General features: G+C 36.9%; 3 protein-coding genes and 1 long non-coding RNA gene across 12 annotated transcripts; 2 read left to right on the forward strand and 2 right to left on the reverse strand.

Annotated features, from left to right (window-relative positions):
* Positions 1-1,263: 1,263 nt before the first annotated feature.
* On the reverse strand, positions 1,264-9,570 carry LOC105048068 (carbonic anhydrase, chloroplastic). 3 transcript variants are annotated; one of them, XM_073252627.1, is made up of 8 exons: positions 9,347-9,570; positions 5,425-5,486; positions 5,115-5,163; positions 4,370-4,486; positions 4,223-4,276; positions 4,021-4,106; positions 3,469-3,574; positions 1,264-1,523 (listed from the first exon to the last, which is right to left on the reverse strand). In XM_073252627.1, the coding sequence occupies exons 2-8, from the start codon at positions 5,481-5,483 to the stop codon at positions 1,389-1,391; spliced, it is 606 nt and encodes a 201-aa protein (XP_073108728.1). In that variant the 5' UTR covers positions 5,484-5,486; positions 9,347-9,570; the 3' UTR covers positions 1,264-1,388. The 3 variants fall into 3 exon arrangements, with proteins under 3 accessions (XP_073108728.1, XP_010925558.1, XP_029121409.1); XM_010927256.3 differs by lacking the exon at positions 9,347-9,570 and adding an exon at positions 8,508-8,735; XM_029265576.2 differs by lacking the exon at positions 9,347-9,570 and adding an exon at positions 5,738-6,144.
* Positions 9,571-13,039: 3,469 nt separating this feature from the next.
* LOC140855790 (uncharacterized) lies at positions 13,040-16,972 on the forward strand. Of its 3 annotated transcripts, none has more exons than XR_012139065.1 (8): positions 13,040-13,133; positions 13,496-13,617; positions 13,712-13,789; positions 15,000-15,075; positions 16,235-16,279; positions 16,359-16,429; positions 16,557-16,655; positions 16,805-16,972. It is a non-coding gene; the product is annotated as an uncharacterized lncRNA (long non-coding RNA). The 3 variants fall into 3 exon arrangements; XR_012139063.1 differs by having other exon boundaries at positions 13,496-13,613; positions 16,805-16,969; XR_012139064.1 differs by lacking the exon at positions 15,000-15,075 and having other exon boundaries at positions 13,496-13,613; positions 16,805-16,969.
* Positions 16,973-20,553: 3,581 nt separating this feature from the next.
* Positions 20,554-38,343, forward strand: LOC105048083 (AMSH-like ubiquitin thioesterase 2). Of its 3 annotated transcripts, XM_073252637.1 has the most exons (13): positions 20,555-21,483; positions 21,576-21,966; positions 22,060-22,122; positions 22,569-22,644; positions 22,791-22,946; positions 31,623-31,657; positions 31,769-32,069; positions 32,425-32,514; positions 32,658-32,720; positions 32,843-32,917; positions 36,228-36,290; positions 37,155-37,207; positions 37,864-38,343. In XM_073252637.1, the coding sequence occupies exons 4-13, from the start codon at positions 22,573-22,575 to the stop codon at positions 38,048-38,050; spliced, it is 1,095 nt and encodes a 364-aa protein (XP_073108738.1). In that variant the 5' UTR covers positions 20,555-21,483; positions 21,576-21,966; positions 22,060-22,122; positions 22,569-22,572; the 3' UTR covers positions 38,051-38,343. The 3 variants fall into 3 exon arrangements, with proteins under 3 accessions (XP_073108739.1, XP_073108738.1, XP_010925586.1); XM_073252638.1 differs by lacking the exon at positions 22,060-22,122 and having other exon boundaries at positions 20,554-21,483; positions 37,155-37,232; XM_010927284.4 differs by lacking the exon at positions 22,060-22,122 and having other exon boundaries at positions 20,557-21,483.
* A 1,102-nt stretch (positions 38,344-39,445) lies between these two features.
* Positions 39,446-58,679, reverse strand: LOC105048130 (phosphoglucan phosphatase LSF1, chloroplastic). 3 transcript variants are annotated; one of them, XM_010927339.4, is made up of 10 exons: positions 58,163-58,676; positions 57,496-57,602; positions 55,416-55,884; positions 52,612-52,683; positions 49,731-49,852; positions 46,941-47,156; positions 46,078-46,189; positions 45,712-45,824; positions 42,918-43,065; positions 39,446-39,849 (listed from the first exon to the last, which is right to left on the reverse strand). In XM_010927339.4, the coding sequence occupies exons 1-10, from the start codon at positions 58,469-58,471 to the stop codon at positions 39,730-39,732; spliced, it is 1,788 nt and encodes a 595-aa protein (XP_010925641.1). In that variant the 5' UTR covers positions 58,472-58,676; the 3' UTR covers positions 39,446-39,729. The 3 variants fall into 3 exon arrangements, 2 of the variants coding, with proteins under 2 accessions (XP_010925641.1, XP_073108737.1); XM_073252636.1 differs by having other exon boundaries at positions 58,107-58,348; XR_002165530.3 differs by lacking the exon at positions 39,446-39,849 and having other exon boundaries at positions 42,989-43,065; positions 45,593-45,824; positions 58,163-58,679.
* Between the last annotated feature and the right edge of the window lie 4,570 nt (positions 58,680-63,249).

Consider the following 63,249-nt stretch of genomic DNA (forward strand, 5'->3'; position numbering starts at 1 on the left):
AACTTTTGAGTCATTGGTAAATGATGGTTTGCATCTGGTGCTTTTAACCTTGCCCAACTAATAGATTACGCTGGGCAACTACAGCTAGTTCACCTTGTTTTAGCACAGTCCAGCAATGTATGCAGCCTCGGGAAATTTAACCTATATATTTCCAATTATTTTGCTAAAAATAAAAATTAATAAAATAAGGACCTGCATGTTCCTTCAGGATCCTCGGCTTCCGATTTTTGTTGGTTTATTGTTGGGTAAAACATAATTCCCCTAAATGAAGAGAAACTTCAAGGTTTAGGTTGTATTTAATAATGTTGTACTAGTAAAATGGCTTAATAGCCCCGGTCCCTGATATCTCCTTGGCGATCTGTCAAGTGTCAAATTACAAGAGGATGTCGGTTCTCCGACACATTTTTCAAATTCAACTAAAGCCCAAAGAGCTCCTTCATATCCCATCCTCTTCCATCCGGCCTCTTTCTTCTTCCATACCCCGTTTCTAGTAAGCTTTCTGTACTTATTATGCTTATATGTGAATAAAGGTGGTTATTTCTTCTACCAAAAAAAAAAGGTAAGCTCCTATTAAATTCTCTCTTCCACAAACAACCATTTAAATAGAACGAATTTTAGATTTATAGCACCAACCATCTTCACTTCTCCAATTTCAAATTTATAATATACGTACCTACGTACATGTACATATATATGTGTATATATATATATACATATATATGTGTATACATATATATGTGTATATATATATATATATATATATATATATATATATACACACACACATATATATATACATACATACATATATATACATATATATATATATACATACATACGTACGTACATATATATATACATACATACATACGTACGTACATATATATATACATACATACATACGTACATATATATATACATACATACGTACACACACACACACATACATACATGCATACATATATATATATATAGAGAGAGAGAGAGAGAGACTCAATGTCATCCTGTATTACTGCTAATGTTAAAGCTTAATTATCCTCATTAGATAATTTATAATCAGTTGAAAGTTTTAGACATGTATAATTAATATCTGGAAACAAAATCACATAGTTTAATACTAGGTTAATCATACTAGTATGCAAAATGGAATACAAACACCATAAACTTAAAATCTCGTATTAACATTGTGCGACCATAAATTGTTACCCAATCTATGAATGCTTCTGCACTTTGATACGTAGTTCTTAAGCGATTTACAAAAGGTTGTCCTCATAACAGTGTAGTCATCTTATTATATAATGATCAAAGCATACATCATGGAACAAAAGACCGAGTTATATTTTACTAATAAAACTCAAAGCATTTAAAGGGGCCTGCAAAATGCAAGCTTAAGGCTCCCATGTCTCAAAGCTACCTTTAACAAAGTCATAGTGCCCTCCGATCAACTTCAGGGTCTTCTTCGCTAGCCCTTCTTTGACAAAGGGATACGTCAGCAGATTTTGAAGGGAGACATTCACAGCCTCCTGCAAGAATTTTAAAGACATTCATCGTAAGTGTAATGGACGTCAATAAGCTTGAGTACTACAAACAAAGAGTATAAAGAATAACAAGTTTTAAGACATGTTAATACAATAGGGTTTAGGGATGTTAAACCAAAATGGTTGCTACTGAAATCCAAATATTCAGTCAAAACTTGGATTTGATTGCAAAATATATGTAAGTTCTCTCTCACACACATACAGAGTATAAGTTTGCAGACAGAAACAAAGGTATCTCTGACAATATGCGGTAGACTAAGATATTGATTATTTGGAAAGAAGGGTACGAATAACTCGAGGCCTACGGTAGTAAATTGATTAACAGCTACCTTCCCAATTGATGTGATATGATTGGTAGCAAAATCTTTCAAACTAGAGTTAAAATTGGATTTGATACGGATCGGATACTAGCATATTCATATCTATATTTATTTTGTCTGACGAATATCAATACGAATATTGATATTATTTGAATGTAAAAATTTATATTCATATTATTTTAAACAGATATGGATACAATTTGAATATTAAAAATATGGATATAATTATGAATATAAGTTGGATAACTAACTTTATGACTATAAAATTAAAGATATTACTAAATAGTTGATAAATCAAGTTAATAGTATATTTATATGATTATATATTTTTTTAAAAATTAATAAATATTATATAAAATTATATAAGATTATAAATAAATTTGGATATTTAGATACGGATTTGATAATTGTCTGTTCATATTCATATCTATTTTTTTTACGGATATGGATATAGATACTGATATTAGTTAGATCTTCAAATTTCTGTTCATATTCGAATTGATTCGGATACAAAAATAGATCCGAATGAATATTATTTATATCACTTTCATCCCTACTTCAAGCAAGATAATTGATAGCGGTCTATGTTGGATAAATTTAATAGTTCTTGATAATTTTGATAAAGTTATGTAACTAATTGTATCCCCATGTTAGCATCAAATGTACCACTTTTCTTGCCATGTGATGTCTCTGTGACCATAGAAAAAAAAAATCATATCTTTTCCTAGAAAATGAAAGCTTTTTGCTCTTTTATCTTTACAAACTAAAATAGAAACGCCAACAAACCAAAGGAAACAAAGAAAAAAATTCTGATGCCAAGTGAAAACTAAAGGCCAAAGACATAAAAATGCAATCCCATGTCCTAAATCTTTTTAAAAAGCCGAATCAAATTCCTAACATATAACATGGACTAATATCTAAGAGGTTAGCAACGAGAGACGCATTAAGTGCACATCTTGTTTGTGCATCTCCCTATCTTTTATATGTTAAGGTTCAAAACTTGACCCACTTTTAGATAATGTCTCTTTTAAGGACAAGGTACATTTTCTTCAATTTCATTTGAGAGTTGGAAAACAATCAGACGTGGTGGGATGCAGGTCATACATCTTCTCTTCTATAACCGCATGGCCAATATGAGCATTAACCGGCGCACCAGGGTGAGATTCTAATTGGCATAGCGGTTGAGGTCCTCGGGCTATGTCAACATGTTACATCAATAAAATAGTATAGAAATGTATATCATACAGAGCATCTCATAACTTAAATGAGCCAGATAAATGTCACCTAGCGAGTGCGACATGAAGGGCTCACCAATGCCTGAGAAATGTGCCTCGACATTGGTTGCCAAGAAGGCAGCACATAGCACGATCGGAAAAAAAAAGGAAAAAAAAGAAAAATACCAACTATTGCGGGCCGAGTCATTTGAACACTCAAAAGAAAAGTCCTTACCCAAAAAAAAAAAACACTCAAAAGAAAAGGCATCTATATTGAAAGGTCAAACGGGAATGCTTTCCAATGCTCGCTCTAGACCAGCAAAAGATGAGGTAAAGAGCTTGGCAACCATCGGTGGGGAGAGTTTTCTTTTTCTTTTTTTTTTTAAAAAAAAATACCTTTTCGCATAGGGTGCACTGGTCCTCAAAAGGCAGACCCGCGTGCTGGGCCTTCACCTTGTCTCTCGCTGGAAGTCCGATCTTCACCCAAGCCTCAATGAAGTCGCTGCACAAATTTTTACAAAGATATTGTTATATTATAGTGCGAGAGAAAAAGGAACTAAAAATTGAAAGAAAGACCTATCTAAAATAAAATAGAATATTTTACTCAAAAAAATAAAATAGAATATTCTAAAAGGAGAAGATTCGATCAGGGGATTTGCACTGCAGCTAGCGGGAAATGTTGCTATTTATGCGGATCTTCCCAGCCGTACAATGTTTATCTGACGTTCGTGATCGAACAATCCCATGGACGCATCTTCGGCCATAAAGTACGTCATTTACCGAATCCCCAGGCTTTTGGGAGGGGAAGATTCGAGAACATGGGAATATTCTCAACGGCTCTAAATTATTGAAAAAAAAGAAAAAAAAAAGGGGGTGTCTGCACCATATTTTTTTATTAAAAAAATTTAAAACGATTGATTTATTTCCGAGAAGAAAGGTGGTCCTTACGTGCTGGTGGTCCCATCGTCCTTGAGGGACATAAGCCCCTTGATTCCACCGCAACGGCTGTGACCGATCACAACGATGTTCTCCACCTGTCCAAATGCCGTCCAATTAGTACACTTCATGATGATTGTTTTTATTTTTTTTGGTAAAATGCTCTGCAAAGGAAAATTTTCAAGAAAAATAATGTAGGAAGATTGCTGCTGACCTTCAGATGGATGACCGCATACTCGATGGCCGATCCAACGCCCGCATACTTTGTCTGTGCGGACAGGACCATAACAACGTAGGGCCATCAGTCGGGGGAATCAGCGAATGGACGGGCAGTGATGGAGGAAAGGGGAAGAAGGTATACCTGGTCGTAGGGTGGGACCATGTTCGCGATGTTACGGATGGTGAAGGCCTCGCCAGGCTGGAAGTTGAGCACCACGGAGGGGCACACGCGGGAGTCCGCACAAGCGAAAACCATGAACTGCGTTGCACCACGCGTCGCTCAGTGAGCGGAAGCTTCCGTTCATGGTGGTGGTTCGTGGGTCGTAGAATTCAAAAACCAAAAAAAATTGAAAACACGCTGCTCTCTCCTAGTTTCCACAACGCTTCCATTTCCACAAAGAAAGTCAAGATGGCCATGGAATATGGGAATATGAACTCCTATCTTGCGACCATGTCAAAGCTCTTTTCTATTGTACTATAACTAGATTAGATAGAATCCAATAAGAACTTTTGCAACAAAGACATTTTGTTTTAACCTTCAACTGTAATGGCTATTTCATATTTAATCTCTCTATACGGAACATAGTTATGTTGAAATTCTCTCTATTTGAGATGAAACTGGAGTAGTCTGGTTCCAAAGCACAGACCATTCATGTGGTGTTAAACAGCCAGTGATTAAGTGGAGCTTGCAAGTCATGTATTACAAAATATGTGGGGATACCCCTAAATTACATTTACAGCACAAGATGGCCAATGATTTCAAGCAAAGTCTTTTGTTTCAACATCAGTTTAGAGGGAATCCCAATTCAAAACTTTTTTTTTTTGATGGTAGTCGAGGTAAAGACTAAGAGTTGATTTTTTTCAAACCTTCAACTAGAGAAGCTCACCTTTGGGCTTTGACCTTCTGCAAGGGGACCGAACAAATCTGGTTTCTTACTGCGAAAGAGATGGAGGAACGAAATGTTCAGACTTGAATATCATCGCATAGAAGGATAAATCCGTTACATAATTAGATTCTGAAATAGCATTATATGCTTGACCTATACAACAACGGCTACGTAATGTTTTCCTATACGTTTCATTTCTTCCATCTATTAACTACATAAATTGGTAAATCTATACCTAGCTAAAAATGTTATTGTGTCGACCTTTCAGTAAAAACATTGAAGGACAATTTGGTCACTCGGTGCTACTTACTCGTAGAACTCCTTCTTGAACAACTCAAACCCGGTCTTTATCCTCTCCACTGGCTCCATTTCCTGTAAATTTTCAGAAGATAAAAATATCACAAAATTGAAGAATTGGAGCTTTATTCAAATGATAGATGTGATCTTTTTTTCTCCTCATGATCCTTAATTTAAGATAAGATACTTTCCTATATTGATCAACAAAGAAATAGGCCTTGGAGATTAAAATAGTCACACAAAAAAAAAAAATCTGATCCAATTATAGTGGGAGGAAAAATTTTAATTCTCGAATAAACAAAATAAAAAATCAGAAGAGATCTTACCGCTCTTCCGATCACAGACCAGAATTCAGGTCAAACTTCTGAATCAAATGATCCAAATCCCAAGGAATAGATAGATACTGATTCACAAAGAGAGAGCGATGGCGATTCGGGGGACCTCGTTTTTTCTGGATGGGTTCTGCACTGAAGTCTCGAAAAGGAGACGGAGATGCTCTCTCACGCCTTCTCTGCCTTTTTTTTTTTTATAGGCGTTTTCTTTTCCGGCTCCTTTACTTCCAGATGGTTCGCAAACGCAAAGATTAGTTAAAAAAAATATCTTCGCAGTTTTCCATCGTGAGGCAATAATTTTCTCTCAAAACCGAATAGCCCAGGCGACTCAGTTCCCAGCAGATCAGCGGTTGGACTCCATCACCGTTTAGCTCAAATGCAAACATCAAACTTGTACTCGCTAATGGTCGTTGGCTCCAGTAAAATTTACTTTGCTATTCTTATCATCGTCATCGATCGAGTTAGGAGTCTCAAAATGATCACAAACCAAACTCACTTTGTTAACGACCGAATGTCTTCTCTCTGTCTCTAATCAAAGTATGGTAAGTGGTGGGACCTACGAGTCATGTGCAAGGGGTTGAAGGATCGGGGGTTGTGTTGGTGTGTTTCTACATTCATCCCGCGTTCTGGGAGAAAAAGAGGGGTCTTGACGTCCGTCACCGGCCTAGCGGTGAGGTCCTCTAAATGGTTCATAGCTGTCGTCCTCTAATGATTTAAAAAGTCTTCTACTTCTGCAGTCCAACTTCGAATTTGTCAGTTTATTATTATTTAACGGGTCTACTGGCCCGAGCACTCTGTGAAAGGTCGCGAAGGAGTGGGCTGGCCTGGAGAGGAGAAAGACTGAAAGAGGCATTTGTGGTTGGCTCCATCCTGCAGGCTAAATTGACAGGCTTGAAGCACGTCGAGTCGCCATGTGTGGAGTCTGCAATTCTCCAGCTTTTAATTACGTCAAACTTTTCCCATTTTGTCGTTCATGTTCTCCAAGTGACCAGCTCAACAACCTTATACGTGGTACCCCGATTTGCTTTCTTAGAATATTCTGAATCAGTGGATGAAGACATGCATGATCGACATTATTATTATTTTGTTTTCAAATTAAGTACCGCTAAAATATCCATATCATTGTATTGAGATTTTTGTATCCTGATGATAAATAAGTTATATTCAACAAAGCATTAAAATATTAGTAATGTCTACGTGAGATATTACTATAATAAGCAACATAATAATATTATTAGATAGGAGTGAAAGTGATATGAATATTATTTATCCAGATTTATTTTTATTTTTGAATCAATCCGAATGTGAACAAAAATTTGAGGATCCGTAATATTCATATATATATATATCCATATCCATAAAAAAAAAATGGATATACATACGAGTAAATAGCTATCCAATTCATATCTGAATATTCAAATTTATATATAATTTTATATAATATTTATTAATTTTTTTAAAAAATATACAATCATATAAATATATTATTTATTTGATTTATCATCTATTTAATAATATCTTTAATTCAGTCATCATAAAATTTAATTATCAAAATAATATCCATAATTATATCTATATATCCGATATCCGAATTATATCTGTATTCGTTTAAAATAAATATATATATAAATTTTTGTATCCGAATAATATCTTTATCTGTATTTGTATTCATCAGATAAAATAAATATTGATATAAATATATTATACTTTGTTACTGGATAATGTTTCAATCAAATATAATTTTTTTTAAATAATTTTATTTACACATTACAGCAGAATCTTGCAACGACAGTACTGTATTGCATAACTACTTTACATATTAGGTAGCTCCATTGACTCGATGGGTGATGGTAATATATCGCAATTATATATCACACCCAATAATTATGACACCTTAGAAGTCATCTATGTGATGAATTTGGCACATGATACATGTTATATTTTGTAACTTTTCTTAGAAATGGTTTCGAACTTGCCTCCCTTGAAAAATCTCTGGGTTCGAAAATTGATCATCAGTGTACATACCAACCAAAAAGGAATACCATGCGGTCTCCATTTTGCCCGTTGTATTGTCCTGTGAAACCATCTTGCCTGCTCATTCTTGGCATCAGGCCAAAGAAAAGATGACACCTTGCAATAGTGCTATGGTGGGTGGATGAGATATACATGCATCAGAAGCAAAAACAAAAAAAAAAGCTACGAAATTTAGCACAAAACAGAATTATTATGGTCAGAAGATAGCACAATCATAATCATCCAGGTAACCTTGACCTTACGTGCTACGTATACTTCTATTTTGTATTTGATGATGGCGTCACTCTATGTTTCCTTCTATCATAATACACACTACCGTCAAATGATTTTTTTCATTCCAATCTCATAAAATAAAGGCAAAATTATATGAAAACCAGGAACATGTTTTAGGTGCTTGAGCCACGCTATGCACTTTCTGTCACTACTACTTTAGGTGCTTGGACCTCTAACGGCGCGCACTATAACCCAGCTAAGAGAAATTCGACCCACAAGAGTCCCAAGTCACAAACACTAGCGAGCCAACTTAAGGAGCGACAGCCATATTAGTTGGGACTTGGGAGACATGATTGGCTCCAAATAGCTCCACAATGGTCCATGCTAGATTGATATTTGTGGTCCTCAATTTTTTTAGTTAATTTAATTATAGAAATCAAGAAACCTTTAAGCCTGGAGGTCCATGCTACTAACATGGAATGCTCATGTTTAGGCGGATAGAGAGAGGAAATATTACCACGGCAGTGGCGATTGTGGACGGAGCAGCAAAGACAGGAGAGTTCCTGATGAGGCGCGGAGTCGAAGGTGAAGGAGATGAAGAGGAGGGGGTGAGGCTGGAGACGGCGGTGGGTCGGAGGGTGGTCGGTCTCGGAGAGTTGGCGCGGGCGAGAGAGGTGAGGCACCAACCTTGAGCTGCGGCGGTCGACATTGTGCCGGGGGGGGGCCAAGGGCTGTATTGGGTTCTTATAATTTGAAGGCCCAGGATGAAGAGGTTAGAGAGAGTGATCGGCCTCCTCTGGCTTTGGTTTATTATCTTTCAGCCTCCACTCGATTGAGATGAGGATTGAAGATAAAGTGGTCGAGCAAGGGCCAACGGTTCTAACGAAGCCACAACCACAAATGCGGGTGAAAGGAACGGGCACGCAAGTGTGTGTGATGGGGAGGGTGGCTTGGGCATGCATGGTGTCTGATGTATGAAGTTGGAACAAGCAAAAGGGCCCATGATCTTGATGATCCGCCAAATTCTTTTTTCAAAAAAAGAAATCGAGGCCTGGCCTCCATCAAATATCAAATCAACTATCAGCGGGAACCAGAAGAACATATCCGATTGCTCTGATCGAGCTAAACCAAAATTTAACTTAAAAAAAAAAAATGTAAACCAAAATTATGATATAAGGGCACTGTTTTTTTTCCTTCTCTCTCTCACAAGCACTAATATCATGAAATGATCCTGATGACTCGATTGATCTCGCCTATAACATACTGCTCATTGTTGCTATTAAAATTCTTGCCTTCTTATTCTATCAACACAAAATTCTTTTAAATGATAAAGAATATTAGGATCTGATGATATACCCGTTGTATTTGTAGATGAGCCACTAGCGCACAAGATTCATACGCGCCACCATGCAATTAATGTACATATTTCCGGCCAGCCATCCCTTGCCACATGCCTTTAGACACATATGCACGAACATTTCTCCCATGTATCCTAAAGAAGAATGCCCACTGCCATCTGAACGTTTGATCGACCATGTTCGCCCAGGGTTGTTTGTATAGGAGTTGCATGGTTGAAGTAGAAAGATGTGAGAGCGTTGGCTAATGGAGCAAGAGATTGGAGAGAAAAGGGAGACCAGATCGTGGGTTTAAATAACGATGCTTCGTGTAAGAGGTTGGAGTCATGATGTGCTCATTGTAACGACACCAATTGGATTTATGTCGGCTATAGAGGTCCAAAATGGGTGGTCCATCCGCCTAATTCATTATAGAGTCGGCGTCTTAGGGCGGCCCTTTCAGCCTCGCTGCTCAAGTTCCCTAATATAGCAGGCCGCGGGTCATTTTTGTATTAAACACGGGGGCTTTCGGAACCCTCAAGTTTACAGCATAAGAGAAATTCTTCGTACACTGCCCGCGGCTAAGAAAATTTGACGTGGAGCACATAATTTTATTCGATTGGATCATATAGCGATTATTTTTTATTTTTTTATGATAAAAATATTTTAATCAAAATTATGATATCATATATAAAAAATCATAATTTCAATACAGGATATCATAATATCGACACAAGATGTCATATTTTTTTCAAAAGAGAAAGAATATTTTTGTCATTCAAAATTTCAAAAAAAAAATTATGAATATTAAATATGTATTAAAAAATGATTGCTATATGATCTAATCAAACGAGACGATGCATTTCATGTCGGATTTTCTATACAGGGGTGTTCTAAGAATTTTGCTATAGCATAATATAACTATACAAGTTATGACTAGTATGGTACTACTTGTATGGGATTTATAGAGGAAGGCATTTATGGCTCGATTGATATGCATGTTTACGCTCATGACTTCTGTTGTAGTCAAAAATTCATGGCTCGACATATGAAGTATGGTCCATTTTGACCTACAATCCATAGTCCGAGAGTTGTATGGGATATTTTTGGACCTCACGATTTTGCCCCTTAAAAGATATCTCACGTGAGAAGGATAATCCCTTCTTATATAAGCTAGATTCAACCTTGACTCCTACCAATATGAGACTAATAATGCTCTTTCTTCTACACCACAATATAGCCTTTCCAGTCAAGAAAAATCTGTGTACTCCATAGATCATGTTTGTTTACTCTCACAGAGTGGTGTTTAGACGAAAAAAACTCCACGGTCCATTGAGGATGATACCCTCCTTCTAGTACCAATATTGCAGTCAAAGGCTCATGCTTTGGTACGTGAGGTATTGTTCATTTTGACCTACGATCCATAGCTCGATGACTATATAGGTTATTTTTGGGCCTTACAATTTTACCTCCTAAAAGATGCCTCATGTATTCTTCGACACCACAGCAACTCCAATCATCTCAAACTTTGAAAGGGTGATGGCACGAGCTTGGTTTTAACTTGAGCCAATCTCAAGAAATCCTGCTTAAGCGTGGCCTGGCTATGCTCCTGAGATATACTTTTCGATACTCGATGAGAAACTGAACCTATTTGCACGGATCCAAACTCAATGTGCAATAGATATATAGGGCATGGGTCTTAACGTATTTACGGGCCTCAACTCAAATGGAAGACTCGATAGGTTTTCATACCCAAAACCCACCTGGACCTGATCTTTTAATAAGCCGAATATGGATGAAAATTTTGACCCAAAGCTTAAATGGGTCTGGGCACGAGTTCATTAAATCTCGGACCCGATCCACCCTAATAGCACTCCTAAATACCATCAACACCCAACCAAAAAAAAAAAAAGCCATATATATATATGGCTTTTTTTTCCTCCTACAACTAAGATACTAAAAGGAAAAGAAAAAGAATTATAATTAAGGAAAATCATGGGGTATGAAATAATGAGCCAGCCCAAGCCTACCAATTGGTTCTTTGGTTAAATGGACATAGATGGAAGAAAACAGAGACTGTGCAACTAAAAAAGAAGGATGAGGACTTGCCCCCATGCAAGAAGCCGAGGATCTTAATGTGGAGACCAAGAGAAACATCCTCCAAATCTGGCTTGATTCTTCGTGAATGAGCTAAGCAAAAGACCAGAAACATAAAGAATGGTTAGCACATAACCATTCGCCATCAAAAATTCAAGTCATCTCGTAGTTTCTACCATTTGGTATTCGAGGAATTCTTTGTGTACCCGAGGTGGTATAGAACTGCACGAATCACCTGCGGTGATTGGTTTACGATCACCATAGGTGGTGTGCGCATTTTGCACCGCTTGTATGGTGCACAAAAAATTTCACTTTGGTATTCTCGTTCTGAAGTGGGCCTAGCTTTCTACTCGGGCCTTTGTGCGTTGGCCTTACCACGCAATGGAGGAGAGCTTGGCCGTGTAACTGCCACCTAATAACCTTTCTTTGAGATTGCTCGACTCTACTGACGAAGGCCACCTTGCCCCTAGGATCTAAGTAGGACGAAGAGGTGCAGGAATCCACTTGATTGAACTCCATTCCATCTGTTGGATATGATAAACATCTTAACTTATTTGCAGGAGTACAACAATTCAAAAAAATGTGTTATAGAAAGATGAAGATGCAGAGAAAGGAGGATGAATTGGGCCCTTCATAGTTTCAACACCAAACCTTTGGCATCTAGGATATAGAAATTGCCATATAGGAAAATTGCTTCCACGATTACCTAAAGATTCTATACTTGTAGCATAAATAGAATAAGATCTCAAATAGCAAGTAAATATTACTTATATTTACCTCTAGGATACTAAGCCAGTTCCTCTAAGACAAGATATGGATGATCTCTCACATCAGATATACCCCTTGGACTATGAAACCACAATACCATGAAATTCACCTCATAGTTGGATTTCCCTAAAAATAATGAAGAACGCGGATGAATAAATTCCAGTATACTTAAACAGAAGGAGAATGTACAGAAGATTGGTGGGGATTGAGAAAAAGGGTGTTGGTAGGATGAGTTATATAGAGAAGAGGAAGCATTAGAAAGAGGGAAAGCATTAACTCTGAAACTGAAACAAAACTATAGTCCACGTGTGGCTTGGAAGAATGCTCTTCCTCGCGAGGTTTGTGCGAGAAATTACTATTCTTATAGTATCAAAAAGTTTCCTCTTCTATCTGCCATCATAGTCATATTATATATATTGTGGAAATGAAATAAACGTTACCAAATGGCTAGATTTTACACACAAAAGAGATTACTGGTGTAAAAGAATGTGAATGAGAGCTAAAATTTCAAAAATCGAAGATTCATGAGATATTTATATGCATTGAAGTGCTATTTATGTGGTATCAAAAAGTTTCCTTGTTTATCTAGCATGGTAGTAGATCTGGTCATGGGCTGGGCTTGGGCCAGAGAATGTCAAATTGTACATAGATCTGGTTCGAAGCTCGATTCAAAATAAATAAAATATAGACCCAATATCCGGCCCGTGATCAACTCTACATGGTAGTCACATGAGGACACATCTTATCGTCCAAGAAACTAATCACCAGAAAGAAGTAAAAGAGTGTTATAGAACGGTTCGATTTTATAGAGAAAAGAGGTTATCGGCGTAAAAGAATGCGAATGAGGACTCAAATTTCAAAAAATTGAAGAGTGATCTCTTCGACGTCTTCGTGTGCTCCTCCCGCTCTGCCGCTCGGGACCGCCCTTCGCCCATTTTCCTCGGGTCTCGAATTTCTTCTCCTCTCCTCTTACCTTCTTCTTCATTTTAGATCGAAAGTTTAACTCGTAGAACCATGGAGCCACGGACCCACACTGCTCCGTTAGCCTTTTTCCCATCATCATCTCCGTCCCTGGCCGCTTTCCGGCGGTTGGCGCAGCCGCTATATAAAGACCCAGGAATCAGTTTTTCTCGTCGCTAAAGAAGCCACGGCCTTCAATCTCGCTTCGTCTTCTCGCTTTCTCTTCGCGGGATTTCTATTCTACTCGCTCTTTCTTTTCTTGTTATTCTTCTTTTTCTCCTTCTCTTCTTCGTCTCATCGTCTTATCCTCTTCATTGCCGTGTATGTATTTTTTTTCTGGCAATAGGCGAGGCATCTGCTGCCTAGCTGCGCGGGACATCCGAGAAAGAGAAGAAAAAGAGAAGGAATGATCTCCGCGTGATCTTCAAACCCTAGGTTTTCGGTTGGTGGTATTCTTCTTCTTGGTGGGTAATGGCCTTGAAGTTGTCCTTCTTTCTCTCACTCTTCTTTTCTTTCTTCGCACTGGATTTATTCTTTTTCTTGGTATCTGGTCTTATATTAGGAGTCTGTGGTGATTCTTGGACGAGGATTTTACTGCATTATCAAGTGGGAACATGGCTTTTCTAAACAGTGAGGCAAGGTAACATTTTGCAGCCGTTTAAATCTGAGCCTCCTTTGCCTTTTCTCTGCTTTTCTAGTTTCTGGGTTTTTCACAAGTTCTTTAAAATCCTGTCATACATTCTCTTTTTCTCCTTGTAGCACGGTAAACACAGCCAGCAAATGGAAAAGTAATTCAAATAACTCACCAGATGTTTTCCTTTCTGGTTTGGATAAGAATTGATGGTTTGGAAGTATGGTGTTGCTTTTGTGGATTAGAAATGTGCTACTGGTGTTTTTTCTTGTGCCTTTAATCTCTTGGGTCGGACCTGGACAGGTTTTGTTCTATACACGGCAGCACTGTGTCTTTGAGCCAAGATCTTGTGAAAAATAGTTGGCTGTGCTTGGCAAGTGCTGAAATTTTACCGTCTTGAGAACCTGTTCATGGAAGTTTCTGACCTTCCTATAAATCATATTTGGTTTTAGATATTATAGAAACAACTTAAATTATGCAGGCTAGATAACTTGATAGAAACCCATTTAGCCTAGTCTGTTTGATAGAAGCCCATTTAGCCCAGTCCTGTCAACCCAATAACCTGAACTCAACTGAACCGGATTTCTCAGATTAGTTTGAACCGGATTTTGTAGATGGTTGGTTTCATTTCGGTTTCAGTTTTAGAAAACTGATTTGAATTGATTCGGTTTCGAGAATGACTCTAACACACACACGTCAGTCCATGCTTGGATCTTAGTCCTGTACATTTGTCCAAAACCAACAGATGTTGATAAGAAATCTGAATCTTGAAGCTTGCTTGAAATAGATTTTTTTTTTTTTTTTGATGAGAAAATGGATATTATTATTATGGAAAGCTTATGCTTGATGAATAACCCACCGCTTCAAGAGTGCAATAACAGAACTCATGGAAGGAACTATAGTTCTATAGATGTAAAGCTAAAAGTGTGTCTGTGTGTATGCTCAATTGTACAATGCACATTAAAATCAATTGCACACAACATTTTTTGAGTTTGTTTGTAATGTTTGTAAATCTAGCATTTGTCATTTTCTTTTATAGTAGGGTGTATTTGTTAGACAAAGAATGTTATGGGAAAAAAAAAACATTTCATATTATCTTCTGCTTTTCTATGTAACAGTGTTGTCATATCATTATGCTCGTTAGAGGACATTCAATAGCATATGTTGCCATGGTTGGATATATAAAGCTTATCAAAGTTACCAAATTTGTTGCATTCAGGTGGAACGGAGCCTGACAATCTCCAATATCAGTAATTATTGAACCATCCATCGACTGCATGGGCTTACAATCTATGGTACAGAAGCCTTTCCATTTAAGACAGAAATAGCCTTAACTGCATGATACCTAACCAAATCTTTCTACTTCTCATCCAATCCCATCTGAAAGCAGCTAGAAGTACAAGCAATATGGTCTTTAGTGAAGGCCCTCATAGTCAGAGCACATATTTTACTCATGAAACTGGTCCATTTGTCTTCATGCTTTAGTCAATAAGCCTGAGGTTCAGTTTTCAGTTAGTGCCATAGAAGCCCATGAAGAATGCATAACAGGCTAGCTCAGCCTTGGCGACAAACCTAGTTCTTCGCCATCACAATGGTGTCATCATTTATCTGCTAAGAGATATCTTCATATGATTCTTAGAGGACAAGATTGAAGGCCATTAGTGGATTTTAACAATAAGTTCTAAGAAAAACATGTTCTTTTAGTCACAAAGGTTCTTTCAAGGGATTCTGGTGGCTAAATATGATTTCTGTCGTGATGATCTGTGGAATAAGACAGAAGATCTGATTTAAATAGCCATGCTTGCTACACTTCAATACCGTTGTGCCCTGGGTCTTGGAATTGTTGTGTCCATGAGTAATTTGCTTTTGTTCCAGTTACAAAGTTTGAGCAGCATAGTTTGTGATCCATTTGAATTAGCATGAACACATGATTACGAGTGTTTCGCTTCTTTAGGTTTATTTTTGTCTTATTGTATTGCTAGCCGTCAATGTGCAATACAAAAAGCTTGGGTAGGTTGAGTAATTGTATGTGCTTGTTTGATTATATTTTGTAGATTAGCTACTTAGGATGATTGCAGTAGCAGATTGATAGGAACTTCAGCTATCTTTCATTTCATTTCTTCACTCTGAAACAGTTTCCTGGAATTGCTGTAACATTTCCGTCAATCATATATGTTTTGTCTGCATTATGGACTATTTTTCTTGAGCTTGATGGCTTTAGCCTCCAGTTATTAATATTCTTCATGGACAAATTGATTTTTTCACCAAAAACTATTAAATGCTGATAAAATATTGGCAGTTTTCCTTGGTGCACAAAAATAAAGACAAATGATAGGATGATCGGGCTTATATTATTTACTTAAGGATCAAAAATACCATATTGAGCAGCAATAGGGCTTACCATTCACTTAAGAATTAAAAATACAATGCCAAGTGTCAAATTCTAATTTGTAGATCATCGAAATGGTACAAAGAGGGGAAAAACCTCCCAGCATCATGGTAGACTATTCCTTGGGTTTTCTACTTTAGTTTTTTTTTTTTTTTGAAATAATAATTTCCTCTTTTATTTGATCCGTAGGGGATTTATGACATGCCTTTGAAGTTCTAACGCTAGTCAGCCTATAGCAAGACCTCTTTATGGGACTCAAGGTTTGGACTTTAAATGCTATATAAGTTTTTATTTCGATTATCTGATTTTTTTTTTTTGTTTTTTGGGGGTGAGTGGGGGTGGGGGGTTGGTCTGTGCGAATTAATTGGCTCATCTGGAACTTTGCAGTGGATGAACATTATGTAACTTGCTCAGCCAATTGTGATCACTACTGTCAGGCAGACAAACTCTAGCTTCATGCTTCAAATTTGGTGCTTCATCTTTATGGTTACTTGACACACATCCTCTCTCTCTCTCTCTCTCTCTCTCTCTCTCACACACACACACACACACAGATTACTCATATGGACTGGCTTTCGATATAATTCCTATCAAGCATGTCATGTAGGTAACAAAAATTTCTATCTTCCTTATAGGGCAAACCTTTGTTGTCATTCTCTCCTAGAGGAGCCACCCCTCAGTTCTGTGTACCTCCAATTACTGTTAGTACTTTGAATCTTGCTTTTTCTTAACAGGGGAGGAGCATAATATGTAGAGAGAGCTGCGCCTCTATCTGATTATCTGATATTTTTTTTTCTTTTCAGGGTGGGAGGGGGGAGGGGGGGGTGGGTGACGAAGGGGGCTTGGTCTGCACTAATTAATGGGCTCATCTGGAACTTTGCAATGGATGAACACCATGTAACTGGCTCAGCCAACTGTGATCACTACTGTCAGGCAGACAAACTCTAGCTTCATGCTTCAAATTTGGTGCTTCATCTTTATGGTTACTTGACACACATCCTCTCTCTCTCTCTCTCTCTCTCTCTCTCACACACACACACACACACAGATTACTCATATGGACTGGCTTTCGATATAATTCCTATCAAGCATGTCATGTAGGTAACAAAAATTTCTATCTTCCTTATAGGGCAAACCTTTGTTGTCATTCTCTCCTAGAGGAGCCACCCCTCAGTTCTGTGTACCTCCAATTACTGTTAGTACTTTGAATCTTGCTTTTTCTTAACAGGGGAGGAGCATAACATGTAGAGAGAGCTGCGCCTCTATCTGATTATCTGATATTTTTTTTTCTTTTCAGGGTGGGAGGGGGGGGGGGGGGTGGGTGACGAAGGGGGCTTGGTCTGCACTAATTAATGGGCTCATCTGGAACTTTGCAATGGATGAACACCATGTAACTGGCTCAGCCAACTGTGATCACTACTGTCAGGCAGACAAACTCCAGCTTCATGCTTCAGATTTGGTGCTCTGAAACAATATGAAATGATAATCTTTATGGTTACTTGACACACACACACTCTCTCTTTCTCTCGCACGCACGCATGCACACAGAAATTACTCATATGGACTGGATTTCAGTATAATTCCTATCAAGCATGCCCTTTCGGTTACAAAAATTTCTATCTTCCTTATAGGGCAAATCTTTGTTGTCGTTCTCTCCTAGACCAGCCACCCCTCAGTTCTGTATACCTCCAATTACTGTTAATACTTTGAATCCTTGCTTTTTCTCAACAGGGGAGGTGCAGCGTAGTATGTAGAGAGAACCGCACATGCACTCCCCCCCCCAACAGACAGACAGACAGAGAAAGAGACTTGTGATGGGGGGGGGGCGGTGGGTTGGTTGTGTTAAATTGTTTTGGTGGTCGTAGTGGCTGGAGTTTATTGGACAAGTGCACAGGTGAGGGAAAAATCATGGTGGATCGTTTCTGCTGAAATTGGTGGATTAAACTTGGTTGGTGAGTTGGGGTGGATTAATGTGGTTGGCTAGTGTGCTCAACAGAGATTTGGAGACTGGAGGAAGCAAGTTTTTTTGATTAATCGGAAAAGTGATATGACATGGGGTTTGTGGTGGTAGATTCAAATATGCAGGCAGTGGTTGTTGTGATCGGTAGGGTGAATAGATAAGCAGACAAGGGGCAGGTATGGGAGGAAATTTGTCGTAGGATGAGGACATATCTTGCAAAAAAAATGAGCGGCAACTAAGATTAACTTTGAAAAGCAGAGTGCGCTTTGAATCTACTGAAAGTGAAAAATTAGCATATATTAATTCTATTTTTTTAATAAAAAAATAGCAAACACCATTCTGAAATCATTTTTACTGGGTGATCTAATACCATGATGCATGAAAAAACAATACAACTGGTTTTCTGAAATCAAATTTGCTGTGATATCAAGATAGCTGAGTGAAATATATGCTAAGTAAAGCAAATTTTTTATGGTTCTTTTCCAACTTGTCAGTTGTCTATCAACATTTGCAGGTATTTTTTGGGGATCTTGTTGATCTACAAACCATTTTTTCCATTCTACTCTGTTCTTCTAAGTCTTTGATATTATCTCTTCAAAAAAAAAAAAAAAGCTTTTCGATATTATGTGATCAGATTTGCACCAATTGAATACTTCAACTTCCATATATTTCATCCCTAGATTAGTTGCTTTAGTGATAATATTTATGATATGACAAGGCGTAATGAATTGGAAAAGTGGAATGCTTGGGAGGATGTTATGAATAGGGCACAAGTTTGATAGTGGTTTGTGGTCAGAAAAGAACATATCGTGCCAAAAGTACTGCAGTGCGTCACTTATATTTGAAACCACTTGCATAAGACCAATTCCATTCTCATTAGTAATTAACGATGCTGATTTTTAAAAAATAAAGGGAGCAATTAATCCATTGCTAGGTTATCTATTACCTTCTTGCATGTAAAATGCGTATTTGTTATTTTGTGGTCTGATACCTTTTGCAAGCCTAGAGCAGATCATATCAGCGTTCATGCGTATGTGGAGGGAATCTTGAAATTTTCTTTGCCATCATCACTTTTCTACCGTTTTGAGTCATTGATCTAGGATCATTTTCCTTTCTGACTCTTCTGCATATAACTTCTGCCTAACAAATGGATTCAATATTTGAATTCTCAGGCATAACCTTGTAAGCGCTTTTTTTGGAGTCATTTAGAAACTAAGGGGAAAGGAATGCTTCACAATTTCATTACTGTAAGATGCATAATTAATATGATTGCTCTGCTCATCTGCCAACCAGCCTTTTAGGTTTCATTGCAAGCTTCTCATGGATGCAAGGTGTTACCCAGGACTTTAGCCAAAGTAATTGATGACTAAAGTGTACCAGACTTTTGTGGATCATACCTTGACTCCTTAAGTCGACCGCATAGATTAGATTAAGGTTGAGCATCAGACAAGCTACGTTACCGATCATCTCTTGAAAGGTGTGTTACAGTATCTTTGGCTTCCATTTGGTTGACCATGAGGTTTTGTTCAGGAGTTTTACAGCTGGATAATCTGTATTATCCTTGTCAGTGGTAGACTTCTTCTGAATAATCTTAAGAGCAAATGAAACAGAAATTTTATGACTATCATAAGACTGCAATCACTTTGGTGTATGATCGTATGATAGGTTGTGAGCATCTGCACTGCACCAAATGAAGCCATTTCAACAATTTCTAGTGCGCCCTCACAGTAGCATCTGCCTAAACCATATTTACAAATTAACTTATGCAGTAATGGTTCTAGTAACATTTGGATTTTGAAGCACCAAGAAAGTAAAACTTTACAATATAGTCTGAGATGGATTTCATGTTTTTTCCCTTCATTGCAGGAACTAAAAACATGGCAGATTAATATTCTTTTTGTGGTCAAACAACCATGGGAACACACTCAGGAGGCTCGGCAAAAGCCTATTGATGCCCTTCAATCCCAGACAAACAGCTAAGGCATTGAGTTCCAAAGTAGGAGAGATCTCTCAGCTGAATGGGAGATCTTTTGATGTTTTAGGTGGAGAAAGAAGTCATGAAGAATACAGAAGTAAAATTTGAAGCAGAAAAATCAAGGTAGTTCCCTTACCAAGTGAGAGCCAATGAACATCCAAACCATCGGGTTTGGGTCCCACCGCAGCTGCCAGCAGCTGTGATGCCGGAAGCTGCAGCCACTATCTGACAGCCAAAATCATCCATTCAGGAGCATAAGTCTGAGGATGAGAGGTCGATAACTCCCGCCGAGGATGGAGAATATAGAAAGTATCATCTGATCTTGCTGCTGAGTCAAAAGGACTACAGTAATCGGGTGGCAAACATGAATCAAGCTAGAACACAAGAACGGGAGTTGGCATTGAAGATAACTAATGGGGCCAAATACATTTGACCAGTATTTAGTGAATTTCAATAGAGGATCATGGTCGTATATGGGAATCAACGAGGCAGCTGGTTTCTTAACATTTGTGAGCTTTAGTGTTACAATTCATGTGAATTTTGATCATCAAACAAAAGTACACTGGAAAATAGCCTGAGAGAGTGAATGGGGGGAAACTTCTCTTTATCTCTCCTCTAACATATGACCATGCGAACATCTTCAATTCCATGTGGAGAATCCAAGTACTTTGCGTTTCATGTTTGGTCATTTTGCATCAAACTTGGTCTGTAGTCGATGTCAAAAGTATTTTCTTTTGTTGCAACGCTTGGAGAGGTGCTGCCTGCAGGTCGTACACTAGTTTATTAATATAATATATAGCTTTATAAATTGAACCCATGAAGTCTGCAGCCTCGATGTTACCTTCCTAAGCCTTGAAATGGGGGCAGACTCTAGTTGCAGGAACCTGTGTTAGACGCGATGCAGAGCTCTGTCTTGCTTTGGGACATGGGAGTTTGGGTCTTGACGATTCCAATTTGTTGGCTGCTCTTCTGGAAGCTACTTGAAGGTAATTTTATACAAGTCATATGAGAGGCGTGCATGGAGTTTGGCGTATTTTATGCTTTAGGTAATGTAAGTTATTTGAATATGAGGCAAGATATGAATGTTTTTATTTGCTAAAATTCTTTATTTCTTAAGTTCAAAATTGTTTAATTTAAGTACAAAAAAAAATTATTTTGAGTCTATATTTTTTAAAAAATTGTTTGTTCCATATGAACCTGCAGCAAATTTCGATCATTTGATAATAGTACATTCATAATATAATTTCGATAAACTTTGGTAAATAAATGCTGACTTGCCTCTCTCACGTGATTTTCACGTGTCCAACACCGGCCAAGCATCTGTTGTAGTGTAGTGCGGCCTCCTAGTTCCCACGCGCACCTCCAGCATGGTCGCCCAGGTGCTCCTCCCACCTACATTTTTTTATACGGCCTTTATTTAAGTTACTGTGTTTGGTGCTCATCCGGTCCCTGTTTGTCGCGGAATCTCTAGGGGCGGACTTTGGGATGGATAGGTAGCATTGTATCCGTGGGGACCGCATCCTCACCACCTAAACGCACGGTCGTTTTCATCCGCCTCGTCTGCCCACCTTCGGAGATGGTGACGTCCCCTCGCGTTATCCAAAGCCGCCTCTGACTCGCGATCTTTCTCTCTTTCACTCCTCCTCTGCTCTTTTCTCCTCTTCTTTTCCTCTTTCCCACAAAAAAAAGCTTCCATTCGTCGAACACATGCTCTGCCTCAGAGAAGAGAGAGATGCTGTGTGGGGAAACCAAGAATATAGATGGAAAATTGATTAAGGTTCTGGAATAAGATGGTATCATCGGTAGATGATCGGTTCCCGCTGTCGCTGTACTTCAGAATTGCCGGCCAGATCGTAAAACAGGTGAGGGTTTCTTTCTATCTCTAGATTTTTCTTGTAACTACCTATTTGTTTACTTATATCTGTTTTTTTTTTTTTTTTTAATTTCAAAATCAGCCAAAGTTTATAGGGACGAAGGGAATCTGCATGATCTTTACCTGACCCTTATCGATACTTAAGGTCTCTTTCGAGCTCTTGAGTGGTTTTCCCAGTTAGATCGGATAGGGCTCGGTAGCTTTAGTTGTTTCGTTTGTGCGGTTGGCTCTTTGGATGATTCTTGGTGCCCATCAAAATATTTAAGTGATAGAAATTTAAATTGATGGTGCCTATATGACTTTTTCTTTATAAACGAATCATTTGATTGGCCGGGACACCCATTATGTTTTGTTGATATGGTAACCATTAATTGAACAAGACATATTTCCGAGATGCTTGCTATTAGCTAATCTACTTGAATTGTTTGTCAAGGCCCTAAACCATAAGAAGTGGCTTCAATCATTGTGTGGTGAATTTTATAATCCGACCTTCTGATTTCTAGTCTTCTTGTTCATGCAGTTACAATATAAAAGAATGTTTACAGTATCACAAATGGGTTTTTTGTGACAAACATGTGTTTGAATTTGCAGATTGATGTCTGAGATTATTCCTCAGCACCAGAGTTACTCAAAGTACACCAAAAAGGAGAAGCTTCACCACAAGAAGGTATTACTTTCTACTTTGGCTTCTTCCATTATTTTAAAACAATGCTAAAGTATGTTTGCTGATATATGTTCCTTATACTCAGCTGTATGTTATTTTTGAATTCTCCTTTCTCTTTTATGTTAATCTTTTCTACAACACTAAATCAGATTCTGCAAGAATTTTCCAAAGAACTCGAAAAATTGAAGACACTCTTTGGTAGAAATAATAATCTGACTGGCAATCAGCTTGCAAGGAGGTCTAAGAATCATAAAGATGATTCCAATTTGACATCTCAAAGACGGATCGAGAACAATGAGGAGAAGGTATGCCATTCTGACAATATTCTGCAGATTTTTGTCCAATATAATGTATATGTGTGTGTTTTTTTATTGCTTTAAAATTAAGATTTTTGACATGCTTAATAAGATTTTACTATAATAATAGCACAAACAAAGAGAGGGCTATTGTTAAGGCATTTCTTAGATCATGCGATGGAACTATTCTCCAGGTATAAATTCTAAACTCTTATATATCGGAATTAATGAGACAAATATACAATAGATCCAAGTTATATGCCAGGTTGAATCTGTTTCATGGTTTGAACCACACTTTGCAACTGCTGTCAACCTAATGTCATCCTCCTCCTTTCTATAATAAATAAAAATTGTTTAGTTTTTATAAGTTTCAACTGATTTTGACTGAAATCTATCAGTTTCACTTCAGTTTTTCCATTTTTTGGTAATTTTGGTTAAAACTAATAAGTATTAAATGCTATTTGGCATTGCTTTTTTTTTCTACTTTAATTAATTGAAAACTAAAAATTATCTCTTATTTTTCTAAGTTTTAAAATATAAACATGTTTGGTATAGTTAATTATTTTTAAAAATAAACATATTGATGGTAATGGACATGGTGGTAGTTGTAGCTATGGGAGAGATGGTGATGGTGTTGGTGGTTGATTTGATGGTGGTAAAGTGGAGGTGGTGATGATGGAAGTGGTGGTGTGGTAGAGACAAGGTAGTGGTGGTGAGGGCTCTAACAATGTGGCTATAGTGGTGATGGTGGACATGTTAGTAATATGGTTGAGGTGGTGATAATGGCAGCTATATTGCGGTAGTAGCAGTGGTAGCGATAGTGGTGGTGGTGATGGAAGGTATTGTTCGTAGCAAGATTTTTCGTACTGTCCGAACCGATCAGTACAGGGTGTACCAAACCGAATTGGGGGAAATCGGTGCGGTTCGCCCTCCATTTTCGGTAAATTGCCCAAACTGCATCGAACCGAGCTGGTTTGGTGTGGTTCACCGACGAACCGTGAAAAATCGACTGGTTTCTCTCGATTTGGGTCGGTACGACTCGAAATCGAGTCGTACCGATGGTGGCCATGTGGGGGGGTGGGGGGAAGTGGGCCCGGGGGTGCGGGTTGCCTTTGTCTCCCTTAAGTCTAAGAGTCTAAGACTCAAAAATTCGAGAGGCTCTTTTGAGAGCAAACGACGGAGCAACAACCTTCCAATAAAAAAAAAATTCAAAAAAAAATTTACAACTCCTTCGACGGGGCGACAAATTTCGATCAAAAGTAAGGTAATCCTTCGTTCTGTCACTAAATATTTTAGTTTTCATATTTTTTTAGCCAATAACCACTAAAAAATAAAAAAAAAAATGCCAAAATTTGTGATTTTGGTATGATTTCATTATATGTTGTAAATCGTTAGACGATTTACATGATGACACTAAAATTATTAATTTTTGTTAATTATTTTTTAAATATATATTTATATATTTAAAAAAAATAAATTTTAAAAAATATAATATCAAAAAATTATTAAACTGTCATATTTTGTTAAACTTGCAGAAATGAGTAAGCAGAAGGATGCAAAGCGTGACATTAGTTGGGAGCATGGTGAGATGCTCTCAGCTCGGCATCATTGGAGATGCAAATGATACGGCATAGAATTCAAGGGATGAGAGGTGACTAGATTGAAGCAGTATTTGGCTGGTAGTTATCGGGATGTGGTCATGTGTCGGAAATGCCTACAGGAGGTCCGACAGCTTATGAAGAAACACTTCGCTGATCAGAAAGCAGCGAAGGAGAGGACAAAGGAGAAGAGAGCAGAAGTGGACCGTCGAGCTAAAGAGCCACCTTCCTATTATTCTAGAGAGTCAGAGGTCACTTTTGTTTCATATGATGAAGAGGCAAAGATTGAGGCTGTCATTCAGGCAAGTCTGGATAAGTAGTACAAGTTAGAAGAGATGGCCAAATATAGAGAGTGATTTGGATCGTCATTCTATGAGTTAGGATCTAGCTCTACGACTGCTAGAGAAGAGTCTGAGTTTAAAAGGATCATCTCTGTCAGGGAGCTAGTCAGTAGAGCAAGGAGGGGTATTTCATCGATGTTAAGGGCTTTTGACAGTAGAAGATCTGATAGAGATATTCCAGCAGGAGTTACTATTCATGATTTGGATCCATATGCTTTTTCTAGTAATGATTCAAAATAGGAGATGATTGACACTATACTAAAGAATGATAAGAAAAAGGATATGTGGTGAGCTATTGGATTATGGTTTCATTTTAGCTACATTCCAGCAAATGCAGTGGGTAATACTTACTATCAGTTTGCCATTTCAGCAATACAGGTTGTCGGTCCCAGTGTAGATCCTCCAGCACCTAGGGATATCCATGGTCAGTTTCTTGATAGCAATAAAAAAGAGTTGGAGAGATGGATCTCTTCTTACAAGAGTAAATGGCCCATATATAGACTAATGGTGATGTGTGATGGTTGGATCGATCTTACTAAACGGAATATCATAAATTTTTTGATATATTGTGATGAAAAAATATTTTTTCACAAATCAATTGATGCTTCAGATAGAGTGCACGATATCGCATACATTTTTGGATTGATGGAGGAGATGATTGATTCAGTTGGAGAGCAAAATATCGTGCAGGTCATCACAAATAATGGGTCGCAATATAAGGCTGTTGGCGAGTAGCTGATGGAGCGGCGATCGCATATTCACTGGACATCATGTGCTGCACATTGCATTGACCTGATGTTGATGGATATTGGGAAGCTTCGTAGAGTGCAGCAGGCATAGATACAGTCCAGTCTATTACTAAATTTATCTACAATCATATATAGGTGTTGTCATTGATGCGGAAATATGCTGGGAGGGAGATCTTGAGACCGGATGTTACATGATTTGCTACAAACTACATAGCACTTGATAGCCTTCTACAGAAGAAAGCAGCCTTGCATCAGATGTTCGTCAGTGTCGAGTGGTTGGAGAGTAGATATACGAGGATCGGCACTAAGAAAAGTCATGTGGAGAACTTGATGATCAGTCAGTCATTTTAGTAACAAGCTGATAAAATAGTGAACATTATTCAACCATTATATAAGGTGCTTTGCGTCGTGAAAAGCGAGAGATACCCCCAAATGGACTTTCTGCATCACATGATGGAGAGGGTAAAGCAACAGATCAGTGAGATACATCTCAAACATTCTCGAAAATACATCAACATCATTGAGCATCGTTGGGACTATCAGATGGTTAGAGATTTGCATCTAGTGGGTAAGCATGAATTTAAGAATGATCTAAATTTTTTTAAAAATTTTTTCTTTTTTTTTTGACACTAAAAGTTTATTTAATTACTGCAGAATTTATTTTCAGCTTACTATTTGAATCCGAGATTTCAGTACAGCATATCCGGGATAGATATGGATAATGAGCTTTTTACTGCTCTCTGTAATGTTATATATAAGATGGTGTCCGATCTCGAAATCGCATCTATGTGTTTGCAAGAGGTACATTAGGTCAATTTAGATGCGACCATGTAACTTAATAATATATTTGTTACTAAAATGAATATATTTTTTACAGACAAAATAGTTTAGAGAGGCGACATGCAGCTTTGGTGTTTCATCGGCTGTCGTAAGCAAAAAAAAGATGAATCCAGATAAATTACATATCAACAGTAAGGATTTTGTTGAAATTACATGCCTGCTAATACCATAAAATCTGATATGTAATTTTGTTTAATTTTTTAACAGCTAAATGGTGGATTCATTTTGGACAGTCCGCATCAAATCTGAAAAGTATGGCCATCTGCATTCTTTCTCAAACGGTCTCCTCAAGTGGGTGTGAGCGCAATTGGTCGACTTTTGTTCTTATTCATAGCAAACAGAGAAATTATCCGATACAGAAGCACCTCAACGATCTTGTTTATGTGCACTATAATTTGAGATTGAGGCTAAAATATGTATAGGATGAAATACAGCTGAAGTATATGGATCTGACGATAGATGATTATGCCATTGATGATGAGGATCCGATGATTGGATGGCTTGCAGAGCAGCAGCAGGAGTCGAAACTTGATAAGTCAGGATCTCCTCCATGATCAGTCAGTGTGGTAGCTAGGAAGATCAGGGTGGATCCAGGGCAGTGGGTAGAAAGAAATATTTCACATAGAGTTCCAGCTGATCAGCCACAGTCTGAGAGATCACAGGGGAGTCATTCATCACATGACTCCATGTTCGAGATACAGGATCAGATGTTTGAGCGAGAAATGCTGAGATAAGGCTGATCATAGAGGGGCACTATGGGAGCTCGAAAAGGCAAAGAAAAAGGAACTGCAGTTGCAGCACCCTCGAGAGTGCAGAAGTCAATTGACTCAGATTCAGAGACCAGTGGTAGTGAGAGTGATCGTAGTAGTCATGGATTTGATGATCAGGGAAGGACTGAAGAATCTGATGATCAGGGAGGGACTGGAGAATACGAGATCACTATTCATGAGACAGCCGCAGAGTGGTATTCGATTTATCGGTGAGTCTCAATTTACACATACTACACAAGATAGGGACCATGGACGATCTGATAGACTTCGTGAGGAGATGATCTCATACAGACAATGATCTCCCAGAGGTCGTCCAGTGCATGATGCAGCTGCAGATGACCTTGCATGTGGAGTAGGATCCATGGATGTATGATAAACACTTAATTTAAGTCATTTAAAGTAGAAAATTATATTTAATTTATTTTATTTATTAAGAATTTGATGCTTCTTTTTATGTTTTACAGGAAAGGTGATCGCCGATACAAAGAGTCCGATTCGCAGATCAAAAAGACTCAAGTTTGAAGAAAATTGGACTTAAAACAAAATTAAAATAAAAGAAGGATGCATACAGTATTATAGAAAATGAAGATACTATGCAAGGAACCCAAAAAGGATATAGACATCATTTTAAAGAAACAATTTTTTTTTTTTTTGTAATTTTCTAATCAAAAAGGAGCGTAAGTGGTTTCCTAACAGGTCCGTGAAAGAAGATTGCGGGCGCGCGGCATTGCGGGTGCGCGGCATGGCGGATTCGCGGGGAGTTTGTGCTGGCGGACACAGTGGCGAACAGATGGACGCTCATGATAGCAAATGGATCTGAAAATTAAAGAAAAAAAATATAATACTTGAAAATACTTCAAGAGGAAGAATTTGTATTTTCTTTATCTGCTTGTGATCTTTCCATCTCATCCATCCATCTTTTAGTCCTTAGTATTTTCTTTAGTCCCACATCTGAAAATCATGTAAAACTCCTCCCTCCTAACACCTATAAAAAGGCTCTTATACTCCCATTTGAGGATCATCCCAGAAATTCTTCTAGAGCCTTGCATAGAGGAAGAGAAAAAGGACTACTCCATGAGCAGCTAGGCTAGCAGTCTCGGGAGTGGAGAAGAAATTTTGTAACGACACAGAGTGGGTTTATTGTTCTAAACTTTTTTATATTTCTTTATATGCAATAAAGATTATGCTTTTTATTTAAATCATCATGAGTTCTTTATTTGCTCTCTTTCATATGCTTTTATTTATGCTTTCCTGTTAGATTAATATTAGGAACAACTTTTATTTTTCGGAGACGTGCCGTGATCTACGGGTACGGGGCGTGCCGAGGAAAGAAGAGTTGTTTACCTAGTACTTTCCAGAGACGCGCCGTGATCTACGGGTACGGAGTGTGCTGAGGAAAGATATGTATTTTTCCTAAGATTAATCGCATCTATTTAATTAAAAAAAAAGATACAACTCTACTAGTGCAAAATTAATTCAAAACTCCCGAGCTCTTTATTTTCTAATTACATCAATTTTAAGATAATTTATTTTTTAAATCAAAACAACGCTTCTTTCTTTTATTTTGCAATCTCAACTTAACCCAAGGTCTCTGAAGATACGATCTCGACTCATCCTACCTACGTAGTGAGTAGAGTTATTTTTGGTGCTATCAACGACTACGCATCAATGTATCTGGATCATCCTCATATTATGGATCCTATCATCCATAGGCAGTTTATGATCCATATGAATATGGTGTATTTGAGACATTGGCTTCTAGTGGCCATTATCCTATGCAGCCCAGAGCACCTTATGGATCGGATTTGCTATTGGTATATTTGGATAGACCCCTCCACAGCCATACCATCATTCTGAGGATACCTTTTAAAGTCAGATGAGCGAGAGATCTGATATGTCTTACAATCCAGAGAAGATACCTTATGGGATGAATATTCAGGATTACAGTGCCATTTAGTTAGAGGGATGGACTGATGTTCCTTCGAAGTATGCAGATGATCTGGATATCTACGAGTAATACAGACATTCGACGAAATATTAGATTAGCAGAAATTCTAAGGTTAGCTTATTATTCTTTGTAATTTGTTCTTTAGATATATTTATTGTATTGTTTTAGACTTTTAGTGTTTTAGACTTTTTTTATTTTTTTTTGGATGGTAGAATTGTTATATGACTTAAATAAACATTAATTTAGATATAAAGTAGTTTAAAAAGTAATAAATTTTTTTTTGAAATCAAATTCAACTAAAAAATCAAAAAAAAAATTTGGTGACGTATCGGTATTTGAACTAGTATGCCACGACGTATTGACACATGGTACCATACCGTACCACATCGGAACCGGTTCGGGGCTCGGTATAAGTTCCGAAATCCTTGGTTCGTAGTAATGGTAAAAATATGAGTTTCTTGTTTTTGAAAATATTAAAAGTTTCACCTTAAAAAAATATTAAAAGTAAAGATTTCTTATTTTCATGTGTCTAAAAATAATGAAAGTGTTTTTCAAAATTGGAAAACAAAAATAATAGTACAAAACATATTTCTTGTTTTGATTTGTATAATTTTATTTTTAAGAATAAAAAATAATAAGAAATAAAAGCGATGCCAAACAAGCTCCAAAGGCTAAAATTTTTTTTCCCTTTTTATGAGTGAACTTTCTCATGGTAACATATCTAGCCTCTAGGAGGCATTTCTATGTGGTTAAATTTAATTTCATAAGTCTTTAGTAGATTTGAGAGGATAGATGTTGGATTGCAAGAAATTTAGGGGAAGATTCTTTCTTTAAATATATGAATGTCTTAAGTTTATGCAGACAAGAAAGATCTTGTAGTCCACACTTATAATTCATGAAATATTACCAATAGTCAAGTTTCAATGATTGATAAGTAGTTTTTGTTGTTTCAAGTTTCCACATGAATGTATATGATTGGTGTTTCAAGTTTCTTAGATTGAAAATGGTTTCTAATGATTTTTCTATCTTGCATTATTTTGTATTTTTCCTTTTGTTTTCTTGAAGTTCTGTTGTTTTAACAAATGTTTGAAGGGTTAAGGGCTGCCCAGTTGTGAAAGTCTACACTCATCAAGGGCAAATCAACAGTGAAAATACTTTCAACATTGTTTTGAGAGCATAAGTAATCCATTTATTCCTTGCAGTAGGTACTGGATGCTAATGCAATGCAAATTGTTGTGAAAGATGCCTCCTACTTTGGTGAATTCAAAGTAGAATATATGGAAGACTCAAGGAAGAGACACTATACTTGCAGGCTGCATGAAGCACTCTGTCAGACTAAGCAAATTTCAGGCACATGATTTAAGGTCCTCACTTTAAAAAGTTAGTCACATTTACATTGTTCCATCCCATTCCTAGAAGAAAAGAAGATGAAAAGTGGTTGTCTGTCTTTTTTAATAGGTAGCTTGCTCACATAGTTATCATTGGGACTGCTATAGGTAGGTCCCTCAATGAGAATGCTAAATTCAGCCATGAATTAGTTTATAAGACCTAGGCCTTCCTCACTTGGTGTTCACACTATAAAAGGTCACCTAATAGTTCCTGTTTTAGAGCAAGGGTATGTTAATAGTAACGCTCAACATGTAAACATGGATGCTTTTCTGTACCAGCTTCCATTGCCTTTCACATGCTGATAATGATCTTTCTAAAGATCCATATGTTTACATAATGCATAATATTATTTATTCTTTCTTATTTTTTCTTGCTAAGCCTGTCTTGTTATCTACAATGTTTATGTTATAGCACAGTATGAAGCCATGCTACGTACTAGTGTGATGCTATAGTATCACAACCTGTGCTTTCAAGAGTAACAGATAGGGTGCTGGTCATATTTAGCTATAGCTTGAGTGCCTCAAACCATAGTCACATCATCTACACAAATTTATAATGGTAGAAATTTCAGCCCTAGCTATTGCCACATCTGAGAATAGTGATCTTTTTCTTTTCAAATATAAGCTGTGGTTGTCAGGTTTGTTTTGATTATTTAAAGTCAAAACTTGGTCTATTCATGGTAGATGCTTCCATATATTAAGGTTAATCAACATGTGACCAAGTCCTTCAATTTATATATTCTATGTTACACAAAAATATCAAACTTCATTTATGATGGAAAAAGAAACATCATTCTTGAAATTCTTCTATAATTTGCCCCATCTAAGGTCAGCTTCTTGATGTTCTACCAATAGACTCCCGATGGCAAATCATACCTCTTCACTTGCTTCATGGTCCCTTGCTATTACATTGGCAGTTGCGCTGTTGCTATTTATAGATCTTGAATAGATACTCAAGTTTAGGCTCATTGCCACTTATGATGGCTGACATATTTTGACAACTTTGGTTCCCAAGTTCCATATTCATCAATCAAGTTTTAAATGTTTGCAGGTTACATATTGCAGGTCAATCAGAACATGTAATAGGTACCATATCCCTCATTCATATCCTTAATATTTCTACATTGGATAGTTCCATTCACATTGTTGTACAACAGTGCTCCCAAAACAATAACCATCTGTTGTGAAAAATGACAGTTTTGACAGCAATGCATTCATGGGTAATATCAACTTGGAATCTGGGAGCGCAGTAGATGCAAACAGTACTTGCACACCTTTGCATGTCTCCTTTCCCATGGCTCTTGCAGCAGTGAGAGATCATGATACCACTTTACATGCTGTCGGGCAGTACTCTCCTTCTCCTGCTGTTTCTTGGATAGAAGATCTACCACTTGTTGGCCAAGTTTCTCATGTCACCTTTCCTGAAACAACAAATGAGCACTTGGTCCCTCTATGTGGAGAGTCTTCAACATCGACTGGTATTCACAACATGCATATAGTAAGTTCTGACCTTCGATTTCTGTCTCCTTTAATTGTATGCAATGCTAGGCATCTTGGTTTAGCATGGTTTGCAGGCTACTAAAGTTTCGCTTTGTTCAAACCCTGCATTGTTTGTCAGAAAATGCTTTTGGGACCTGGTTACACGCACACAAAAATATGCTTGGGCCCACAAATGCTGGGCTGGTAACTCAATGATAATTCAGACCCCATAAATGCACTAATTCCTGCTGCTGATACCAACCTCCTTCTGCCACATGGCACGATGAGCTTTTTGTGTACACGGAACTGGCTCCCAATAATATTACTCTTGTTTGTCCTTGCAGATTTGAGTCACTCATATGTTTGTTTTGCAGTCGGTGAGATTGATGGGAGAATTTATGGAACTTGCTAAAGACAATACAGACAAGAACTTAGAGACTTGTGGGATCCTTGGTGCTTTCCTTGTAAGCTTGATACTTCATTGATTAACACATACCTTTTAAGTTCTTGGAGATAATCTTTGTTATCATTTTTTTTTTGGTCTCTTTTTATTGAAGATAAGGATATCAAATGTTTGGGTAATTAATTTTTGATCTTATGAATGCAGAAGGATCGGACTTTTTATGTAACCACACTAATAATACCAAAGCAGGAATCAACTTCCGGTTCAGTATGTCCATAATTGAATTTATTTACTTTGTTTGTCTTAAGATCTTTTCAATGTTCTCCTTTTTTTTTGGTTCTTTAGTTTCATATATTCTCCCACCAGTTACCAGTTGTACTGCATGACAGTGTCAGGCATTAAATGAGGAGGAGATACATGCCATATTGGATGAACAATCCCTCTTGCCTGCAGGATGGATTCATGTTTGTATCTGAACTTCTGTTTCCATTTTCTGCATTTTACAAATTTCTCGTTGTTCATGCAATGCCATGCAAGCAAACATTGGCAGTATTGTGTTATTCCCAGAACAAATGCAAATTTTTATTAAATTCTATTAAGGAACTAATTTCTAGTGATAACCTCATTTGTCATGTGGCGACCGTATATATTGCATGCAACTCAATTTTTCCTTCTGTTTCGCAAGCCAATTAACAACCCAAGTGGCTTTCCTAAACTTTTTGCATCAAAATCAAGTTAGTACACTGGCTCCTGATATTCTGATTTCATCTAATATATTCCTATGGATGGACAGGATATGCCATTTTTTGTTTACCATCCTGATTTATGCCAAGCGATCAGTTTCCACCACAATCTCATGTCTGTATTTGTTCAATTTTAATTGTCTAGTCGCATCTCTTTCCTGAATTGCTGAATGGGTGGGATACTAGTTGAAATGCATAATATTCATTACAATGCATGTGAAAATATGAGTTGACAAATCGAGGTAACTACTTGGTACTATAAATACTATTCGATTTTTACTTATATGAACCTTGTTTTGGAGATGTTAGGTTGATCCTATTTGGAATATGTAGCAGTCCTTCAGGTATATATACTAGTCTAATCCCAATTCTTTCCTTTTGTTTAAGGTTGTGAAGTGGAGAACTATGTAAAATCTACCATATTAACCAAATATATTTTGAGTGCACAAAGACAAAAAGAATGGACAATATGTCCAGATTGGGATTACTTGGGTACCATTTTGAACTCAGGACTGTTTACTCTTGTAAATGCAATAAACTTAGTGGAACACTATGCACACGAGGATTTTATTACAAGTACAAGATAATGTGACTTACTGAAAATATCATTTTTACTACCTTGATGTTATCAGGCAGTATGCTGGGAACTTGATTGAGGATTTTAGATGAAACTGAAGCAACATGAAATAATGAATTACAACTTTGAACCATAATTAATCGATAACTCAATCAAGAATTATATGAACTTGTTATGTGGATCAGACTGTCAGGTAGTGAAGAGTTAGCATCTAGGCAAGATCAAAACATAGGAAACAGGTTAACATGCATATTGTGGTAAAACTAAGTAGTTAAGCATTAGATGCAGATACCTAAGGAAAAATTATAAGTAGCAGCTATGGGGGATAAGATATGGAAGAACAACTTGAGCTACTTTGTGCAGTAAGAGAGATTGAAGGACAGATATCAAATTACTTGAATGTAAGTAGCAAAAGAAAGGAACAATTTCAATTTGGTTTAAAAGACAAAACACCAATGGTGAAACAGAATCCATGAAGCTGACCCAGTTGTTGGCACTAAGGATTTAAATCTCAGAGATTGCTACTTACTGATGCCAGCACAGTGATCCCTGATACGGGTGCAGGAGATCTCGGCAGAAGTAAGCAAAAATAGAGAGAGAAAGTGGGGTTTGAGGTCAGTATGGGGTTGAATTGCCTTGATACCATGTATTAAGGGCCCTGTTTGCTAAATTCAGTGCATGGCGGGATCTCTATTACCAGTCCCTAGATGGTGTGGTACTTATCGGCTGGCAAGAGGCCAGTATAAGTGATTTTTTATTCCTCAGTTGGCATAGAACTACATTTTAAGTAACATTTTGTTTGCATGAGGTTTAATGGTGTCATGTCTTTCTCTGACTCCCTATCGTATTTGATTTGTCAGCATTAATAAAAAGTTATATGTGGGATCTAATTCTTGTCAACATTAGAAGTGTGTTGAGAGGCATTTTTATGTGCGCATATTAACATGCTAGTTAGCATGAGTGTGGATGCTAGATTTAGTATCTTCTGCATGTTAAGGAGTCAACCTTCACAAGAGCTATGATAAGAATCCAGGAACCATCCGCAAAGCAATTATTTCATTTATAAAATGTGTAAGTTACAGTTAAATCCTTAATTACGGATAAGGAATCTTAATTTTAAAAGTTTCTGGTAAGAAATATTAGTTTCTTTTTTTGTTAGAATGTCTTGCATAATCATAATTTACATTTTTACATTGGTAATGTTTAGTGTGTTATTTGGCATGTTGACATGTTTCAAATCATTGACGCATATTGCATGTTGACCGGTTATCTTGTTGATAGCACTTGAAATCTATAGGGGATACACATTCACATCCATTCAATGCAAGTATGCATGAACCATACTTGTAGGCATGAATTGTTATGTCTTGTTTGAAGGTACATTTTGAGTTGTTATTTCTGTTCATGATAATTGAAATTTGATTTTTATTTTTGTTATATACAAGGTTTTTCATATCGTGCCGAACCGGCCGGTACACCCTGTATCGTACCGGACCGGCAGGGAACCGGCACGATTTGGCTGGTAAATTCGATACACGAATGGTATGGAAGGAAAAATGAGAGAAAGTGAGAGAGAGAGAGGAGGAGAGGGAGGGAGGTGGGAGCCGCCGAAGGCCGGCGGTGACCGGTTGCGGCCGCCGGAGGGCTTCCGAGTCCCATATCGTCCGATGGGACTTTCAAGAGAGCAAAAAAGAGAGAGAGTGCTCGGAGGGGGGGCGAGGGATCTATCGGACGGACGGCGCCTCCATCGCGAGGCCCCCGGTGGCCGGCGAGTCGATGCAGATGGCCTGAGGGCGATCGAGCGGGTGGAGCCCCTCCACGGCTCCGCCCCCTTCTTTTTCGAAACAGACGACTGTCTGTCTCGATTTTTTTTTTTTTTTTTTAAACTTATGAAGTCGGCAATCTAGTTGCCGACTTAAGGAATTAAAAAAAAAAAACATAAAAATTGGCAAACTATTTGCCGGTTTCACTTAAAACTAGGTCTTTTAAAAAAATTTGCGAAACAGGGGTGTCGCTCCTGTTTCACGCCCGCGGCGCCGCGCGCGTGAACTGCGCCCTCCGGTGACCACGGCGGCCAGTCGGAGGCCGTCCAGCGGCTTCGCCAGCTCCTTCCCCTCTTTTTTTCTTTTTTCCTCTTTTTCTCTCTCTATTTCTCTCTCTTTCTCTCTTTTTTTCTTCCGGTTTGCGTCTGTTTGCCTTCGTCGGTTCGGTATGGTACAAAACCGTACCAAACCATACTGCCATCGGCCGATACGGCCGGCGGTATTGGTTCAGCATACCTTGGTTATATATGAACTAATATTTAGTTGGACTCTTTGTTTTTTGTTGTGGATTGTAATAGTTAGGCTATGATTCTTCCCTATGGAATTGATTGATCACTGTTCCCAATAGAATCTTGATGTCTCTTTCAATTCTTTATCACTTCTTTGTTCTGAAAATATTTTTCTTTTGCAGACGCATCCTTCTCAAACTTGCTTCCTGTCATCGATCGATGTGCATACTCAATACTCTTACCAGGTACAAGGACACTTGCATTAACTTTTTCTTTGATTAGCATATCTCTGTGAAATTTATGTAGTGTAGTTTGCATTTGCAATCCGTTGGATTAGTTCATGCTCTTGCAAGATGATTCTGTGTTCTGCTTGTGGCACATACAGCAGAAAATGAATGATTTATCTAAAATATATATTTTGATCCAGGAGAATCATCAACGTTAAAGAAATAAAATCATGCTGGGATGCTTATGATTACTTTCAAGATGGAAATTAATAAATTTTAGCTCTAATTCCATTTATTTATGGGTTGATTCTGAAAAGGATCAGTGCTGCTATGCTTTCATAGCAGGTTTCTCATTGCACATAATATGCTATCCTTCAATTTCAGGCTCATTCATTCATCAGCAAAATTATCACTTTTTGTGCCCCCACCATCCCTTCACGTGGCCTCCTCCCTCCCCTGGTTATGTTCTGCTTTTCAGTGAGGACATTTTGTAATTTGCATTATGTAGGCAACTTTGGAGTTAAAGACTGCATAAAGACTGCATGCATTTGGTATGCGATCATTTTATTTTTTCAAACATTGTTGTAACCTGAACAAACCACAGTATTAGGACTGTGGTTCGTGGACAGCCTTTGCGGGCTTCTAGGTATTGGAAGGATGCAACTTCATTTTTAAGTTTAGGGATCTGAATCAAGGACAAGTGATCTCAGAATCAAGCATTTAATAGATCAAACTTTATTAATTGTGGAGGTCTCGGTACCTTTTATCTTCTTAGCTTCACCAATTGATCTGCATTAGATTTCTGTAGCCCTTGTTCTCCAGTTTCAGAGATCTATTGGGCTTTCCAATTGCCAGAATTTTAACAGTCAGTTCTGTGTCTAGGTCATGCTACCAGAGGCTGTTGCTATTGTTATGGCTCCAACAGATCCTGCAAGGTAAGTTCTACTCCCTGGGTCGCAGGTATAGAAATAGACATTCACAATAAATACTTTCTAGCTCCCATTTTTCCTCGTCAGCAAACATGAATCTCGTTCTACTTACAAAAAGCAAGATTCTTGAGTATTTGATTTACATGAGACCTTCTGTCCAAATAAGTTACATATTTGTAGTCCAACAGGCTCAACATGCTTATTAAGTAATCTCTAGCTTTCTAGAAACTTTTTCACATTGAACAACCATAAGATGACCCCACATCCTCTTCCTACATAATAAGCGCCATGAACAACCTTCAGTGTACCGTTCATCACACAACAGACATGGGCAAGTCACGATGATCCATGCTTCTACTGCAAGCATAGAACTTGATGAAGATTCATATGCTCTTAACTTGCTGTTCTAGGAACCAAGCTCTATGAATATATATATAATTCCTTAGATTGCTTTGAAAAGAATTGTGGATAAAAGAATATGAAGTAACACATCCATTCTTGGCCCACGTATATGCTCACGTCAAGGACTGTTAATTTAAGCCTTTATTGTCCTATAGAAATATCTGATGGACTAATGTCTCAGCAATATGAGCATAGAATCTCATTTACATATCGCAATTGCAAGTTTAAATACTTTTTCAAGAATAAGTTGATTGATGCAGGACTTTTGGTATTTTCCGGCTAACTGACCCGGGAGGGATTACTGTCATAAAAGGATGCGGGGAAAGGGGGTTCCACCCTCATCCAGAAACTGCTGATAGCGGTCCCATTTATGAGAACTGCTCCCATGTTTACATCAATCCAAATTTGAGGTTTGAGATTATTGATCTCCGATCTCCTTCCCCATGACGGATGTTATATGCCATTAACACGTGGATGTATAGTTGTATATTTTTAAATTGACTTGTATCACAAGGTGTTTCCACAAGGTTTCATTTCACGAGGTGATGAAGACATGTGAGAGTCCAGTCCAGATTTCTTGCTCGTATACCTGACAATAAATACAGAAAGCCACATCTGCATGTATGTTCTAAAGTACGCATTGTAGGCTGGTAGTGTATAGTGTGTAAATAGAGTAGATCATCTTGTTTGCTATTGCAAAGATGGCCTTGCAAATTGGCGACACCTGCAGCCGGTTCTCACATTTTGATTCTGTGGATAATTGTTTTTTTGCATAAATTATTAGATAATAATGGTAGATATTCACAGTTTATTTTTTTTGCAGCGAGGGCTGTGTGCAGCATTTTGATGTGCAACCATTCAGTCTATTTTGGCAGAGACTGCTACAAAGCAGCATTTTCATGTCAGCATTATGGGTTATAAAAGAAAATGTCTGTTATGCTTTCCTTGCAAGTTATATTGTGGAATCAGGTTATCAATTTCGTCCGGTTTGGTCTCCGCTGATTTCATGGGAACCACGTTTCCTTTACCAACCAAAAAGGAGCCTGGCTATTGCTATGCGGTGCCTAGGTGCATCAAATGTAGAGTTGGTTTTCACAAATGTTGCTGGCAGCTGAAAATTAAAATTGAGCAGGTGAATCACAATGATCGAATGTAGATTGTTTAATCAGATGGATGTTCCTTTAACATCATGATTTTGAAATAACCTTTGATGCCCTTTTAACCAAGCACCTTGAAATAACCTATATATGATTTTAAAGGTGCCAAGGCTTTTTTGATGTTTCTAGGCGTATGCATCATCATTGATCATGCCCGGCCTTGAGTAATTATCACATGACAGATCAACTGTACATCAAAATGCTAACAAGGCCAAGTTAATAATAACCAATCATATGATTCTAACAATTTCGGCAAAGTCATCAGCATCCAAAGAATTAGGAGACCCAATCGACGTTGGAAAGATGTCTTACTTTTTTAATAGGCCGCCCTTGTTGCACCGCATCAGCAAACGGCTGTGCACCTTCACATGAAACAGTAAAATATTCTTAGGTTGCAGATATTATTTTTCCTCCCGATGGAGTCCTATGAAACTCATTCAATGCAAGTACGGCATACACTGGATCACCAGCTTCTTGCCACGGCAAACGAATCCAAACAAATCACATTCCGTTTTAATCTGTGCTTGGATATGCTTTCTTCATTTGTCTTCTCATTTTAGTATATGAATATTTAAAATGCAGTACGATAATTTATTGTGCCAGTGGTATCAGACAGCCCCTGGCCGGCTATCACTCCATTACCGATCAAGCACCAAAGTAACGCAAATAATTTTGAAAGTTATAAAAGCATCAAAAGAAATAAAAAAGATCTTTACCAAAAATAAAGAAATAAAATAAGTTCGCAAGTCATAACTAGATACAGTCATTAGTTTACCTCCAATGAATTTATGGAATATCATTACCGGCATCTTACATGATTGGATTCCCGTGATATCCTTCATAACGTGTTATTCTCGAGATATCATATGGTGACAACAATCTGGCCTCTTTTAACTCCGCACTTTCCTATACCATGCAGCACAATTATCCCAAAGGAAGAAAAAGTAGTCAGAACGGAAGCCAGAAGATCTATTTGGGAGCCAGTTTGATTGGGCAGATAGAAAATGCAATACGCCGTGCTGCAAAGGCCAATAAGAACCGCTCGTCCTCAGTCAATGGTCTTTCAATTACCTTGACAACTGTTGGATCCTGCAATTGCTATACCACATCAGTGAATGAATTTCAACAATTTCAGATGATGTGATTTAAACACAGTTGATTTTTTAAAAAGAAATTCCAATATCCTTACCACAAAAAAAAAAAAAAAATCCAATATCATCATCAAAAATATAATTAAAATACTAATTTTGGCATTTGCAAACTTTATCATGTTGAAGAATAGATCCTGCAGAAAACAAGGATACCGAAAACAAGAGAACCATTTACATGATTCCCTTTTTAGAAAAGCATAACTTCCTAATGACCAACAGCCGTCTGTTTAGTAATCAGAAACTTGAACGGTATCTTCTTTGAATAGCTTGAAATACCCACCTTAAATTTATTTAATTGTGCTATGAATGTCAATCAAATTTTTCTTAAGCACAGAGTGCAGGACAGATTTCGGTTCAAATAAATCTGAGGCACTGAATATATGGACAGGTACAATGAATATATATAGACATACACAAAAGCGTTACAAAGTTCCAATTGCTTGTGAGGATAGCATCATGCAACAAAGCAACACAAGGTACCAACTACCAACAACCTAACATCACACCTGAAATAGAATGTAGGCACTCAAATATAGCATCGTCAAGCAAAACTGAGCACTGCATGCTTGTGCACAGCAAGGCCTATTAGATATTAAAGGATGTGGTAGCATAGACCTTCATGAAAAAGCTTAGAAGCCGAAAGGATGTGAGAAGGCTATGAAGTATGGCAATCTTACTTTGTTCCATATGTCCATGAAAAGCTAGAATTAACGTTCTTAACAGTTCTCTAGTCATCGCAATTGGTAAATATTATCAACTTGTGCCAAGTATCCAGATAGGCGCACTAGAGAGTTTGAGTAGGTCCAAATTTGACTCCAACCCTATCTATCCAAGAATTGGATCGCATCAGGGTCTAGCCAGGCAAGATTCCGTAAGACCCACCAAGTTGATGAATCAGATCAAGATATGTCAAAGCCTGCAACCCTACCCAACACTCCTCAGATTTTATTGGACGGATCAAGTACAGGTCTAGGCCCCAAGTGAATATAAATCACTCTAGTTGGTAACAATTTATTTAATATAAAATATTTATTATATATGGTAAACTATTGAGTCAGGTTCATAAAAGTTAGTCTGATAAACAAATGCACTGTATGATTTGGTTGGATTGGGTACACACGAACCCAAAGCCAAGTATTTTATGGATCTATCTTCAGATCAATGATTTAGGACCTGGAGGGACAAGGGGTGTTCTACCCGTCCTGACCCATACCAAAGAGTAAATGAAATGCATGTTGGGGTAGAGAGTCTAATCCTGCTCCATGCGGGATGGCCTGCCTATTCTGCTATGATTCTAGCCAGAAAAGAGCAGGACCTCAGGCAAGATTCGCAATGCAGGTGTCCCACTAAAGCCCATGCATCCATTCCCTTATCTTTATCACACTAAAGTGGGATCAGGCCCCCTATCTCTTACAAGCATGCTTTGTTGAACCATGGGCACCAGCCTAGGCCATTAAATCGATAGAAAGAAAGGGGAGGAGAGAAATTTTGCAAGTTGCCGTAATCTAATCAAGCTTGGGTTGCTTGACACTGGGAAGCTTGTAAACAGGGTTGACAGCCCCTATTTTTCATTAATCTGGCTAAAAATTAAGAAAATCATAGAAAATCATGCTTTTTCTTGTTACTCAAAAAATTATGATATGTCATAAGGATAAAGCTATTATATATGTTTTTAATTTTTTAAATAAAGTTATAGTATGTTTAGGATTAATTAATTACTAAAAATAATAAAAAATAAAGAAAGTGGTATGTTTTCATTGTTATTATGCAGATGCTATTTAAATTTTGCATATTTTGGATAAATTTGGAGCACATTCAGGAGCACCTGAACCTACACATGAAATCCATCCCTGCCAAAATGTAAAATCATAAGTAGTACCTCAGGGCTCTCTACAAAATCCCTTATGCAAATTTATTTTAATAATTTCTGTGATTTTTAATTTAACTTTTAATACAAAAAATTACTTCAAAATTATAAAATAATTAGAGCATATGTAGAAAAGTTAGAACAAGTTAGGCAATTCGAAGCTAATTTTTAGGTATTTATTAAATATTTTAATAATTATTTAAAATATTTATCTTAAATTATGATTATTAATTAAGTAATTGATTAAAATCTGAAAAAGATAATGAACATAAAACTAAGGTAATTAAGATAAGTCCCTATGTAACTTAGAAGCACAAATGATGGTGGCTGTAAACACTGACATTATTCTTAAATCTTTTAGTTTTAGAAAATTTTACATATTTTTTTTTTAAAAAGTAATAGTCAATTGAAGGGAGAGCGTGTCTTTTCCTGATCAGATGGAGTATACTACATAGTGCCAATTTATTAGAAAACATTATTTTTAAAATCCAAATACATCTAAAAAGAAACTTCTGAAAAGCTAAAAAAAAATAAAGAGGGCATCCCAAGAATGTATTGGGACATCCGACCATCGGGAGGCAGCGGGACAAAACACATCTCTTTCCATGAAAAATCGAAGATGGCCACATCCTAGGGGGTTTGTGTCCCTGCTTCGAACTCATGCTCAACATGTTTGAATAGGATCAAGATTCGGTTATTTTTCAAGATCTTAGTCAGTGCCTTAATTGAATACAGTGGATAAGTCATGATACGAAAGTGATGTCAAATAAATAGTGCTAGCTTGACTAGGTAAATTCTATAATCAAGATGCATAAGAAGAAACCTCCAAAACATATGATTTTAATGGCTATCAACATTTTGCATGGGAAGCATTTAGGGTCAAACTTTCTAGCTTTAATATTATCCCTAAATTAAATTGACGAATGCTATTTAAATGAGAATGAAGTTTTAAAAACAGCGGCCCACTTACATTCTTATTCAACATAGTCTATTTTTTTTTATTTTACGTACAAAAAGAGATTATGTTACTGTAGTGAGTGATAAGGCATACTAAAATGATTGACAAGTTGGCAAATCTTTGACAAGATTTAATGAAAGTCAGGTATTTCGGATATATATGATGCCTGATTAGACCTCACCTTTATTTGTAGCTGGGTGGGAGCAGGTCTAATGCGAGCAATATCACCAACTCTAATAACATTGTTGACGTTGCCATGTTCATCCGTTTCAGTAGGCAGTGCTGTCGAGTGCCTCCATTGTCCATTAACAATGAACTTATAGTGATATCTAGAAACCAAAAATATGACCGGATTGCTTAATTACATATTTTAAAAATCATAGACAATCATCAAGAGGGCATCAGTATTGAATATGCTACTTGCTATATGGACTAAGGAGCATTCTACAATCTGAAGACAACTAGGACAGTATGAGCTGAAACACAATCAAACTGCATGGATGGTTCACCGACTTTGCTCACCGGTTAAAAGGGAGCAGAATTCATTAATATAACCAGATCGCACCACCAGAGTCAGCATATATATAAAAGTGTGTGCATGTGTGTATTCAACTAGCATCTGTTTACTTCATTGATCAGTGTGAACAGATAAAGCATTTTACTACCTTAGAACCACTCTAAGGCTTTAAAGGGCCATATGGGAACTTTCCAACCTCTTCTAACTAGCCTTCAACCACTTCAACTTGAAGCAAGCTTTCTACTCATTGACTGCTGTTCATTAGCCTGCATAAATTTGAACATGGATCCATTCCTACCTCAGTTATCCTTGAAATTACCTTGGAACTCTAATTTGTTGAAATGTGCCAATCCTTCAACATCCTGAAGCTTCCATTTTGTGATGTTGTGCCAGTCTATGCTTCCTAACTACAATTTTTTTGCCTACAAATTTACACCTTCAGTTGAACACTTTTTGCTTGGTTGTTTTATCGTGTGTGGACTTCGATGGAAACTTGGTAATTGGTATCATAGGGGTGTTGCATGGACATGGACATGAGCATCAAAGTTGGACACATCCAACTATCTAAGAAAGGAAAAGGAAGATACAAGGATACATAGAATCAATAATTTCAACAAATTATTTATTTTAAATATTATATATAAAGAAAATATTAAAATATTAATTACATATTTATTTTTAAATATTGTATAAAATGATAAATACTAAATGGGACGTACGAACAAACATTGTGAAGGATAAAGGCTTAAAAATTAGTAGAACAAAGACCAAGAATATGAATTCTATATTTAATGAGAATGAAAATGAAATGTAATATCAATTAAAATTGATGGACAAAAGGCACCACAAAGTGATCGATTTCATTATTTAGGATTCTATTAACCAAATAATGGAAAAATGGAAGAGAAAAGATGTAATAGAATTAGAGTTGTATCTGGAATGTAATGTGATAGACGCATACTTTGGAGGCTAAAGAAAAAAATTTGTGGAACAACAATTATGCCTGCAATGCTATATGCCTCAGAGCTGGATATTAAAGAAAGAACGTGAAAACAAATTGAGTGTGACCCACTATGAGAATATTAAGATAGATGTGTGGTAAAACAAGAAGGATAGAATAAGAAATGAATATATTAGATGAGTTGTAGGAATTGTACTAATTAAGGACAAAGTGATGGAAAATCAATTAAGATGGTATGGAGATGTACAACAAAGATTTGAGAAAGTTTGCATAAGAAAAGTTACTTTAATTTGTGTTGAAATTAGCAAGAAAATGAGAGGAAGAATTAAATTAATATGGTTGGAGATTGTGGGGAAGGATGCGAAGAAACTTGGAATAACATTAGAGATTGTTCTAGATAGAAATAGTTGGTGAATGAGGGATCATAAAGTCGACCCCAAATAGTTTGAAAAAGGTTGGATAATTTATGTTATGATTATGATTATAAAAACTACGAAAGATATTATTTGTTAATGTCTCTCACTAAATGTGTTTCTCAAATTTCTTAATTTATGAAGGGCACAAGAAAAAATATTTTGTTAAGCTATTGGACGTCTACATCTTTGACCAATTTTTAAATAATAAAAAGGTTATTTTCAGCATTAATTGGTGGGTTGAGCTCAATATTGGAGTAGCCAAATTATCTACCTACCAATAAAAGCTGGAGAAATAAAAAAGTTTTTGGAGCTGGATGCGAGTGTCCATGTAACATAAGTTATCATGCACTTCAAGAAGCCATACAAACTTCAATTCATAATAATAATTCTCATTCAAACTACATCCTAAATCAGGAGATGGAATGTTCAATCCTTGCAAATATTTGGTAGAATATCAAGTCCAAATATTGATGTTATTTATTGAACCATGATTCATTTCATATATGATTTGTTTTGCACCTAAAAATTTATTTTATTTTTGCCTTGATGTGTATGTCTCACGTTATTGAGACAACAGAGCGCTTCCTTTGCAACTTTGCCCTCTTAAACAATCATCAGACCTTTTTAAACAACAGTTTCAATAGACATAAGACTGAGAGACATTATAATATACAACCACAAAAGATGGGTATAACTCATCAAATAGATGAAATCTGAGGCACTGGCACATGGTATCAGGTTGAGGAGAGGAAAGAATACTGACTAGTCAACAAGTGCAGTTTCTAGTTGCCCTTAAGATACTAAAAAAAATATGATCGAGTGAACTACATAGAAAAAATTATTATCATATTACAAAAGATAGGTTCAGAAATTAAAAAAAAAAAACAGTTAGATGCTGAACTGTGACCAAGATAAGTCCATAACTACATAAGAAAGTAACTAATTAAACAGAACATTCTAACCTTTTGACAATTTAACTGATAATTGAGAAAACCCTACAAGGAGAACAATATATGTTCCAAGACAAAACTTCCCATGGATCAGGAAAGAGAAGAAATAAATCAATCAATCAAAAACATACTTCCCATGTCGGAGTCGGAGTTCAACCTCCAATTTTGAACCACCCTTGTGGACAGCCTTGATAGATTCTTTCCAATTGCTTATGAAATCCCCAACCAAATATACCTCATCACCCTATAAAGAATGTACCATCACAAATATAATTACTTTACAGCAATGGAATTGTTTGATTCAATATGCTAAATAACTCAGCCAAAACTATTTGCCAACCCCAAATAGTTGGAAAAGGCTGGATGATTATAAGTAACTCCTTTTAAATAGAAAAGATGGCATTCACTTCCAACATTTCCAACAAAAAGGTAACCAATCTCAAACAGGAGCATCACTGTAGCACAAGAATTAGCTACTTTTGTGAAGACATTTTTACCTCCCGGCTCCCATTACTCCACACAAAGTTGACAGCATGTGTTGGAGGTCCACCATGTTTTCCATTTTCTGCCATGGCAATAAGATCCCAAGTTGCCCAGACAATTGCAGCTCTGCATTCAAAATTCTAGGCTTCAGTTCCCAAATGATCAATCACCACTGAGATCTGCCTGGAATTGCGAATATTATAAATATAGTGCACACCAGATAACGTTAGAAGTTATGCTGTCCACAAAATAGACCTCCATATTTAGTAGAAAATAAGATTCTCATGGCGAAAATAAAAGAAAAGAAAAAAAAATTCAGCTATACCATTACATTCATCATACGCATGGCTGGAATCAGTAAACACAATATCATGTCACATGATATCTGCCAGTTTCTCGATTTTCTGACTCAGTAGTTAGTCCCAGTCCCTTTGGGATTAATATCTGCTAACACAATAAAAGATCTAATATGTTTTAGAAGAAGATGAACCCCAGCTAAATGAAAGGTTGCAGTTATATTGTGTTTGTGGCTGCTAAAAAGACACAATCATACAGATGTTAATCCCAGCGAATGCCAACTTAAATTCAATTTCTTAACATACCTGAAAATTTCTTAGACTTGTAACTATAAATTTGTTCAAAAATAAAACAACTGGAAGTTGTTCTTTGATTATTTTAAAATATTTTTTTCAAAAAAAAAAAATCTTATGAGAAAAGCAAGCCATTTGCATTCCCTGCTCACTAGCAAACCTAGCTCTATCTGCAAGGATGGTTGATGCCATAAAATGCAGGATAACAAGGACTGTTATTTCTCTATTGTACTCCAGGCAAACCAGCTGAAGGGATGATCCTGATAGACTTTCAGAACTAGATGTACCTATCAGGCCTGCATGAGTGCAATCCAGTCACAAAATTGTATGCAGCATGGAGAGCAGTATCTTGAATCCAGTGTAAATAGGCAATCACACATGCTGGGGATCTATCAAAGCCAGTTGTACAAGTCACATATATTCGAAAATTCTTCCTCAAAAGCCGTAATAGAAGCCCTACACAGAATGGAAGCTTCTTTCTTAGGTCTCCAGAATCCACCTCCCTGCAGAGTATTATGAGATAATTAATCACAGGCGAATGAATACAAATAAATGTCAAGTTCTTTGACTGCTCTCAGCAAGTCAGAAGGATAGAGAGAGACTCTGAACACAAAAAGCTATGACAAAAAGTTAGTGTCTGCACTTTATGCGTATATCATATGACCTGCAGGGTATTATGCGATAATTAATTACAAGCTAATGAATACAAATAAATGTCAAGTTCTTTGACTGCTCTTAGCAAGTCAGAAGGATAGAGAGATACTCTGAACACAAAAAGTTATAACAAAAACTTGGTGTCTGCAAGCATGCATTCATACATAACATACATACATACATCACACACAAACACACACACACACATCAATGATACTGAAAAAGTCTGGAATAATGAATATTTAATTTTCCTCCCAATTTGATCAATCAAATTTGTTTTTCCTTGACCAACATACATCAGTGATCTGCCTACTGATTACCACTAATACAAAGGAAAATAAAAAACCCAGGTTAGCAGATGATGACGGTGATATATACATACATACATATACCTACACACACACACACACACGATATATACATACATACATATACCTATACACACACACACATATATATATGTATGTATGTATGTATATGTAACTGTATGGATATATATATATATATATATATATATATATATATATATATATATATATATATATATATATATATATATATATGTATGTATGTATGTATGTATGTATGTATGTATTAATTAAAATGGAAGCTCAACGTTGGCAGAGCTCTCCATTTGCCGCATGTTTACATATTATTTCACCACTTGTGTAATATTAAAACTAAAATTTAATACCATTCCTATGGTATTTAATTCAATGAGGAAATGGAGGGTATTTCCATAGTGTAGAAGAAAAGAGAACGCATTTCATGGGAGCATTCATAAGGTTTTATTTTTGTTTGTGGGCCTAGTGGGCCCCATCAATTAATTATGAGGCATGCAAAGCCATGTGGTGGGAGGGGTTGGCTGTGGTCCAGTGTTACGCTAGGTCCAATGTTCCACTAGTAAGAGGTTCATGGGGCTCTATCTATACCATAGGCCTCCAGCTAGCCCTCTTGTAACCCGTCACCTATGAGGAAGGGCATACATGCACATCAAGGGGGAGGGTCCCATCTCGGTGGATGTCAAAATGGTGAGAAGGGTGAGGCAAATTTGATGCCATGGACAGTGAATAATTAAAGACCCACATAAAATTTTCTGCATGCAAAACCTAATTAACGATCCATATCAAATCTTGAAACCACCTTTATGTCCAAATATGTAGCTTATGTCCAAGTACATAAAGTCTAAACCTAAGAATTATATGACTCTTTTTATTAAATATTTTATTATTTATCTATTATCATTAAAAATTAATTATTATTATTATTATTATTATTATTATTATTATTGGAATATGAACCACAGCATCTATATAGTCAGCAGCATAATGCTCAGGCTTGCTAGGATATAAGGATGATACATTCAACATCAATGGAGATAAATATCATACAGAGGTACCCAGTACTTTTTATGTGACAGAGGTCTCATCATCTACATTGCTCCAAAGCTTCATGATGGCAGGACTTGATGTTACATAGAAACTTTCATACTTTATTATTTTTTTTATGTCTGCTTTTGTTTCTCCATGGAATTTGGCTGCCTTGGATCTTGTCTACTGAGGAATGTATGCATGAATAGGGTTATGATCACCTGCCAATGAGAAAATTGAAGGCGCTGGACAGTGGCTAAGTTCATAGAGGTGGGAAGGATGGGTATTAATGTATTTTTTTAATCTTTGCTTGATAAATAATACTGATAATATTTTAATAAAAAATATTTAGTAAAAAATAATATTTTTCACTAATAATATTTTAAAAGATTAATAATGTTTAATAATGTATTAATATACTAGTAAAATTATATCTTATTTAAAACTAATAAAAGTATTTGTTAATAAAAATATTATATAAATTAATAAAAATATATTATTTTTCAAAAATAATTACGTAACTAATAAAAAAATATTGTAGGGATGCTATATTTTCTAAATAAGAAAAAGTATCCAATGCCCTTGCATGGGTAATATGCCAGTTTGTGCATCAAAAAGCACATGCTCAAAGACAATAACCCATTTTATATATTATACTTTTGGCTAGTCAATTAGGAACCTCAAGTACCTGCAAAAAGAGTCAGCAACATGATTGATTTTCAGAAAAGGCACGAATACTCTAAAAAGAAAAAATGGCAAAGAAAAGGCAGGGCAAAAAACCCCAATGCCATCAAAACATACAACCACGACCAGCCAAGACCAACCAGCCACCACAAAATTATTCATAAACAGAAACAAGATTCAACGACAAATTTTTATTTCTCATGGACACTCATTTCCTTAAATAGCACAGGATTAGCAATCAGCAAAGTGACAGAATGTGCAATTCCACGATAAGTGCAGTAATGGGTTGTCTCTAACAATGAAAAAGCATAGTGAAGGAGACAAGGTACTGAAAAGACAAATACACAAAACATCATACATATCACCTACCTTATCGGATAGTTAACCATCAGAATGTTACATTCGCTACAGGAGTTGTTGATGGATTCTGAATTAATTCCCCAATTGGCACGCTCACTTTCACTCTGGAAATTTAGAACAGCAGTGATCCCCTGGAGCAGACATGTCCTATCTGTTATTTTACATATGAGAACTTGCAAAGATGCTATTTAGCTGCCCAAGAAAACACCATTAAAACCACTCGAATAGAAAATATGGTAGACGCCAGGATATCTGTGAGAAAGGTGCAAGAAAACTACAATAAGACAGGCTTGCACATGGAATTAGACTCACATTGTATATTGTATGCATCCTGCCACACAGCAAATATGTCCAGATACGTGATAAAAGCTAAAATGCCATTATCAGGCGAACATACAGGCCAGTCACAAGTTGGGTTTTGGGCAAAAAAAGCATATGTCTACACAAATACAAACAGAATGAGATCATGATATTCCACAATTTGTTGCCATATGTATTCCAAGCAATCAATTAGCATTTTATGGGACTGCATTTCCATGTATTATATCAATTTGACAAAAAAATGAAATATTGATATGCATAAAGAGATAAAATATATGTTCAGGAGTAGCATGAAAATAATAGTAGACCAGATGAAAAAGAAATCGATGGTAGGGATACAACCTGGATACCTTTGTAATTTAACAAATTAACTATACAATTCTGAGATTAACATTTGTAATTCAACCACTTATCTGGTGGACCTGCAGTGTGCCACATAAAACTAGACAGACCAGAAAAGGAAACCATATACAGCACAAACATGCCCAAAGCAACAGAATAATTAAAAAAAAAAAACCGGTTGCTTCCATTGGACCTCTTCAAATAATGAATTTGATGCTTGAAGTTTATTTTGCATTATATTCATTGTTTATGTCTACATTTGTACAATACTTCATTTTGCAGTATATTTAGTATTTAAGACTATGATTTACAGAACTAGTTGACCCGATTGTATTGTTAACATGAGATCTGCTTGAATGCAAGACAACGTTGAACCATAGAGACTAGATTATTCAATTTCTTAAAAAGAAAATCTAATTTCAGGATTTCCTATATATTTGGTTAGCGCATGCACAAAACTGTCCCAATAAGATGGCTTCCTTATGGAGTTCTGGTTTTAAATTTGCCATTGTTGCTGACATCGATCTATAAGAGTTATCAAATTTGGGGTTTCAAAAATGACAGGATACATCTACTTTGGAATCTTCCTACTGACTGGCACTGGTTAAAGAAACAAGTAACAAGGAGTCAGACTTACTGTGCATATTAAAACAGGCAATGATAAACAGCATCTGATGTTCATGTAACGTGTAAGGGACATATCAGATATGCTGATAATATACCCTAACAAGGAGACCGATGAGAAAGAGAAGCAGCAAAAAGGAAATCAACAAGAAAAATAACTTTTTGTTTTTTCTCCTATGCTTTCTATTGGCTTTCATCACTTGAAAGGAAGAAACCTCGACTTGGATTAGAAAAGAACCTGTCCAAAAAAAAAAAACATTCTCTCTCCCCCCCTTAATGCAGGCCTCACTTGCAGCATTCCATGGTGCAAACTTGGGCTAAGGCCAGCAATCTTTCTTTCACTAGCAGTGTTTCTGTCACAACTTGTTACTCACTGGAACTAGGAACCAAATTCAGCTGGATCAATATTCCAATATTTTTAGAGTTATCAGTTTCCCTTCTGCAGATTTCTATGCACCTGGAGCAACGTTTGAGGATGACTTGGTCTTGTTGTCTAATGAAATTCAATAGCCAATGCTTGGTGCTTAATACCAACAAGATAACTTATGGGCATACTACATATTTAAGGTCAAAAGAAAAATACTTAAGGTCGTTGCAGAAATAACTGCATCTAACTATTACGAACAGAATCTGACAGGTAAAACTACTAATAGAGCGAGACATATCCCTTGTGAAATGGGCAGTATATAAAACATACAGAAGAAGAAAAATGAAGATTAGGTAGCTTGTTTTCCCACCATACTATCTGGTAGTTTTATCATTGATAACCATAATATCATTGTTTCTGCTTACTCACCAATGATACATCAATATGAGATTGAAATTCCCACAAGCTGCCATTTGGACCTTCATTTTTCTTTTGAAAAAAGAAAAAAGAGAAAAAAAAACTTGCCTTGATAGCTCTACCTGATAAGACTCCTTAATCCTCATAAATATAAACAACATGGGAAGCACAGTACACTACAGAAGAATCAGATGACTGTAGATTGACTACTATTTCTAAATTTCTGAAAATTTCAATTATTAAAGCTTTATAATCATTTAAAATATTAGAAAAGTATTTCATATTCATGAAGGTGCCTACCAGGCAAAGAGTCTAAATGTTATAGCGAAAGTAACAACCAAAGAGATATACAGTTTGACAACTTTTGAGCTCTTTCTAAGCAGGATACATCTTTGATCAGTCACCATTAATCACAAGAACCAGAAATACTGATCCATTTTCCTGAATATATTTACAAAACAAACAGTAAACTTTGGGTGGATCTCTGCAGAGTGCAGACAATGTCTTTCTCGAGGAATTAACCTCCCTAACTCATAATTTTAATAAATTTTATTGTGTTTAGAGAAAAGGAACATGCAATATAAGCAAGTTATATCCACGACAGGTACATGGGCATGCATTGGTATGAACATGCACATATATAAATAGAACAAAACAAATTTAGATGTAGATGCAGGCAATGATGTATGTTACAATATAAATGCACGAAAAGCATGTAAGAATGAGTATAGCTCAACAAGCAGCAATGGTCTCTAACAAAATGCATCTGAATAAAGCAAATATTTTCTTGGCATTATAAGTAAAAGCAACAGTATGTACCACAACATTTGACAACATCTGCACGTCTTTCTCTGTCTGTATGCATGAACCAACAAATATTTGCTCAGTAATCTGCAAAAGAACTACAAATAACATAAGTAACAAGTAATAGCAATTTGATAACGCACATCACAAAGTGTTTGGCTTCTCAAGATTCATGGGCTATGTTCCAGGAGAACAGTGGATTCCCATGTTGGGGTTAAAAAGAACAGACTTGGACTCTCCAGATGTAAAATAAGAACAAAAAAAAATGTAAATCTTATTCAATCTCAACATCAGGATAGCTGAAACTAATAAAGCACAGGTAACAAAACAAAGCAACAGAACTGGAATTATGAGGTCCAGATATAAAGGATTATTGTCATTAAGAATCCTAAAGATCTGGAATTATGAGGTCTAGATATAAAGGATTATTGTCATTAAGAATCCTAAAGATCACTAAAACCCAATCAGTGAAACAAATTAGAAACAAAATTAATAACCTGATAAATGACTCCATAGCTTGTGAATAATTGGATATATCTGAAAGCATTTTAATGAGAATTCAACTTAGAATAAACCGAATCTGTGGCTTGATATTTTATTTAGTGAGTTGTACTAGCAGATAATATATGCGTCCATTTCATTTTGAGTTTTGGAGGTTTACTTGTGCATGATGTGCAGCATCACCCTGCAATAATCAGAAGTACACAGGATGATATGGAGCTACCATTAAACTCCATAACCGGACTGCAGCAAAATTTTGTAAGAACCAATGCAAATTATCAAAAGATGAAGAAGGGATGCAAACTGACATTGGCTTCATAACTAAGGCATGAATATGCAGCCATTGCTCAACTGTTCATTATTGTTGCAAATTTGCAATAGAATGGGCATTATAAGACAGTCGCAAATCACGAATGAAGAAGTGCTTGCTATCATTTCTAGCAAAGGTTTGCATGAATCAAGAAAATTTTTTGAAGAAAATAGGAGGTGGACAAGCAGCTAGGGGTGTCCTCGGTGCCTAGGCTGTAGGCTGATGCCCAAAGGTCAAGGCAGCCTTAAATTATAAATTCAAAAAAGGAATAAATATAAGAAGAAAACTAAAGAAATAATTACTTCTTTTGAAAAGAAAACAACTGAAACATGATACATGAAATAATATATAATAACTCAATAGGAAGTGCTGATTTTGCAAACTCACTATGAATTCACAAATTGATTGCATCCTTCGTACTCAAACATGAAGCAAAATATTAAAGTACCACATCCTTCCTACTCAAACATGAAGAAAAACATTAAATTGGGTGCCTAGGCAGCCAATTAGGTGGCAATAGTTTGGAGCATTGATATGGCATATGAGATAGACAACTAATCTTAAGATGGACGTGATATGGCATGCTGCATGTGTTGCTCTAAGAATTGATTTTGATGATCACAAATCATTTGAGGGAACTACTAATGAGTTTCTTGTCTTTGGAGAATATTTTTGTGATGTTTCAGGTAGTCCAAAAGATTAGATCTGAAAAGTCTCATCAAGTATGCCAAAGTTGAAGTTTTTGCAATTTGGAGAAGTTTTCGAAACCTCTTAAGAGTGTCGAATTAATTTGAATCCATTTGAGAGCAGTTGGAAGTGTTCTGGTAAGTTTCGGACCTTAAATGCATGAAAAATTGGGTTGGTACAAAATAGAGCGATCCATCTGGATCATCCTCTTTCATTGGGTAGCTGGCACGCATTGTTTTGACTCATGGCACGCAGTGGGACGACCCATATGGGATGACCCATGCAGTGGGCGACTCATGCAGGACGACCTCTGAGATCCTGAGACCAAAACAGAAAGCTGAATTTTCTGTCTGGCCAATTGGGGTATCCCATGGGACGTCCCATTGCCAGTGGGGCGCCCCATGGGACGTCCTATTCTGACGAGCACACGTAACGACTAATTTTCAGTCCATTTTTGGTGTATTTAATGCACATTAAACACTCTCCAACGGTTCTAAACCGATACTAAGATATTCTCAAGAGCAAATGGTGATTATAAATGCTCTCTTGAAGTGAAAAATCATAAGTTTGCAAGCATTCAAAGCTCACACCCGTGAAAAGTTCAAAAATCCCTAAAAGAGAGGAAAAGAAGCATTCAATCAGCTCACCAACCACTCTCCAGCTGCAATCAAGTGTACAATTCATTGAGGGTGTTTAGCAAAAGCTTCTTCCCCTTAAGTATTGTATTTCTATTGCATTTATTATGTTCATTTAAAGAAATTTTGTGCTGAAATTTCTGTACCCTATTTTTCTCACATTGTATTTTGGATTTTTGAGTTTTGAAGGATTCCAAAACTCGGTTGGGTTGATCCGAACCTGAAATCGGATCGTTGAGGATTGGCTTGTATCTGAAAAATATGTGTTCTTGCTTGGATAGCAAGGGTCTGGATTGTCCGACGTGTTGTATTTTTAAAATCCTTTTAGTGGATTGAATTTTCAAGTAGGGACTTGGGGAGTGGATGTAGGTGCAAGGCTGGCACCGAACCACTATAAATTCTGTGTTTGTTGTGCTTGCATCTCTTTATTTATTTTTTGTACTTTATACTTGCTTATCTATCATTTGTGTTTGATTTCATTTTCATTGCAAATCAACTCACTCCACTTAATACTTTAGCACATTACTTAAGTGCACTAATCTTAAAAAAAATTTAAGAAGACCCAATTCACCCCTCTTCTTGGGCTCCATATCTGGGCAACAGCATGACAAAGATTTTTCGATGAAAATGCAAGAAACCAATTAATTTAAGCATCAAGATATTGACGGATATGGAGTGCTAGTCACCTTGCTGTATTGCATGCCAAGTGAGTGATTATAGTATAACTCGCCTTTTGCTCGTTCAAGTGCCTTGATATACTCCTCTAGTGGAAAGCTACCATAAGCCCATTCAACATCTTCACTCTCTTCCTCAGAAAAAATACCTATGATCTCACTCGTATGTTTTGCAAGAAACCTCCCATTACTCTGCACTCGAGAATCAGTGGATCCACTTTGTTCACTTGAGAGAAGCATCCATCCATGTGATGCTAAGAACTTTGGAGAAAAAATGGCAAACCCACTGTTTCCATTACTCTCAGAAGATGGTTGCAGATGTGATGCCATCAAAGATCCATTCCAAGTAGCAAATGGAACCCGGCCTCTATTAAATAAGTTATAAAAATCGCCATTTAAATGTAATTGATGAATAGGATAAGGAGAGAATGGTCTTTCAAGTACAAGACTAAATGATCCTGCTGCATCCTTAAGCATCATCCTGGGCAAAGAAATCAAGAGAGATAAGAGACACAATGATCGTTAAACCGTAATAAGAATAAGTTATGACCCACTTCAGTACCACAAACTCATGCTTTTGGCAAGCTGAAGCAAATTACAGAAGACAGAAATGAATTCTAGCATATGCACTAGTAAACAAAAGGAAATGCATCCATAAACTATCAAATTGCTTATGCTAGACATCATACAATGACACAATGAATTGTTATATAAGGTTATGACAGTCATTAGCTCACCGATGTGAACACAACACAATAAGAACTTTAAACAAACTCTGATAATTGTGGGTGTGGTTAGCACTCTAGTAATGCCTACAGCGTGGATGCACACTCTAGTTAATAACATGGACAAATATTTTGCTCTTATTAAGCATTGAAGTGCCCACCCACAGTGTACTATATATAAAATACATATTATGTCAGCAGGTTGATAAAAACAATATGGTGCTGCATACCCTTGTACCATGTGAAATGGCCCATATGGATGCCAGGAGCATGCCTTGTTCACCTGCTTAAAGCTTAAATTGACCATCTTGAAGTACTTTTGCTCCTACTCTAGACAGTCTAGAGATTTCTTCCCATGTTCTTATGATGATTTGACAGCCAAAATCACAGATTGGAAATGAAAACAAAAAAAATTGTCAAAAGATACAATGTACCAAAGTTAGGAACTAAGATAATCCATATTACATAAGCTTCCTACAGCATTACTACTACGGAAGCTTGCCAATGTACCAACAGTAGAACATTTAAATTAGTCATTGATAACGTAGAAGTAGTCCTATATCCCCTTGTAGTTTTTTCTCATAAAGTGTATTGTTAATGTGCAGCATTGTTGTATAAAGTTAGTTTATGATAAATTACCTGAATTGCAATTGCATACGTGGCACAGATATCTTGGATGAACCTAAATCTTAACAAATCTGTTCAAAGTTATTATTTGTTTAAAATGCCTATGTTTTAAAAAGTAAATTAAATATGTATTTTAGGCACCATTTAAATCTTTTTTCAAGCTTGAATATCATTCCATGCTGATGCACACCACATGTCCACATGATACAACAAAATACACTTAATATGCCAATCACTGATCTACATGATCATGGTATGTACTAACATTGATCACTGGTCATTACAAAAGCTAAGGCAATTGCCCTTGTGATAATAAATACATCCACAATGTATTATTTAATATTCATAAAGCAAAGAACCATTTCAAGGGGGAAAAAAATCAAAATCTTCATGCAAGTGCAACCAGTAATACACTATTCTTGCAATCTAGTTGCCAACCCTCTGGTACAAAACATTGAGTTTAGAACAATGCACTCACAAAACATGTATGATTACATGGAACATCATCAAATATTTTGAGGCTAAACTTGTGAAATTAGCATAGCAAATCCAGATGCTACCATAAAAAATTCAATGAGTGGTTTACATAGATACATGAGATTGCATGAGATTTAAAAGGTGAAATGTGGCAGATAATTCCACAACAATATAATAATAGCCATTTTATTTTATTATGAAGTTACAGGAAAAATAAATTATTAAAAAAATATAGCATTCTTGCAGAAGGTAAAATTCCATACTCTGCATCGCTTAAATCCTTGATGTCAATGAACCCACCACCTGATTTATTACTTGTCTTTTTTAGCATGTCTCCCACCATGATTATCCTTGATTTTTCTGCATTCCCCTTCAAAACATACATAGGACATTTTAGAACCTAAGTAACTGCTAGCACACAGAAATTCAGCATAACACAACACGTGAAGATAACAGATCTAAGATTTGAACCACCACCGACAAAAATCTTTGTGACGAAAATTTGACAGTAGCGAAGTAAAAAACCATCAAAATTCTCCGAAATAGAGGTCCGACAACTGACAATCTTAAGTATGATACTAAACTTGAAAAAATTCCAAAGGAGCTACATTTTAACATATCAAGATACTGCAGAATAGAATGAAATATTAAAACCAGAGTCCTGTCTCAAAAGATGCGAACCTTTTTATCGGGGGGAGGAAAAAAAGAAAATTTTGTATATATGAAATCTTAAACGGAAGCACTTGCAGAATTGATAAGCTCGCATCTACTTATTCGAAAAAAGTCACCGTTTCTCAAACAAGAATTAGAAGATCAAGCCATTTCTAATGCAGGGTCAAAAAGCCAAAATAAGTCATTCGTTTTTAGCCCTTACAAAAAGAAAACTGATTCTTGAACCTCTTTCGGCAAGAAGATCTAAAGATGGAATACCCCTCTCTTGAGCGAGTGTACAAAGATCTTGCCATCCACGGAGAACGCGAAACGTATGCCCAACGGCTTGTCCAGAGTCACCATATACTCATTAAGATTCATTTTATACATCGACGGATCCGCCATTGCCAAGACGCTGCCGAGCTTCCGGCCCGATCGCCGCTTCCTCCAAACGCTCAACGACCTCGAAATCGCATCCGGCGAACACCGATCTCCGCTCCAAGACGAAGAAAGAGCAGCCCATCGAGCGCTCCTCCCAAGAAGAGAAGACGAATAGAAGGTTGGTTGGGGGACCTGGAGAAGAGCCATGGATCGGAATCGGATGTTCTGAGGGTAAGGGTAAGGGTTTGGGTTTCTTGGGTAACAGGAAGGAGGGACGGAGGAGGCGAGGTGGGGAATTTCTTCATGTCATCGTGAATAGTTTCTTGTGCTTGGATTTATTCTCGGGCTAGAGGGAGCGACTGATCCAGAAGCCCCGAGGACCGTGGCCATTGGAATGGAGAGTATGCACATCCTTCAGGATTCTTGAGAAGCGGTGGCCCCAGATAGCGTCTTGTAATTTAGCGTGCGCCGCCTCCACGCGTGATGTCACGTGGTCATGCCCCACCCATCGCCGTCGCTAACGAATAATTATCTTCCAAATCACCGGGGAAATTAACGATTTCATGCAGCGCCACTAACTTAGCCACGTCATGCCCTTACGACTTGGCACTTGGCAGCAAGGGGTGGTGATACCCACAAGAAATTATCGGCCAGAGCCGCTCTGCCGTATATGTTTTAAATTATTTAATAAAAAATTATCATGTCGTCTAAAAAATAATTTTTATTTAAATTAATAAAAATTATTAGCTAGTAATTAAAATAAAATTTTGTTCGTCCAAAATTTTTAACCAAATTTAGATTACAGTAATTTTTTTAATAATAAATAATATGATAAATTTTAATGAATAATTCAAAATATATGTGATAGAATGATTTTAATTAATAAATTTTTGATCCCTAAGATAGATTTGGACTATCCATGAATGACAAGTCAGCATCTATTTAGGTTAAAGTATCATGAGGAGTTTGCTGCAGTCTTCGTAGAGGTTGCATTTTCCGTCGAACTTTATAATTAGACAAGATTATCATGATACATAATTTTTATCTTAATAATTAGCATTTTATTAGTGGAACATTTCCTAATGTTCTGCTTTTATTAGAAATACTGAAGCAATACCACCTTTAGCATACAAGCTGGACTTCAAATGGATATGTGATGTCTATGAAATTATGTGAAGAAACCAGACCTATTGGGAGGTAATCATAACTTTGAGTTAGAGGTAGCCAGCTTATCTACTTCAGTGTTACTCTCAAACATTTGGTTTCATGCTATTGTTATCATCCCCAATAGTATTCCACTTCACGAACTTTGATAGAAAATAATTTAGATGCGGCAATCATGGTTCTTCAAAGTTATTTGTGAGAATCATTTGTTATGAACGGAATTTTCATTGCAACAATATAAGTTGTAACAAGAAATTCTGAGTTTGTTTATTATAATATTGCAAATCGGACTTGATCGTTAAGTCTCCAAGTTACAGCTTTAGACAACCATCTGTAGAAACAATAGGCCCATGGGCCACCGTAGGCCATGTCAGATTGTTCAGATCAAGATACTACTAATGATGGCACCAGAGGATGTTCGCATGAACTTCCCATATAAGCAACTAATTTATCATTGATAATATGCCATCAAATTCATCACTTTGTCTCATAAAAAATTATTGCTTTTCCCAAGGAATGGCGCTGCAGAGGCCAATGCTTCCAAAGAGGTATGAAGCTCAAGTCAATAAATCTATGCAAAGGTATGGAACAATAAGGGGCGGCATTGTCTTTGAGATGAAAGGTGAAGAGCAAAGATTGTATTTCAACCGCATTCGAAACCCTAGTGACTGGTAATTGGGTTCAAATTAAATGAATTGGTTGATTAATAAATGAATTCAACTTGGCAGACTTAATTAGTATCATATACTTCGCTATGCATCTATTTCATACATCTGGTTATGAATTCACTACAATGTTATCTTATCCATTCATCTTACCTTTTAAGAGGCAGTATTATTAGATGACTTGGGACCTATGATGTGTTATGTGAGGGTCAATTACTGAAGTAAGTGTCCAGCTTACAGCGAGGCACCGTAAAGAGTTTCGATCGGTACATGGAGATTAAACCACTTGAATGTGGGGGCCCATTTAGCATGCTAAGAAGGCCTTTATCCGATGACTGGGAGTTTAAGGGATTCTACGATTCTAAAAAAACCTGTCCTATTTAGACCACTCTATGGCCTCCATAGCATGTTATGTAACAGAAGGACAACCCAAGTAATCATATATAAACGAGTCACCGGATCAATCTTTATGATCTATCATGGGATAAGTTAAACATAGAAGGACAAATCATCAAAATTTTAGATTTATTTTGTAAGCATTAATGAGTAGAGCTGTTCATAAGTGCAGGCTGCCCTTTATATGGATCTTGCTATATTAAATATTACACTCTTAGATCGATTTTCAATAATAATCCCCTCCAAAAACTGCTCATTATTGCCGCTCAAAATCTGTGAATCCGAGCACGTCACTTGTAATACAAAAAACTCAAAATAAGAGCACAAACTAACCACAAAGTGAGGAAAAGAGCTTAGCTAGTGTAGAATAGGTAGGAGAGGCCGCGCAATGGTCTAGATAAGGTAGAAAAAGTGATGACTAGGGTCGTAGTTTTAATGGAACAAGAGAGATAAGCAAAGCTAAGGATTAAGTGCTGAGGTTCTCTCTGATTTCTCTAATTTCTTCCTATTTTGATGCAATATTTTATATGGGAGGAGGTGTTAGCATTGTATTTATAGGTGGTGGAGAGGGGATTGGATGATTAGGATCCCAGGTTCTAAAAAATTTCGTTAGGGGGAGGTCTAAATAGCATGCGTTTCAAGTCATCGGTGATAAGCGTAAGCCATGGATTGGTGATACATGGCGTGTATGGGTGTTGCACCAGCATCTCCTAGACTGAATCTTTAGATGTTTTAGGATGAACATACAAAATTTACTGGAAAATAGAGATCAAAGGTGTGTCAAATTTTAAGATTGCCAATAACGAGCCAAAAAATGGATTATCCCATGCTAATAAGAGAACAGAGTTATTCGCGTCATTCTTTATGATTCAACAAATGTTTTGAATTGATGGATTCATTTTTTATTCATATGGATTGAACAATGCTAGATAACAAGTTCTTTTCCAATCCTTCAACCTCTGGACAAGGACAACTGTCCGAGTTGTAGAACCTCTGAAGTCTACTTCTATAGGTGGAGTTCCAAAAGTCAAAGTACAGCTTTACCAAAAAAAAAAAGAAAAAAGAAAAAAGTCCAAGTACAAGGCAAATTTTTATGGGCCTCCGACTCAGGAAGGAAAAAAAAAAATCTGCCAGGTGTCCATTGTGGAAAGTTCTAACAACTTGGATCGTGGGAGGTCTGCTACCAATCCGAGACACCACGTAATGGCTTACGGCGAGACCGTCATATAATTTCATAGTAGACCAAAACCTAGGAATAATAATTCAGTGGTGAAAGATGATAAGATATGGCAGCGCACGCGTGGGCATCAAGAAACATAAGCTTAAGTCATTCGTGCGTTTATTGGCTCCACTTTCCCCACCGAAACCTCTTAATGGCGTAAACAGATACGCATCAAATCCTTTGAGGTCGAAAGAAAGAAAGGAAAAAAAAAAAAATCAAATGGCCAAGAATAATGAACTTTCCTATCGTTCGGGGGGCGGTGGCGGTGGGGTAGGTAAGGAAATGTGCTTTTTCTTGGCAAAAAAGAAGCCATGACAATTACGTTACCACCGTGTCTGGTATTCAAAGAAGCATTATTTATATATCAAATAACATGCATTTCATTTTTCAATACGTTATCCATATTATTTGCCTAATAATTTATATTTTTAAAAGTGTTACGGCTCCTAACTATTTTTCTTTCAGGCTTTACCATAGTGATCACGGTTCTTCTGACCTTATGAACTAGGGTTTGTCGTTGTTGTCACATCCTTTTATTTAATAATGAAAGGTTCGTGTTCAGGTCTCAAGAATTCATGCTATATATATAATTCAATACGGGTCTCTCTCTCTTCAAAAAGATTAAAAAAACAAAGGATACGTAAGTTCCTAATGTAAAGACTTTTGATTCGAATGCAATCTCATCAAATCAATATATATATATATATAGCACCTGATCTTAGAATCTGGGGAAAAGATGTGTCTCTAATACCAGCCCACCTCATATGAATGGTTATTATCTCACCAAGGCAAGCTGTCGTCAAGAGGGTACAGAAAGATAAAAGCAAAATTCTCGCTAACCTGAAAGAGGTTTTCTAGTGTCCGATGCCCACCTACTTACCGGAAAAAGTGAAAATGTCAACAAGAGCCTAGCGTTCGTGTTAGGTCCGAGGTAGCTGTCTACGACCATCTTTGCAACGTCCGAATGTTCGGCAAAGCCTTAAGATGCTTTCAGATGGCCCATAAGGCCATCCGTAATCACTTCAAGGGAAAAGTTATGAAATAATTCTTTTTTGTGCAATGAAAAGGGATGCCATAGCAAAACCATGCTTTTAGACCACTCTAGACAGCGGGAAAGAAGAAGAAGAGGGAAAGAGCCAAAAAGAAAAAAGAAGTGTCGACAGAACTGTGTTCGTGCTGATAGTAATGTTGGGCCCTAATGTCTTTTATGTGGCGCAAATAGGTCACTGAATTGTCTACAGGAACGCAATGGTGGTCCACTTGGACCGAGTGTCTTCTCATATATTGCTGCATCGTCCTGAGCCACTTTCCTAGAGGCAGCACGGAAGTAGTCGGTGTATCAACATCGCTTGTTTCACTAATGCTAGTTATGCTCGAGATCCCACTCATGCTCAGTGAAGACACAAGTGCTGCTGGAAAGCAGCAATCTGTGATAATATGTGCCCTGTAAAAAATAATTATCAACGTGTTAGACGTGTGCTCATGTAAATGTGAAACATTTAATGCTTCTACTTTTTGGACAGCGGCACCCACCTTCG

This window comes from Elaeis guineensis, chromosome 2 (genome assembly GCF_000442705.2).
Source record: "Elaeis guineensis isolate ETL-2024a chromosome 2, EG11, whole genome shotgun sequence".
Taxonomy (NCBI): Eukaryota; Viridiplantae; Streptophyta; class Magnoliopsida; order Arecales; family Arecaceae; genus Elaeis; species Elaeis guineensis.

Coding starts and splice junctions, on each gene's coding strand:
- LOC105048068 (XM_010927256.3), bottom strand. CDS start 8,699: ATGTCGACCGCCGCAGCTCAAGGTTGGTGCCTCACCTCTCTCGCCCGC. Junction 5,487..8,507: donor CCACAATCGCCACTGCCGTG/GTAATATTTCCT, acceptor GAAAATTTACAG/GAAATGGAGCCAGTGGAGAG. Junction 4,487..5,114: donor CAGAAGGTCAAAGCCCAAAG/GTGAGCTTCTCT, acceptor GGTGCAACGCAG/TTCATGGTTTTCGCTTGTGC.
- LOC105048083 (XM_073252637.1), top strand. CDS start 22,573: ATGTCTGAGATTATTCCTCAGCACCAGAGTTACTCAAAGTACACCAAA. Junction 22,645..22,790: donor AGAAGCTTCACCACAAGAAG/GTATTACTTTCT, acceptor ACACTAAATCAG/ATTCTGCAAGAATTTTCCAA. Junction 32,918..36,227: donor TGCCTGCAGGATGGATTCAT/GTTTGTATCTGA, acceptor TTTCTTTTGCAG/ACGCATCCTTCTCAAACTTG.
- LOC105048130 (XM_010927339.4), bottom strand. CDS start 58,471: ATGGCTCTTCTCCAGGTCCCCCAACCAACCTTCTATTCGTCTTCTCTT. Junction 45,825..46,077: donor GGAGTAATGGGAGCCGGGAG/GTAAAAATGTCT, acceptor CATTCTTTATAG/GGTGATGAGGTATATTTGGT. Junction 39,850..42,917: donor CCACCCAGCTACAAATAAAG/GTGAGGTCTAAT, acceptor TAGCAATTGCAG/GATCCAACAGTTGTCAAGGT.